The following is a 72,089-nucleotide window of genomic DNA, read 5'->3' on the forward strand; positions in this document are numbered from 1 at the left end:
GGGGAGGGGAAGGGATTGCCCCCCAAAATAGGTATTTTATTGTTTATTTGTTTAAAGTCTTATGATTATGTGAGTATCTGGTATACATGCTGCCTGGTATACATTAAACATGATTCTACACGATGCCCTGTCTTCAAGCAAGCATAGAAATTGGTTTAAAATACCTTGAGTTAGTGCAGTGTACTTTTTATTCCACCAGGTGAGCACCAGGTGCATTTCCCCTATTTTTATATTCTTGGCCTACCAGTAAAAAGCCCGTCAAAGATGACGGGTTGGAAAAGTTTATTCGAGGGTACAGTCTCGTGAGTGTGCAAAGTCTGAAGCCTGGGCCTAGTGTCAGGTGTGCTTCCATCTTCTTTATTTATGAGACATCATGTAGATGTAAATTAACACTTTCTACTCTGCGCCCAATTTTTTTATTTAATACTGACACTGTTATCCAGGTGTGGTTTGCACTTTGGGGAATGTTGTCATTCTGTGCCTCCAAGTGAGGGTGCAGCTTGAACAATGGTCGGTCTTAACCTTTCGCCACGTAACAATAGTACGAAATACACCAAATGTATGTACGTATGTATGTATGTATGTATGTATGTACACGTATCGTGTATGTGTATATTTACAGTACCTTCAGAAAGTATTCACACCCCTTGACTTTTTTCACATTTTGTGTACAGCCTGAATTTAAAATGGATTAAATTGACATTTTTTGGTATCTGATCTTCCCATAATGCCCCATAATGTCAAAGTGCAATGCATTTCATGGAATATATTCATAAATTAATTAAAAATGAAATACTGAATGCTAATCTCGCAACAGGACTGTTTATGTTTCACCGTCACAGGTGAAATTTGGCAACTTGTTGTTATCCTTTAGTGGAATGCAATCCAAAGAGAGATCTGGTTTCACCAAGAAATTTAAACCTCATTTCAATATTTACACTGGTTCATATCGAGTTCGTTCCATTGTTATCCACCCACGTTCAAACAAACCAACCGGTCTGACAAACCCTAATCCGAGCAACAAGTTTCAAAATAAAACAAGTAAATATCATAGCAAAAGGTTATCATTGGCTTTGACAAGTTGAACTGTTCACAGATGACGTGTTTACATTCCTGTGCTGACGTCACGAAACGGAATAAATAACGTGCCTCGTCTTCTGGAACGTTGCGATCTTTTCATCTTCGAGTGAAAATCTTCATCACAAGAGTTAATTGTGGGTTCTGTTGCTCGATTTTGGAATCAACTTGTTTTCGACCAACAAGGGTTCATCAATATCTGTGGGTTTGTATAGAAGGATAAATGCTGGATAAGTGATGGTTCAGTTTAAACGATACATTTGTTGGAAATGATTGTGGATATAGAAAAGTAGTTTCCTTCGTATCCATAGATCATCGAGCAGGTTTAACATAAATCTGGTTTAAACATGAGGGAAACATTTACCGGTAAAACAATGGCATGTTGTGTCGTGATTGTGATGTCTGTGAATTCATCTCTTCAATAAGTAAAAATTCTGTACATTTTAGTTCCTCACCCTCAAATACTCATCCTGAAAGAGAAATAAATAAACAACATAGTGATGTCCCTGGGCCTGCCCCCAGTGTACAGCTCTCCCACCCCCATCCTCTTCCCCCATTTATATGAAATTGAGTAAAAGGTAACATGGGGTTAATATCAAGGAGAATGAATAAACTGATAATTTGAATTGATCGGGTGTGGATGAACCCCAGGCATGGTGGATTAACTGGTCTCCTGTGTCGAAGTTCCTTGTACTTCCTTTGTACAAAGAGACAATGTACAATTAACATGGAATTTAACTTGTGATTTATATATTTAAAAACAATGTACTCAGACACAAAATAAATAAAGACACAAGATAAATGAACAAAAATCTGCCCCATGAGATGTGTTGGAAAAATAATGACAATTTCATCATATTTCATGAGAAGTTTTGAAATGGTATTGCAAGGTATGATATTCGTTTTGTTTTCCATATTTTTTTTAGCTTGTTTTGTTTTTTTCCAAGTAAAGATAGTAATTGCTTCTCTCCTGTCTTCCTGACCAGCAGGTTCCACATCCCTGTTCCTGAAGAAATGTCCGCCTCAGATGTAGATGGTAAAAACGATCTCACTTTTGTCATCTGTTTGCAATTTTTTAAAACCCTGCTATATCTTTGGCCGGAGTCATCGTTGTTATCGGCAGCCGTTTCCATGCTTGCATGTGTAAGCCAACATTTATTTTATTTACTCATTTACAAGATCTCCAGATGAAGATCATTAATTCCTTCAGCATATATCCAGATCAATAAGTCTAAATAGCTGGAGCTCCAGATTTCTCCAGACATTCTGCGGAGTTCAAACGAGTAACTCCCATTCCATGGTTCTTGGTCTTTCATTTGCTGAAATCAAATGAGTTGTAAAACACAATATTCTTTACATTTTAAACACCCCTTCTATGGGATAGGGGAAGGTTTATTGCTGTTGTCGGGTTTGTTTCTACAATTAGTGCCCCAATTTTTAATGGTACCACAGAGTTTCTTAGACCCCAAACCCCAGGAGATTCCAAGACGCCCCCCTCGCACACCAAGTACTAATCCAGCGTTTAGATAAAATATCTCACCAATTCAAATTTGACATATATGTAAAGAAAATATCGGAATCCACAAAAATCTTTTGATTTTCTTTAAACTCATCACAAACTAAAAAAAATCGTCGAATTATGACGTCATAATTACGACACCAATGACATCATCGTTAACAACACCTATTCCCCATATGGAGTTCTTTACTATGAGCCAGCTTTCAATTTTTTCCATGAAGCGGTTTTGGAGATATAGAGGTGCAACGTTTTTAGGGTTTTCCAAGATGGCGCCTGTACCACGTGACGTATAACGTCATAATTATCATTAAAAACAATGATACAGGAGGAGCCGCTCATATTCTGAAAATTTTCTGTCCATCGGACTAAGAGTTGCAGAGGATTTTTTTTTCATACCGTTTGGATCAAGGGCTTGTACTTGTCGAATTATGACGTCATAATGAAGGTACCATTGACATCATCATCAACATATCTTATCTAACATGGAAAGTACTTGACAATGAGCCATGTTTCAATTCTTTCCATTGAGCGGTTTGGGAGATATAGAGGTGTGAAGTTTTTCCAAGATGGCGTCCATACCACGTGACCTATGACGTCATAATTATGTATAAAAAATTATGCAGGCGGAGGCACTCCTATGGTAAAATTTCGCATCAATCAGGCCAACAGTTTCCGAGAAATGAATTTAAAAAATGCAGACACATACGCCGCACGTACGGACGCACCCGAATGCCAAACCCTGCTTTTTGCTTTGCGAGCGCAGGGTAACTAGAGGGTATTCATAGAATACTTACCCTGCGCAATCCAATGTGGTGTGAGCCAACTCTTCTGTTTTTGAACTTTTTTTTTTCTTTGATCCAATATAGCTGCCAGACCACGTGAGCAATGACATCATAAATTTATATTCTCTAATAGAATTGTTGCATAGATCATGCTCAATACATTTCAAACTGATCAGACTAAGCGTTGTCCCTGTCGAATTATGGCGTCATAATTATGGCAACAATGACGTCATCGTTAACAACACCTATTCCACAGATGGTGTTCTTCACACAATGAGCCATGTTTCAATTTTTCCATGCAGCGGTTTTGGAGATATAGAGGTGCAACATTTTTCGGTTTTTCCAAGATGACGTCTGCTGTACCACATGACCGATGACGTAATGATTATGATTATCATTAAAATATTCTAAAGGAGGAGGGGCTCCTCTGGTGAAAATTTCACGTCCATCCGACCAACAGTTGCTGAAAAAAAATGAATAATGATTGGATGGATAAGTGTTGTATTTGTCGAATTATGACGTCATAACGAAGGCACCGATGACATCATGATGACCGATGACATCATTGACATATCTGATTCCCCATGGGGAGTACTTGACAATGAGCCAGGTCTCAATTTTTCCATGGAGTGGTTTCAGAGATAGAGGTGTAACGTTTTTCCAAGATGGCGCCTGCACCACGTGACCGATGACGTCATAATAATCATTGAAATATTCTACAGGAGGAGGCGCTCATATGGTGAAAATTTCATGCCAATCGGACCAACGATTGCCGAGAAAATGATTTTTTAAAATGCAGACACGTACGGCACATGGCACACGACACACGTATGGCACACGGCACACGTACGCACCTGAATGCTTAACTCCGCTTTTCGCTTCGCGAGCGCAGGGTAATAATATATTTATTTAGTAGCAGTTTACCCACTCCCCAGGTTGGGTGGAGTTTGCGCATTATTTACTAAATGAAGGGTCTAAATGAAATGCTCTGGTGTAATATTTCCAAATTGAATGCGTCAATGTGAGTCATGTACAGTGAAAAAGAAAGGAGGAAGATTGACAGTTTTGAAATGTGGTGTTCGAGATAAAAAATTTAAGTCGCATGGAGGCAAGAAAAACACGTGTTATTCTTTCAGTCCGTGGAATTCTTCAACACAAAAACACCCCAACAACGAGACCTGATCAGCCAACCCCCTCTCTCTGTCTTCTTCCACCTCGTTTCTGCTCTTGCGCCCTCTGCCTTCTCCATGGTTTATTGAAGCATCTCATGAGCTGAAGATCGCTGAAGGCTACGGAGTGGCATCATTGGCTGAGGGTGCTGCTGTGCCCCTGATACAACGGCATCTCCTGGTTAGGGCAGGAATTAGGACCTGGCCATGGGGCCGGCGATAGCTTACCGATTCTTTAACGTCCAACAACTAATGTCAGCACACAGGATGCAATACCTATCCTCAGACAAGGTCACCAAGCAGGTCATTTCATCACAAATCTTCACAATGCACAACTAGATAATGTAGCTCACTTCTTATATAATAAATTATATTGATGGTGAATTATAAATTGTTTATCAACACAAAGTTTATTCGTTTAACAAGGATAAAATCATTGAAATGAATTATTTGATGATTTGTTTGTTCCCGAATTTGCACAGAAGTGGCTGCTGGAATGAAGGACGTGGCCCTCGACGATGCGAAAAGTAAGTGATGAGGGTGGGATCGTTGAGTGTTGTAATGATTGTGGAAATGAGGATCGATTAAATAATACTCGTCTTCATGTCTGTCTTTGATTATCGTGATATTTCCAAATACTCTGCTTTTCCATGCGCACCTCATGTTTTTCATTTTTATTCCATTCATTAATCTCTTGTCCCATATCATGTTAACTCATCGCTCTGTTCCACGTGGGTTCCCTCACTCGTTAGCTAACACCTCAGGTGATGATGAAATCGATATTAGATCTCACATCTCAATATTACAGTCACAAAATCCTTGTGATACAGCCCATGCTTGAGAAGCACCAGAATGGTGGTTTGCTTTTCGCATGAACCTTATTTAATTATGAATCAAAAGAACACAAAACAACTCAAGCACGAGTTCCTCATCTCGATGTTTATTTGGAAAATTCTCTTTCACTATCAGAGTACCCACCCTATGGGCGACCTTGTTCTAAGCATGCAACATGCTCTTATGACACATACCTTTATTTGGGTGGTGTATAGGCAACTAACAGCTGCCTCAATCGCTTCTGAAAATAAAAACAAAATAACCTGGGTTATGTGCATGAAGCAAAAACATGGCTACTGTTTACAATTCAAAACACCTCACTTACACTGGAGAACTTACACTGAAAACTTACACTTACACTGAAACACTGAAAACTTACAACTGAACCAAACTTACACTGAAAAAAAACAAAGAATAAAAAAAAACTTGGGGGCAGGAGTACTGTACATACTGTAAAGGGCGTGGACTTGTAATACCCTCTCCCACCTGGAGGGGGCGCTACATAATACACATTTGCAGTAGGAATTTGCCCACCCCTCGCCCGCCCCCAAGACCACTGGCAAAGATAAAAACACTCTATGCACTAATTGGGATCATCGGCTCCTACTATGTAGATAGTCTGGATGTAATCGAGATAGAACTGCAGGAGTAGCATGACAAACAAACAAACACACAAATGAAAAATCGGTCAGAGACCGAGGACTTGCCGGAATGTACTTTTTTATCCGCCATTTAGGACAAATATGGCGGCCGAACCACGTGACCGATGACGTCATCATTAACATATTTTATTCCCCATGGAGAGTTCTTTACAATGAGCCATGCCTCAATTTTTTCTATTCAGGACTTTTAGAGATGTGGAGGTGCAGAGTTTTTCGGTTTTTCCAAGATGGCGGCCGAACCACGTGACTGATGACGTCATCATTAACATATTTTATTCCCCATGGAGAGTTCTTTACAATGAGCCATGTCTCAATTTTTTCTGTTCAGCACTTTTGGAGATATAGTGGGGCAACGTTTTGCCGTTTTTCCAAGATGGCGGCCGACCACGTGACATATGACATCATCATTAACATATTTTATTCCCCATGGAGAGTTCTTTACAATGAGCCATGTCTCAATTTTTTCTGTTCAGGACTTTTGGAGATTTCGTGGTGCAAAGTTTTGCCGTTTTTCCAAGATGGCGGCCGACCACGTGACTGATGACGTCATCATTAACATATTTTATTCCCCATGGAGAGTTCTTTACAATGAGCCATGTCTCAATTTTTTCTGTTCAGCACTTTTGGAGATATAGTGGTGCAAAGTTTTTCGGTTTTTCCAAGATGGCGGCCGACCACGTGACATATGACGTCATCATTAACATATTTTATTCCCCATGGAGAGTTCTTTACAATGAGCCAGGTCTCAATTTTTTCTGTTCAGCACTTTTGGAGATATAGTGGCGCAACGTTTTGCCGTTTTTCCAAGATGGCGACCGAACCACCTGACTGATGACGTCATCATTTACATATTTTATTCCCCATGGAGAGTTCTTTACAATGAGCCATGTCTCAATTTTTTCTGTTCAGTACTTTCGGAGATATAGAGGTGCAAAATTTTTCGGTTTCTCCAAGATGGCGGCCAAACCACGTCACCGATGACGTCATCAATTGGGCACAGTCTATTCCAGGGCAAGACCAATATTTGTGCAAAGTTTGGCGATTCTACGTGCAACGGTGTAGACGCAGTGCTGCAAACAGACAGACAGACAAACAGACAAACAGACAAACAGACAGACAGACAGACAGATGAAAAATCGGTCAGAGACCGAGGACTTGCCGGAATGTACTTTTTTATCCGCCATTTAGGACAAATATGGCGGCCGAACCACGTGACCGATGACGTCATAATTAACATATTTTATTCCCCATGGAGAGTTCTTTACAATGAGCCATGTCTCAATTTTTTCTGTTCAGCACTTTTGGAGATATAGTGGTGCAAAGTTTTGCCGTTTTTCCAAGATGGCGGCCGACCACGTGACATATGACGTCATCATTAACATATTTTATTCCCCATGGAGAGTTCTTTACAATGAGCCAGGTCTCAATTTTTTCTGTTCAGCACTTTTGGAGATATAGTGGCGCAACGTTTTGCCGTTTTTCCAAGATGGCCACCGAACCACGGGACTGATGACGTCATCATTTACATATTTTATTCCCCATGGAGAGTTCTTTACAATGAGCCATGTCTCAATTTTTTCTGTTCAGTACTTTCGGAGATATAGAGGTGCAAAGTTTTTCGGTTTCTCCAAGATGGCGGCCAAACCACGTCACCGATGACGTCATCAATTGGGCACAGTCTATTCCAGGGCAAGACCAATATTTGTGCAAAGTTTGGCGATTCTACGTGCAACGGTGTCGACGCAGTGCTGCAAACAGACAGACAGACAAACAGACAAACAGACAGACACACAGACAGACAGACAAACAAACGAACAGATCAACATACTTGCCGGAAAATTTTTCCGGCAAGTAACAAAAACACTGGTCTGTGAGTTATATCAAGGATGTTCAAGCAACAGGGTAAACTCCACATAATGATAAACAATAACATGCGGGGAAAGATCACAACATCAGAATATTTTATCAGAACATCGAAGAAAGCTGTTATATCTATGTATTTTTAAAAATGCATGTATGTTTTTTATTTTTTGTGTGTGCAAGATCGAGGCTCGTGTAAGAGCCAACAATAATCACATAAAAACAAACTGATACAAATGACATATGATCAATGGAGCGGTATACAAGCTGGGGAAAGAGCGGGAAGCACACAAGTACAACAGGAGAGAACAGGGACATCGGGAGATCTGTGGGAGGGAGACAGCTTGGGGGGAGCAGGAGTGGGAAGGGGGGTGGTGGTGGGAGAGGTAAAAAAAAACACATGGACACAGCTCGGACTTCCAGGAAAGAAGTCGGTATTTCAGAAAAGTGTATCTGGGGTGAATTAACGGGGGTAGAAAAGATCAAGGTTTTGGATGGGGGAAGATAAGAGATGGTGGTGAACAGCTGTTTTAAAGACCTGGAGGAAGGAGTGGGATTGAAGGGAGTGAGGGAGTTTGTTCCAGAGGCGGGAGAAACGAGGATTGAAAGAGTGAAGGTGAGCAGAGAGCCTAGATTTTGGCAGATTAACCATAAGAGGGTCGCTGGTAGATCTTGTGCGACCTGCAGGAATATTTGGGGGACAGAGCACAGACAGAGCTGGGGGAACAAGGCCGGAGACGAGTCGGTGGAAGACAAAAAGACCACCAACCTGCCTGCGGTGAGTGAGTGAAAGGCCCTCGGAGTTAGCTTCATCGCAGGAGATTCCAATGATTCTGAAAGCTACCTACAGGAATTTCCAAACTTAGTTCACTCTGGATAAAGCATCAGCAACGACATTGTCCCTGGCCTTTACATGCTCAATTTCCAAGTTCAATTCCTGCAAAGCCAAACTCCATCTCATCAGCCTCTGATTTCCAAACCTTCATTTTTTGAATGAAGGTGAAGGGGTTGTGATCAAAAATCCAAAGCAAAGCAAATCTTCAGCACTTTTTGAAGGAGGCCGAGCTGAGAGCCAGGATTCATGGTGGTTGGGTGGTGATGCCTGGAAGTATTCACTGCATGGACGCATTTAGGGACGTGGGGTGTTACGGGTTAACCCGTGTAGGAATCTTGGCTCGGCTGCTCCTGAGCACTCAGTGCTTCCAACTCTTCTCTTGATCATAAAAATCATAATCACGGTTGTAGAGTCGGGTGCTGTAGTCACGTGAGTAGCGGTCCCCATCTCGGCTACCACAGTAATAGTCATCCCGCTGAGAGTTGCCAAAACTGCGCTGCTGCTGCTGGGAGCCTCCGTAGTAATCACGACTGCGGCCGCCACCAAAACTACTACTCCCAACCCGGGAGCCATCGCCACCCCTGAAACTACCATTTCCCGGTTTCCTCCTCTGTAGCCCCCTCGATGCCCATGGCCTGCCTTCTCTACTGATATGGTCCGACCATCCAAATCCTTGCCATTCAAATCCTTTTCTGCATCTTTGGCGTCCGTTGTGTTTTCAAATGTGACAAAGCCAAACCCTCTCGACGTTTGCGTCTCCCTGTGTTTTATCAGCAGCACTTCCAAGAGTGGTCCATATTTGCCAAAGATAGAGTCCAGAACATCTTCACTTGTGTCAAAGTTCAGTCCACCTACAAAGAGCTTGCCAACATTGCCTCCATCCATGACTTGTGTGTGCTGACACTTAGTTTCAGGGTACTCGACAAGAAGTGCCTGTGCAAAGGGTGACGTCAGTACCTTCTCCTTCTCTGCAGAGCGCTTCCTACCGAAAGCACGAGTCGCGGCACAGGATGGAAAGATACCCGGAATCTCCTGCTCTAACTGTGCGGTGTTATTTTCCAGACTAGGCTTTTCAACAAACATCGTATTACCAGAAACTCGACCACCGGCCAAATCATTCCCGATAACAAAAGATATTCCCTCTACAGGTGGAGTGGCTTGTAACCCCACAGTGACCGGTCCTGACACCAAATCAGACTTCAAATGGATGACATGAAGAGGAGCGTTAACACAGCCACCAACCCCCTGTAAAAGAACACTAACACCAGTTGCCGTCTTCTCTGACAATGGCAAAATGCCTTCAAGCATCAAAGATTGATGTGCTCCTGTGTCCCTCAATACCCTATCAGGTCTCTGGTTCGTTAAGTCTCCATCCAGTGACACAAACCCCTCTGAAATAAAAGGTATGTAACCCTCTTGAACAAGGTCGTTCTGTGATGCCGTAACTTTGGCACGGGAACCTTCACAAGGCACTGTCCTAGGACGATTTCTCGCATTGGCCAATGCATTCGGAGTTGCACTAGTATGACTCCACTCCTGATTTTTTCTTTTCAGGGCGTAACATTGGGACATCAAATGCCCAGGTTTCTTGCAAAAAGCGCAAGTAGGCCCAGAGGAAAAACTCGTGGTCTGCCTCGGCCCCCTCCCCCCCCCCCCCCCCCCCGGAAGATAAGTCTGTCTTGGAACTGTAGTCTTCTGATCCCTAAAAGTCGCGGTATCAGATTTGTCCCCATAGTCCTCTCAAGGCCGCCTCCATGAATATTTGTTATCCGAACCTGATTTACCATAACTCCCCTGGCTAACTCTAGGCGGGAAGTTAGGTTTGTGGAACCCCATCCTGTGTGTCAAGGCATAGTCATCTGCCACTGTTGCTGCCTCATACAACTCTGGTCCTTTTTTTTCATCCAGTTGTACTTTAATGTCCACGTGGACACACTGTTTGAATTCCTCCACCAAGATCAATTGTCGTAACAGGTTGAAGTCTTTCCCAATCTCCTTCGAGTCACACCACCTATCAAACATGGTTTCCTTCATTCTGGCAAACTCCACATGGGTCTCACTCTCCTTCTTCCTGGCATTCCTGAATTTTTGCCGGTAAGCTTCAGGGACCAATTCATAGGCTTTGAGAATGGTTTTATTCACTATCTCATAATCTGCACATTGGTCAATCGGTAAAGCCGAAAATATATCTTGAGCTTTACCCACCAGAACACTTTGCACTTACATAGTCCAGGACCCCACAGGCCATTTTAGCATTTGAGCCACTTTCTCAAAGTGTAAAAAAAACTTGGCTACCTCCTTTTCATTGAAGGGTGGAACCAGTCTCACGTGCCTACCAACATCCCAAGAGTTCTGACTAGTTGTCGAACGAGCCGGCATGGATACTACTTCTCTCCGTTCTCCCAGTAATTCCAGCTCCTTGAGTTTAAGTTCCTTCTGATACTCCATGTCCCATTCCTTTGACTCCCTTTCGGCTCTCCTTTCCTCTGCTCATTCCTCTACTCTTCTTTCTTCTTCAGCTCTCCTTTCCTCTGCTCTTCTCTCCTCGAGTTCTCGTTCCTGTTCTGCTCTTCTTTCCTCGAGTTCTCGTTCCTGTTCTGCTCTTTCCTTTTCTGCTTTCCTTTCCTCTGCTCTTTCCTCTGCTCTTTCCTCTGCTCTCTTTCCTCGAGTTCTCGTTCCTGTTCTGCTCTTTCCTTTTCTGCTTTCCTTTCCTCTGCTTTTAACCTTTCCTGGCTCTGCAGTTGCATCGCCATTTTCCGGAGCTCCACATTTTCTTTTTCCTCGGGTAACCAATCCAAGGCTACCTCTTTTCATGTTCCTTGTCCCACCAGAGATTCTACCACCAATGTCTGCATCTCTGCTTTCTTCATATTAACTCGGACCTCCAAGTTAAAATATTTGGCCAATATCAAGAGTTCCGATCTTTTTAACGCTTGGAACTGTGCCTCATTAGGGGACGCCGCAAACTTTTCTGCATCAAACACCATGGTGACTATCAGTTAGCACCTGTTAACTTTCACACAAAAATTTTCAAATTCTTTTGGAAAAATTTGGGATTAGAAAAATTCCAAATTTGGGAATTTTGGGAATGTTAGGGAATTCTATCCCGGACGAATGTTAGGGAATTTAATCCCGGACGAGGATTTGGGAATTTTGTCAGCAAAGACGAGCCCCCAATTTCTGTTACATGCTCCTCCCCAAACCCCGGTCACGGTGTACCTCCGAGCCCCGAGAGGAGTCACGGCAGAAAGAAGTGTTATTCTGTATGTCAAAGATCAATGGTGAAACCACACCAATTGTTACCAACAAACAAATATTGTATTAAGGTCACATAAGAATAACAGTACAATAACAATAGTAATCAATTGTACAATCAATATATATATATATATATCTCCTATGATGGTACCATCAGTATCGTACAATATAACTCACTGTGCTCCAAGTGGGTGAAAAAAGAACGATCCCCAATGTCTCTTTCCCGGCTTCAAGCCAAAGTCGATCCGCTCCAGTGATCTTCAGAACGATGTCTAATCGAGACCAGAATCCCGTTCGGATTGACAGTCACAGTCACGCGGCCAAAGCTGCGCAAAGGTGCCCCCAAGGCGACGGGGAAATCACACCCTCGGGTATGGACATTCCACGGCTCCCAATTGGCGAACCACAGATTTCCCACTCAAAAGCCACGTTACACATACACCAGGTTAATGTCTGGAGGTGGTGAAAATGGTTGAAGCAAGGTGAAAAACCTTGAGCGATGCGAACATTAGACGCGAGTCAAAATGGCCAACGGCCTGTTCTCGAGACGTAATGGCACTCCGATGATTCTCTTCGGAATCAACCTCAAAACCTGTCACGCAGGTTTATCTGTCACAGCGATAACAACTCTGTTGCAGGAATCCCTTTCCCAGGAAACCCCAAAGTTCACTCGTGAACCTCGTTCACCAACGTTCGCTGAAGACCTCGAAGCAACTTGGCTTCTTGTCCGACTCACTCGCTCCGCCTTCTCCTTCCTCTTCGTCGTTGTCCGGTTCCGGTTTCATTTAAAACATTAACTTTTTTACCTTTTGAAAATAATAATCTCTATTTCCCTCAAACGACAACAATAATAGTACATGGAACCAACAATGTCTACAGTGGATGAAAACCACAACAACGGAAGTGACGAGTCCGTAACACTCATCACAAACTTTAAAAAATCGTCGAATTATGACGTCATAATTACGACACCAATGACATCATCGTTAACAACACCTATTCCCCATATGGAGTTCTTTACCATGAGCCAGCTTTAAATTTTTTCCATGAAGCGGTTTTGGAGATATAGAGGTGCAACGTTTTAAGGCTTTTCCAAGACGGCGCCTGTACCACGTTACGTATAACGTCATAATTATCATTAAAAACAATTATACAGGAGGAGCCGCTCATATTCTGAAAATTTTCTGTCCATCGGACTAACAGTTGCAGAGGATTTTTTTTTTCATACCGTTCCGATCAAGGATTGTACTTGTCGAATTATGACGTCATAATGAAGGTACCATTGACATCATCACCAACATATCTTATCTACCATGGAAAGTACTTGACAATGAGCCATGTTTCAATTCTTTCCATTGAGCGGTTTGGGAGATATAGAGGTGTAAAATTTTTCTAAGATGGCGTCCATACCACGTGACCTATGACGTCATAATTATTAATAAAAAATTATACAGGCGGAGGCACTCTATGGTAAAATTTCGCATCGATCGGACCAACTGTTGCCGAGAAATGAATTTTAAAAATGCAGACACATACGCCGCACGTACGGACGCACCCGAATGCCAAACCCTGCTTTTTGCTTCGCGAGCGCAGGGTAACTACAGGGTATTCATAGAATACTTACCCTGCGCAATCCAACTTGGTGTGAGCCAACTCTTCTGTTTTTGAACATTTTTTTTCTTTGATCCAATATGGCTGCCAGACCACGTGAGCAATGACATCATAAATTTATATTCTCTAATATAATTGCTGCATAGATCATGCTCAATACATTTCAAACTGATCAGACTAAGCGTTGTCCTTGTCGAATTATGACGTCATAATTATGGCACCAATGATGTCATCGTTAACAACACCTATTCCACAGATGGAGTTCTTCACAATGAACCATGTTTCAATTTTTCCATGCAACGGTTTTGGAGATATAGAGGTGCAACATTTTTCGGTTTTTCCAAGATGGCGCCTGTAACACATGACCTATGATATAATGATTATGATTATCATTAAAATATTCTAAAGGAGGAGGGGCTCGTCTGGTGAAAATTTCGCATCCATCAGACCAACAGTTGCTGAAAAAAAAGAATAATGATTACATGGATAAGTGTTGTATTTGTCGAATTGTGACGTCATAACGAAGGCACCGATGACATCATGATGACCGATGAAATCATTGACATATCTGATTCCCCATGGGGAGTACTTGACAATGAGCCAGGTCTCAATTTTTCCATGGAGTGCTTTCAGAGATAGAGGTGTAACGTTTTTCCAAGATGGCGCCTGCACCACGTGACCGATGACGTCATAATAGTCATTGAAACATTCTACAGGAGGAGGCGCTCCCATGGTGAAAATTTCATGCCAATCGGACCAACGGTTGCCGAGAAAATGATTTTTTTTAAATGCAAACACCTCCGGCACGCGGCACACGGCACACGGCACACAACACTGAATGCTTAACCCCGCTTTTCGTTTCGCGAGCGCAGGGTAATAATATATTTATTTAGTAACAGTTTACCCACTCCCCAGATTGGGTGGAGTTTGCACATTATTTACTAAATGAAAGGTCTAAATGAAATGGTCGAGTGTAATATTTCCATATTTAATGCATCAATGTGAGTCATGTACAGTGAAAAAGAAAGGAGGAAGATTGACAGTTTTGAAATGTGGTGATCGAGATTTTAAAAATTTTAACTAGCATGGAGGCAAGAAAAACACAAATGTTATTCTTTCAGTCTGTGGAATTCTTCCACACAAAAACACCCCAACAACGAGACCTGATCAGCCAACCCCCCCTCTCTGTCTTCTTCCACCTCGTTTCTGCTCTTGCGCCCTCTGCCTTCTCCATGGTTTATTGAAGCATCTCATGAGCTGAAGATCGCTGAAGGCTACGGAGTGGCATCATTGGCTGAGGGTGCTGCTGTGCCCCTGATACAATGGCATCTGCTGGTTAGGGCAGGAATTAGGACCTGGCCATGGTGCCGGCGACAGCTTACCGATTCTTTAACGTCCAACAACTAATGTCAGCACACAGGATGCAATACCTATCCTCAGACAAGGTCACCAAGCAGGTCATTTCATAACAAATCTTCACAATGCACAACTAGAGAATGGAGCTCACTTCTTATATAATAAATTATATTGATGGCGAATTATAAATTGTTTATCAACACAAAGTTAATTCGTTTAACAAGGATAAAATCATTGAAATGAATTATTTGATGATTTGTTTGTTCCCGAATTTGCACAGATGCGGCTGCTGGAATTGATGACGTGGCCCTCGACGATGCGAACGGTAAGTGACGAGGGTGGGATCGTTGAGTGTTGTAATGATTGTGGAAATGAGGATCGATTAAATAATACTCGTCTTCATGTCTGTCTTTGATTATCGTGATATTTCCAAATACTCTGCTTTTCCATGCGCACCTCATGTTTTTCATTTTTATTCCATTCATTAATCTCTTGTCCCATATCATGTTAACTCATCGCTCTGTTCCACGTGGGTTCCCTCACTCGTTAGCTAACACCTCAGGTGATGATGAAATCGATATTAGATCTCACATCTCAATATTACAGTCACAAAATCCTTGTGATACAGCCCATGCTTGAGAAGCACCAGAATGGTGGTTTGCTTTTCGCATAAACCTTATTTAATTATGAATCAAAAGAACACAAAACAACTCAAGCACGAGTTCCTCATCTCGATGTTTATTTGGAAAATTCTCTTTCACTATCAGAGTACCCACCCTATGGCCGACCTTGTTCGAAGCATGCAACATGCTCTCATGACACATACCTTTATTTGGGTGGTGTATAGGCAACTAACAGCTGCCTCAATCGCTTCTGAAAATAAAAACAAAATAACCCGGGTTATGTGCATGAAGCAAAAACATGGCGACTGTTTACAATTCAAAACACCTCACTTACACTGGAGAACTTACACTGAAAACTTACACTTACACTGAAACACTGAAAACTTACAACTGAACCAAACTTACACTGAAAAAAAACAAAGAATAAAAAAAAACTTGGGGGCAGGAGTACTGTACATACTGTAAAGGGCGTGGACTTATAATACCCTCTCCCACCTTGAGGCGGCGCTACATAATACACATTTGCAGTAGGAATTTGCCCACCCCTCGCCCGCCCCCAAGACCACTGGCAAAGATAAAAACACTCTATGCACTAATTGGGATCATCGGCTCCTACTATGTAGATAGTCTGGATGTAATCGAGATAGAACTGCAGGAGTAGCATGACAAACAAACAAACACACAAACAAAAACACTGGTCTGTGAGTTATATCAAGGATGTTCAAGCAACAGGGTAAACTCCACATAATGATAAACAATAACATGCGGGGAAAGATCACAACATCAGAATATTTTATCAGAACATCGAAGAAAGCTGTTATATCTATGTATTTTTAAAAATGCATGTATGTTTTTTATTTTTTGTGTGTGCAAGATCGAGGCTCGTGTAAGAGCCAACAATAATCACATAAAAACAAACTGATACAAATGACATATGATCAATGGAGCGGTATACAAGCTGGGGAAAGAGCGGGAAGCACACAAGTACAACAGGAGAGAACAGGGACATCGGGAGATCTGTGGGAGGAAGAGAGCTTGGGGGGAGCAGGCGTTGGAAGGGGGGTGGTGGTGGGAGAGGTAAAAAAAAAACACATGGACACAGCTCGGACTTCCAGTAAAGAAGTCGGTATTTCAGAAAAGTGTATCTGGGGTGAATTAATGGGGGTAGAAAAGATCAAGGTTTTGGATGGGGGAAGATAAGAGATGGTGGTGAACAGCTGTTTTAAAGACCTGGAGGAAGGAGTGGGATTGAAGGGAGTGAGGGAGTTTGTTCCAGAGGCGGGAGAAACGAGGATTGAAAGAGTGAAGGTGAGCAGAGAGCCTAGATTTTGGCAGATTAACCATAAGAGGGTCGCTGGTAGATCTTGTGCGACCTGCAGGAATATTTGGGAGACAGAGCACAGACAGAGCTGGGGGAACAAGGCCGGAGACGAGTCGGTGGAAGACAAAAAGACCACCAACCTGCCTGCGGTGAGTGAGTGAAAGGCCCTCGGAGTTAGCTTCATCGCAAGAGATTCCAATGATTCTGAAAGCTACCTACAGGAATTTCCAAACTTAGTTCACTCTGGATAAAGCATCAGCAACGACATTGTCCCTGGCCTTTACATGCTCAATTTCCAAGTTCAATTCCTGCAAAGCCAAACTCCATCTCATCAGCCTCTGATTTCCAACCCTTCATTTTTTGAATGAAGGTGAAGGGGTTGTGATCAAAAATCCAAAGCAAAGCAAATCTTCAGCACTTTTTGAAGGAGGCCGAGCTGAGAGCCAGGATTCATGGTGGTTGGGTGGTGATGCCTGGAAGTATTCACTGCATGGACGCATTTAGGGACGTGGGGTGTTACGGGTTAACCCGTGTAGGAATCTTGGCTCGGCTGCTCCTGAGCACTCAGTGCTTCCAACTCTTCTCTTGATCATAAAAATCATAATCACGGTTGTAGAGTCGGGTGCTGTAGTCACGTGAGTAGCGGTCCCCATCTCGGCTACCACAGTAATAGTCATCCCGCCGAGAGTTGCCAAAACTGCGCTGCTGCTGCTGGGAGCCTCCGTAGTAATCACGACTGCGGCCGCCACCAAAACTACTACTCCCAACCCGGGAGCCATCGCCACCCCTGAAACTACCATTTCCCGGTTTCCTCCTCTGTAGCCCCCTCGATGCCCATGGCCTGCCTTCTCTACTGATATGGTCCGACCATCCAAATCCTTGCCATTCAAATCCTTTTCTGCATCTTTGGCGTCCGTTGTGTTTTCAAATGTGACAAAGCCAAACCCTCTCGACGTTTGCGTCTCCCTGTGTTTTATCAGCAGCACTTCCAAGAGTGGTCCATATTTGCCAAAGATAGAGTCCAGAACATCTTCACTTGTGTCAAAGTTCAGTCCACCTACAAAGAGCTTGCCAACATTGCCTCCATCCATGACTTGTGTGTGCTGACACTTAGTTTCAAGGTACTCGACAAGAAGTGCCTGTGCAAAGGGTGACGTCAGTACCTTCTCCTTCTCTTCAGAGCGCTTCCTACCGAAAGCACGAGTCGCGGCACAGGATGGAAAGATACCCGGAATCTCCTGCTCTAACTGTGCGGTGTTATTTTCCAGACTAGGCTTTTCAACAAACATCGTATTACCAGAAACTCGACCACCGGCCAAATCATTCCCGATAACAAAAGATATTCCCTCTACAGGTGGAGTGGCTTGTAACCCCACAGTGACCGGTCCTGACACCAAATCAGACTTCAAATGGATGACATGAAGAGGAGCGTTAACACAGCCACCAACCCCCTGTAAAAGAACACTAACACCAGTTGCCGTCTTCTCTGACAATGGCAAAATGCCTTCAAGCATCAAAGATTGATGTGCTCCTGTGTCCCTCAATACCCTATCAGGTCTCTGGTTCGTTAAGTCTCCATCCAGTGACACAAACCCCTCTGAAATAAAAGGTATGTAACCCTCTTGAACAAGGTCGTTCTGTGATGCCGTAACTTTGGCATGGGAATCTTCACAAGGCACTGTCCTAGGACGATTTCTCGCATTGGCCAATGCATTCGGAGTTGCACTAGTATGACTCCACTCCTGATTTTTTCTTTTCAGGGCGTAACATTGGGACATCAAATGCCCAGGTTTCTTGCAAAAAGCGCAAGTAGGCCCAGAGGAAAAACTCGTGGTCTGCCTCGGCCCCCTCCCCCCCCCCCCCCCGGAAGATAAGTCTGTCTTGGAACTGTAGTCTTCTGATCCCTAAAAGTCGCGGTATCAGATTTGTCCCCATAGTCCTCTCAAGGCCGCCTCCATGAATATTTGTTCTCCGAACCTGATTTACCATAACTCCCCTGGCTAACTCTAGGCGGGAAGTTAGGTTTGTGGAACCCCATCCTGTGTGTCAAGGCATAGTCATCTGCCACTGTTGCTGCCTCATACAACTCTGGTCCTTTTTTTTCATCCAGTTGTACTTTAATGTCCACGTGGACACACTGTTTGAATTCCTCCACCAAGATCAATTGTCGTAACAGGTTGAAGTCTTTCCCAATCTCCTTCGAGTCACACCACCTATCAAACATGGTTTCCTTCATTCTGGCAAACTCCACATGGGTCTCACTCTCCTTCTTCCTGGCATTCCTGAATTTTTGCCGGTAAGCTTCAGGGACCAATTCATAGGCTTTGAGAATGGTTTTATTCACTGTCTCATAATCTGCACATTGGTCAATCGGTAAAGCCGAAAATATATCTTGAGCTTTACCCACCAGAACACTTTGCACTTACATAGTCCAGGACCCCACAGGCCATTTTAGCATTTGAGCCACTTTCTCAAAGTGTAAAAAACACTTGGCTACCTCCTTTTCATTGAAGGGTGGAACCAGTCTCACGTGCCTACCAACATCCCAAGAGTTCTGACTAGTTGTCGAACGAGCCGGCATGGATACTACTTCTCTCCGTTCTCCCAGTAATTCCAGCTCCTTGAGTTTAAGTTCCTTCTGATACTCCATGTCCCATTCCTTTGACTCCCTTTCGGCTCTCCTTTCCTCTGCTCATTCCTCTACTCTTCTTTCTTCTTCAGCTCTCCTTTCCTCTGCTCTTCTCTCCTCGAGTTCTCGTTCCTGTTCTGCTCTTCTTTCCTCGAGTTCTCGTTCCTGTTCTGCTCTTTCCTTTTCTGCTTTCCTTTCCTCTGCTCTTTCCTCTGCTCTTTCCTCTGCTCTTTCCTCTGCTCTTCTTTCCTCGAGTTCTCGTTCCTGTTCTGCTCTTTCCTTTTCTGCTTTCCTTTCCTCTGCTTTTAACCTTTCCTGGCTCTGCAGTTGCATCGCCATTTTCCGGAGCTCCACATTTTCTTTTTCCTCGGGTAACCAATCCAAGGCTACCTCTTTTCATGTTCCTTGTCCCACCAGAGATTCTACCACCAATGTCTGCATCTCTGCTTTCTTCATATTAACTCGGACCTCCAAGTTAAAATATTTGGCCAATATCAAGAGTTCCGATCTTTTTAACGCTTGGAACTGTGCCTCATTAGGGGACGCCGCAAACTTTTCTGCGTCAAACACCATGGTGACTATCAGTTAGCACCTGTTAACTTTCACACAAAAATTTTCAAATTCTTTTGGAAAAATTTGGGATTAGAAAAATTCCAAATTTGGGAATTTTGGGAATGTTAGGGAATTCTATCCCGGACGAATGTTAGGGAATTTAATCCCGGACGAGGATTTGGGAATTTTGTCAGCAAAGACGAGCCCCCAATTTCTGTTACATGCTCCTCCCCAAACCCCGGTCACGGTGTACCTCCGAGCCCCGAGAGGAGTCACGGCAGAAAGAAGTGTTATTCTGTATGTCAAAGATCAATGGTGAAACCACACCAATTGTTACCAACAAACAAATATTGTATTAAGGTCACATAAGAATAACAGTACAATAACAATAGTAATCAATTGTACAATCAATATATATATATATATCTCCTATGATGGTACCATCAGTATCGTACAATATAACTCACTGTGCTCCAAGTGGGTGAAAAAAGAACGATCCCCAATGTCTCTTTCCCGGCTTCAAGCCAAAGTCGATCCGCTCCAGTGATCTTCAGAACGATGTCTAATCGAGACCAGAATCCCGTTCGGATTGACAGTCACAGTCACGCGGCCAAAGCTGCGCAAAGGTGCCCTCAAGGCGACGGGGAAATCACACCCTCGGGTATGGACATTCCACGGCTCCCAATTGGCGAACCACAGATTTCCCACTCAAAAGCCACGTTACACATACACCAGGTTAATGTCTGGAGGTGGTGAAAATGGTTGAAGCAAGGTGAAAAACCTTGAGCGATGCGAACATCAGATGCGAGTCAAAATGGCCAACGGCCTGTTCTCGAGACGTAATGGCACTCCGATGATTCTCTTCGGAATCAACCTCAAAACCTGTCACGCAGGTTTATCTGTCACAGCGATAACAACTCTGTTGCAGGAATCCCTTTCCCAGGAAACCCCAAAGTTCACTCGTGAACCTCGTTCGCCAACGTTCGCTGAAGACCTCGAAGCAACTTGGCTTCTTGTCCGACTCACTCGCTCCGCCTTCTCCTTCCTCTTCGTCGTTGTCCGGTTCCGGTTTCATTTAAAACATTAACTTTTTTACCTTTTGAAAATAATAATCTCTATTTCCCTCAAACGACAACAATAATAGTACATGGAACCAACAATGTCTACAGTGGATGAAAACCACAACAACGGAAGTGATGAGTCCGTAACACTCATCACAAACTTTAAAAAATCGTCGAATTATGACGTCATAATTACGACACCAATGACATCATCGTTAACAACACCTATTCCCCATATGGAGTTCTTTACCATGAGCCAGCTTTAAATTTTTTCCATGAAGCGGTTTTGGAGATATAGAGGTGCAACGTTTTAAGGCTTTTCCAAGACGGCGCCTGTACCACGTGACGTATAACGTCATAATTATCATTAAAAACAATTATACAGGAGGAGCCGCTCATATTCTGAAAATTTTCTGTCCATCGGACTAACAGTTGCAGAGGATTTTTTTTTTCATACCGTTCCGATCAAGGATTGTACTTGTCGAATTATGACGTCATAATGAAGGTACCATTGACATCATCACCAACATATCTTATCTACCATGGAAAGTACTTGACAATGAGCCATGTTTCAATTCTTTCCATTGAGCGGTTTGGGAGATATAGAGGTGTAAAATTTTTCTAAGATGGCGTCCATACCACGTGACCTATGACGTCATAATTATTAATAAAAAATTATACAGGCGGAGGCACTCTATGGCAAAATTTCGCATCGATCGGACCAACTGTTGCCGAGAAATGAATTTTAAAAATGCAGACACATACGCCGCACGTACGGACGCACCCGAATGCCAAACCCTGCTTTTTGCTTCGCGAGCGCAGGGTAACTACAGGGTATTCATAGAATACTTACCCTGCGCAATCCAACTTGGTGTGAGCCAACTCTTCTGTTGTTGAACATTTTTTTTCTTTGATCCAATATGGCTGCCAGACCACGTGAGCAATGACATCATAAATTTATATTCTCTAATATAATTGCTGCATAGATCATGCTCAATACATTTCAAACTGATCAGACTAAGCGTTGTCCTTGTCGAATTATGACGTCATAATTATGGCACCAATGATGTCATCGTTAACAACACCTATTCCACAGATGGAGTTCTTCACAATGAGCCATGTTTCAATTTTTCCATGCAACGGTTTTGGAGATATAGAGGTGCAACATTTTTCGGTTTTTCCAAGATGGCGCCTGTAACACATGACCTATGATATTGTTGCGAATATGGAATTTGGCCTCCATATCCGCTTGTAAATATTCCCCTATTTTCTCCAATACTCCCCAACTTTCCCCAATCCCCCATTCCCTAGTCCCATTGCATGTAAATAACAATCAGTAGAGCCGACCTTCCCCTTATTCCCCCATTAAATGTCGTGCCCAGGTCCACCGCACCACACGTAGCCAACTTTCGGACATCTTCCTAGTTATTCTTAATCTATGTCAGTTAAGGCCTCGTTTCCATTAATTATGACTCTTCGTTGCACCAGAATGTGATTATATGGCATCAGTAGTGAGTTTAGGACCTTTCCCATACCTCCTCCCATCTTCTTCCCCAAACAACAACAACAACAACAATTACAACTACAACTACGACTACAACAACAGAGGGGCGGGGAGTGTGCGTCCTCACACCGGCTCGGTTACCCGCCATGACCATACGCTCCACGGCGTTACCCCGAAGGGGCTGGCTGTCAGCTCCTCGTCAGGGGCGGAGCCAGTAACCCCCCCACGCACCCAATGAGAAGCAACGTGCCGATTCCACGAGGCGGAGCTAACGAGCCGAGGGCGTGTCACTCCCCGCCGGATATACGCGGCCCCGCGCCGGATGTGACGTGAGATGCGCCCCCAGCCTGGAGAGAGAAGTCGCCACCCCTCAAGCGCTGCAATACCTCCACCGCATCTCTTAAACTGGACCGTACGTGATCCTGCCCTGAGCCCAGGTGCACCTGGAGCGATCGCTACCCGCCTGTCCTTTCCATCAAACCCCGTGTGAGTGAGCCTTGTCCCGTTTATCTGTCGTCCGTTGGGGTTAATATAAGTGTGTTTAAGTGCCCACCTTCCTATGTTTCCCTCTTGTCCCTGTAATCTAAACCTTCCGCATTATTGTAATAACAACCTTTGAGAACCGTATCCCTGGTGTCGTGTCGTATTAATTCCAGCCGTGTGTCTTCTTTTTCCTTCATTGGTCTAGCATAGCGCGATTAGTCAACGTTCGGGCACAATCGGGTAACTTGTGCAGACGTGGTCATACCATAAAACCGCTCGGTAAATAACATCCAAGCCACGTCTGTAACAATATAATGATTATGATTATCATTAAAATATTCTAAAGGAGGAGGGGCTCGTCTGGTGAAAATTTCGCATCCATCAGACCAACAGTTGCTGAAAAAAAAGAATAATGATTACATGGATAAGTGTTGTATTTGTCGAATTGTGACGTCATAACGAAGGCACCGATGACATCATGATGACCGATGAAATCATTGACATATCTGATTCCCCATGGGGAGTACTTGACAATGAGCCAGGTCTCAATTTTTCCATGGAGTGCTTTCAGAGATAGAGGTGTAACGTTTTTCCAAGATGGCGCCTGCACCACGTGACCGATGACGTCATAATAGTCATTGAAACATTCTACAGGAGGAGGCGCTCCCATGGTGAAAATTTCATGCCAATCGGACCAACGGTTGCCGAGAAAATGATTTTTTTAAAATGCAAACACCTCCGGCACACGGCACACGGCACACGGCACACGGCACACAACACTGAATGCTTAACCCCGCTTTTCGTTTCGCGAGCGCAGGGTAATAATATATTTATTTAGTAACAGTTTACCCACTCCCCAGATTGGGTGGAGTTTGCACATTATTTACTAAATGAAAGGTCTAAACTCTAAATGAAATGGTCTAGTGTAATATTTCCAAATTTAATGCATCAATGTGTCATGTACAGTGAAAAAGAAAGGAGGAAGATTGACAGTTTTGAAATGTGGTGTTCGAGATTTAAAATTTTTTAACTAGCATGGAGGCAAGAAAAACACAAATGTTATTCTTTCAGTCTGTGGAATTCTTCCACACAAAAACACCCCAACAACGAGACCTGATCAGCCAACCCCCTCTCTCTGTCTTCTTCCACCTCGTTTCTGCTCTTGCGCCCTCTGCCTTCTCCATGGTTTATTGAAGCATCGCATGAGCTGAAGATCGCTAAAGGCTACGGAGTGGCATCATTGGCTGAGGGTGCTGCTGTGCCCCTGATACAATGGCATCTGCTGGTTAGGGCAGGAATTTGGACCTGGCCATGGTGCCGGCGACAGCTTACCGATTCTTTAACGTCCAACAACTAATGTCAGCACACAGGATGCAATACCTATCCTCAGACAAGGCCACCAAGCAGGTCATTTCATAACAAATCTTCACAATGCACAACTAGAGAATGGAGCTCACTTCTTATATAATAAATTATATTGATGGTGAATTATAAATTGTTTATCAACACAAAGTTAATTCGTTTAACAAGGATAAAATCATTGAAATGAATTATTTGATGATTTGTTTGTTCCCGAATTTGCACAGATGCGGCTGCTGGAATTGATGACGTGGCCCTCGACGATGCGAACGGTAAGTGATGAGGGTGGGATCGTTGAGTGTTGTAATGATTGTGGAAATGAGGATTGATTAAATAATACTCGTCTTCATGTCTGTCTTTGATTATCGTGATATTTCCAAATACTCTGCTTTTCCATGCGCACCTCATGTTTTTCATTTTTATTCCATTCATTAATCTCTTGTCCCATATCATGTTAACATCATCGCTCTGTTCCACGTGGGTTCCCTCACTAGTTAGCTAACACCTCAGGTGATGATGAAATCGATATTAGATCTCACATCTCAATATTACAGTCACAAAATCCTTGTGATACAGCCCATGCTTGAGAAGCACCAGAATGGTGGTTTGCTTTTCGATGAACCTTATTTAATTATGAATCAAAAGAACACAAAACAACTCAAGCACGAGTTCCTCATCTCGATGTTAATTTGGAAAATTCTCTTTCACTATCAGAGTACCCACCCTATGGGCGACCTTGTTCGAAGCATGCAACACGCTCGCATGACACATACCTTTATTTGGGTGGTGTATAGGCAACTAACAGCTGCCTCAATCGCTTCTGAAAATAAAAACAAAATAACCTGGGTTATGTGCATGAAGCAAAAACATGGCTACTGTTTACAATTCAAAACACCTCACTTACACTGGAGAACTTACACTGAAAACTTACACTTACACAGAAACAATGAAAACTTACAACTGAACCAAACTTACACTGAAAAAAAACAAAGAAAAAAAAAAAACTTGGGGGCAGAAGTATTGTACATACTGTAAAGGGCGTGGACTTGTAATACCCTCTCCCACCTGGAGGGGGCGCTACATAATACACATTTGCAGTAGGAATTTGCCCACCCTTCGCCCGCCCCCAAGACCACTGGCAAAGATAAAAACACTCTATGCACTAATTGGGATCATCGGCTCCTACTATGTAGATAGTCTGGATGTAATCGAGATAGAACTGCAGGAATAGCATGACAAACAAACAAACACACAAACAAAAACACTGGTCTGTGAGTTATATCAAGGATGTTCAAGCAACAGGGTAAACTCCACATAATGATAAACAATAACATGCGGGGAAAGATCACAACATCAGAATATTTTATCAGAACATCGAAGAAAGCTGTTATATGTATGTATTTTTAAAAATGCATGTATGTTTTTTATTTTTTGTGTGTGCAAGATCGAGGCTCGTGTAAGAGCCAACATTAATCACATAAAAACAAACTGATACAAATGACATATGATCAATGGAGCGGTATACAAGCTGGGGAAAGAGCGGGAAGCACACAAGTACAACAGGAGAGAACAGGGACATCGGGAGATCTGTGGGAGGGAGACAGCTTGGGGGGAGCAGGCGTTGGAAAGGGGGTGGTGGTGGGAGAGGTAAAAAAAAACACATGGACACAGCTCGGACTTCCAGTATAGAAGTCGGTATTTCAGAAAAGTGTATCTGGGGTGAATTAATGGGGGTAGAAAAGATCAAGGTTTTGGATGGGGGAAGATAAGAGATGGTGGTGAACAGCTGTTTTAAAGACCTGGAGGAAGGAGTGGGATTGAAGGGAGTGAGGGAGTTTGTTCCAGAGGCGGGAGAAAAGAGGATTGAAAGAGTGAAGGTGAGCAGAGAGCCTAGATTTTGGCAGATTAACCATAAGAGGGTCGCTGGTAGATCTTGTGCGACCTGCAGGAATATTTGGGGGACAGAGCACAGACAGAGCTGGGGGAACAAGGCCGGAGACGAGTCGGTGGAAGACAAAAAGACCACCAACCTGCCTGCGGTGAGTGAGTGAAAGGCCCTCGGAGTTAGCTTCATCGCAGGAGATTCCAATGATTCTGAAAGCTACCTACAGGAATTTCCAAACTTAGTTCACTCTGGATAAAGCATCAGCAACGACATTGTCCATGGCCTTTACATGCTCAATTTCCAAGTTCAATTCCTGCAAAGCCAAACTCCATCTCATCAGCCTCTGATTTCCAACCCTTCATTTTTTGAATGAAGGTGAAGGGGTTGTGATCAAAAATCCAAAGCAAAGCAAATCTTCAGCACTTTTTGAAGGAGGCCGAGCTGAGAGCCAGGATTCATGGTGGTTGGGTGGTGATGCCTGGAAGTATTCACTGCATGGACGCATTTAGGGACGTGGGGTGTTACGGGTTAACCCGTGTAGGAATCTTGGCTCGGCTGCTCCTGAGCACTCAGTGCTTCCAACTCTTCTCTTGATCATAAAAATCATAATCACGGTTGTAGAGTCGGGTGCTGTAGTCACGTGAGTAGCGGTCCCCATCTCGGCTACCACAGTAATAGTCATCCCGCCGAGAGTTGCCAAAACTGCGCTGCTGCTGCTGGGAGCCTCCGTAGTAATCACGACTGCGGCCGCCACCAAAACTACTACTCCCAACCCGGGAGCCATCGCCACCCCTGAAACTACCTCCACGTTTTCCTCCTCTGTAGCCCCCTCGACGCCCATGGCCTGCCTTCTCTACTGATATGGTCCGACCATCCAAATCCTTGCCATTCAAATCCTTTTCTGCATCTTTGGCGTCCGTTGTGTTTTCAAATGTGACAAAGCCAAACCCTCTCGACGTTTGCGTCTCCCTGTGTTTAATCAGCAGCACTTCCAAGAGTGGTCCATATTTGCCAAAGATAGAGTCCAGAACATCTTCACTTGTGTCAAAGTTCAGTCCACCTACAAAGAGCTTGCCAACATTGCCTCCATCCATGACTTGTGTGTGCTGACACTTAGTTTCAGGGTACTCGACAAGAAGTGCCTGTGCAAAGCGTGACGTCAGTACCTTCTCCTTCTCTTCAGAGCGCTTCCTACCGAAAGCACGAGTCGCGGCACAGGATGGAAAGATACCCGGAATCTCCTGCTCTAACTGTGCGGTGTTATTTTCCAGACTAGGCTTTTCAACAAACATCGTATTACCAGAAACTCGACCACCGGCCAAATCATTCCCGATAACAAAAGATATTCCCTCTACAGGTGGAGTGGCTTGTAACCCCACAGTGACCGGTCCTGACACCAAATCAGACTTCAAATGGATGACATGAAGAGGAGCGTTAACACAGCCACCAACCCCCTGTAAAAAACACTAACACCAGTTGCCGTCTTCTCTGACAATGGCAAAATGCCTTCAAGCATCAAAGATTGATGTGCTCCTGTGTCCCTCAATACCCTATCAGGTCTCTGGTTCGTTAAGTCTCCATCCAGTGACACAAACCCCTCTGAAATAAAAGGTATGTAACCCTCTTGAACAAGGTCGTTCTGTGATGCCGTAACTTTGGCATGGGAATCTTCACAAGGCACTGTCCTAGGACGATTTCTCGCATTGGCCAATGCATTCGGAGTTGCACTAGTATGACTCCACTCCTGATTTTTTCTTTTCAGGGCGTAACATTGGGACATCAAATGCCCAGGTTTCTTGCAAAAAGCGCAATTAAGCCCAGAGGAAAAACTCGTGGTCTGCCTCGGCCCCCTCCCCCCCCCCCCCCCCCGGAAGATAAGTCTGTGTTGGAACTGTAGTCTTCTGATCCCTAAAAGTCGCGGTATCAGATTTGTCCCCATAGTCCTCTCAAGGCCGCCTCCATGAATATTTGTTCTCCGAACCTGATTTACCATAACTCCCCTGGCTAACTCTAGACGGGAAGTTAGGTTTGTGGAACCCCATCCTGTGTGTCAAGGCATAGCCATCTGCCACTGTTGTTGCCTCATACAACTCTGGTCCTTTTTTTTCATCCAGTTGTACTTTAATGTCCACGTGGACACACTGTTTGAATTCCTCCACCAAGATCAATTGTCGTAACAGGTTGAAGTCTTTCCCAATCTCCTTCGAGTCACACCACCTATCAAACATGGTTTCCTTCATTCTGGCAAACTCCACATGGGTCTCACTCTCCTTCTTCCTGGCATTCCTGAATTTTTGCCGGTAAGCTTCAGGGACCAATTCATAGGCTTTGAGAATGGTTTTATTCACTATCTCATAATCTGCACATTGGTCAATCGGTAAAGCCGAAAATATATCTTGAGCTTTACCCACCAGAACACTTTGCACTTACATAGTCCAGGACCCCACAGGCCATTTTAGCATTTGAGCCACTTTCTCAAAGTGTAAAAAAAACTTGGCTACCTCCTTTTCATTGAAGGGTGGAACCAGTCTCACGTGCCTACCAACATCCCAAGAGTTCTGACTAGTTGTCGAACGAGCCGGCATGGATACTACTTCTCTCCGTTCTCCCAGTAATTCCAGCTCCTTGAGTTTAAGTTCCTTCTGATACTCCATGTCCCATTCCTTTGACTCCCTTTCGGCTCTCCTTTCCTCTGCTCATTCCTCTACTCTTCTTTCTTCTTCAGCTCTCCTTTCCTCTGCTCTTCTCTCCTCGAGTTCTCGTTCCTGTTCTGCTCTTCTTTCCTCGAGTTCTCGTTCCTGTTCTGCTCTTTCCTTTTCTGCTTTCCTTTCCTCTGCTCTTTCCTCTGCTCTTTCCTCTGCTCTTTCCTCTGCTCTTCTTTCCTCGAGTTCTCGTTCCTGTTCTGCTCTTTCCTTTTCTGCTTTCCTTTCCTCTGCTTTTAACCTTTCCTGGCTCTGCAGTTGCATCGCCATTTTCCGGAGCTCCACATTTTCTTTTTCCTCGGGTAACCAATCCAAGGCTACCTCTTTTCATGTTCCTTGTCCCACCAGAGATTCTACCACCAATGTCTGCATCTCTGCTTTCTTCATATTAACTCGGACCTCCAAGTTAAAATATTTGGCCAATATCAAGAGTTCCGATCTTTTTAACGCTTGGAACTGTGCCTCATTAGGGGACGCCGCAAACTTTTCTGCATCAAACACCATGGTGACTATCAGTTAGCACCTGTTAACTTTCACACAAAAATTTTCAAATTCTTTTGGAAAAATTTGGGATTATAAAAATTCCAAATTTGGGAATTTTGGGAATGTTAGGGAATTCTATCCCGGACGAATGTTAGGGAATTTAATCCCGGACGAGGATTTGGGAATTTTGTCAGCAAAGACGAGCCCCCAATTTCTGTTACATGCTCCTCCCCAAACCCCGGTCACGGTGTACCTCCGAGCCCCGAGAGGAGTCACGGCAGAAAGAAGTGTTATTCTGTATGTCAAAGATCAATGGTGAAACCACACCAATTGTTACCAACAAACAAATATTGTATTAAGGTCACACAAGAATAACAGTACAATAACAATAGTAATCAATTGTACAATCAATATATATATATATCTCCTATGATGGTACCATCAGTATCGTACAATATAACTCACTGTGCTCCAAGTGGGTGAAAAAAGAACGATCCCCAATGTCTCTTTCCCGGCTTCAAGCCAAAGTCGATCCGCTCCAGTGATCTTCAGAATGATGTCTAATCGAGACCAGAATCCCGTTCGGATTGACAGTCACAGTCACGCGGCCAAAGCTGCGCAAAGGTGCCCTCAAGGCGACGGGGAAATCACACCCTCGGGTATGGACATTCCACGGCTCCCAATTGGCGAACCACAGATTTCCCACTCAAAAGCCACGTTACACATACACCAGGTTAATGTCTGGAGGTGGTGAAAATGGTTGAAGCAAGGTGAAAAACCTTGAGCGATGCGAACATCAGACGCGAGTCAAAATGGCCAACGGCCTGTTCTCGAGACGTAATGGCACTCCGATGATTCTCTTCGGAATCAACCTCAAAACCTGTCACGCAGGTTTATCTGTCACAGCGATAACAACTCTGTTGCAGGAATCCCTTTCCCAGGAAACCCCAAAGTTCACTCGTGAACCTCGTTCGCCAACGTTCGCTGAAGACCTCGAAGCAACTTGGCTTCTTGTCCGACTCACTCGCCCCGCCTTCTCCTTCCTCTTCGTCGTTGTCCGGTTCCGGTTTCATTTAAAACATTAACTTTTTTACCTTTTGAAAATAATAATCTCTATTTCCCTCAAACGACAACAATAATAGTACATGGAACCAACAATGTCTACAGTGGATGAAAACCACAACAACGGAAGTGACGAGTCCGTAACACTCATCACAAACTTTAAAAAATCGTCGAATTATGACGTCATAATTACGACACCAATGACATCATCGTTAACAACACCTATTCCCCATATGGAGTTCTTTACCATGAGCCAGCTTTAAATTTTTTCCATGAAGCGGTTTTGGAGATATAGAGGTGCAACGTTTTAAGGCTTTTCCAAGACGGCACCTGTACCACGTTACGTATAACGTCATAATTATCATTAAAAACAATTATACAGGAGGGGCCGCTCATATTCTGAAAAATTTCTGTCCATCGGACTAACAGTTGCAGAGGATTTTTTTTTCATACCATTCCGATCAAGGATTGTACTTGTCGAATTATGACGTCATAATGAAGGTACCATTGACATCATCACCAACATATCTTATCTACCATGGAAAGTACTTGACAATGAGCCATGTTTCAATTCTTTCCATTGAGCGGTTTGGGAGATATAGAGGTGTAAAATTTTTCTAAGATGGCGTCCATACCACGTGACCTATGACGTCATAATTATTAATAAAAAATTATACAGGCGGAGGCACTCTATGGTAAAATTTCGCATCGATCGGACCAACTGTTGCCGAGAAATGAATTTTTAAAATGCAGACACATACGCCGCACGTACGGACGCACCCGAATGCCAAACCCTGCTTTTTGCTTCGCGAGCGCAGGGTAACTACAGGGTATTCATAGAATACTTACCCTGCGCAATCCAACTTGGTGTGAGCCAACTCTTCTGTTTTTGAACATTTTTTTTCTTTGATCCAATATGGCTGCCAGACCACGTGAGCAATGACATCATAAATTTATATTCTCTAATATAATTGCTGCATAGATCATGCTCAATACATTTCAAACTGATCAGACTAAGCGTTGTCCTTGTCGAATTATGACGTCATAATTATGGCACCAATGATGTCATCGTTAACAACACCTATTCCACAGATGGAGTTCTTCACAATGAGCCATGTTTCAATTTTTCCATGCAACGGTTTTGGAGATATAGAGGTGCAACATTTTTCGGTTTTTCCAAGATGGCGCCTGTAACACATGACCTATGATATAATGATTATGATTATCATTAAAATATTCTAAAGGAGGAGGGGCTCGTCTGGTGAAAATTTCGCATCCATCAGACCAACAGTTGCTGAAAAAAAAGAATAATGATTACATGGATAAGTGTTGTATTTGTCGAATTATGACGTCATAACGAAGGCACCGATGACATCATGATGACCGATGAAATCATTGACATATCTGATTCCCCATGGGGAGTACTTGACAATGAGCCAGGTCTCAATTTTTCCATGGAGTGCTTTCAGAGATAGAGGTGTAACGTTTTTCCAAGATGGCGCCTGCACCACGTGACCGATGACGTCATAATAGTCATTGAAACATTCTACAGGAGGAGGCGCTCCCATGGTGAAAATTTCATGCCAATCGGACCAACGGTTGCCGAGAAAATGATTTTTTTTAAATGCAAACACCTCCGGCACGCGGCACACGGCACACGGCACACAACACTGAATGCTTAACCCCGCTTTTCGTTTCGCGAGCGCAGGGTAATAATATATTTATTTAGTAACAGTTTACCCACTCCCCAGATTGGGTGGAGTTTGCACATTATTTACTAAATGAAAGGTCTAAATGAAATGGTCTCGTGTAATATTTCCAAATTTAATGCATCAATGTGTCATGTACAGTGAAAAAGAAAGGAGGAAGTTTGACAGTTTTGAAATGTGGTGTTCGAGATAAAATATATTTAACTAGCATGGAGGCAAGAAAAACACAAATGTTATTCTTTCAGTCCGTGGAATTCTTCAACACAAAAACACCCCAACAACGAGACCTGATCAGCCAACCCCCTCTCTCTGTCTTCTTCCACCTCGTTTCTGCTCTTGCGCCCTCTGCCTTCTCCATGGTTTATTGAAGCATCTCATGAGCTGAAGATCGCTGAAGGCTACGGAGTGGCATCATTGGCTGAGGGTGCTGCTGTGCCCCTGATACAATGGCATCTGCTGGTTAGGGCAGGAATTTGGACCTGGCCATGGTGCCGGCGATAGCTTACCGATTCTTTAACGTCCAACAACTAATGTCAGCACACAGGATGCAATACCTATCCTCAGACAAGGCCACCAAGCAGGTCATTTCATAACAAATCTTCACAATGCACAACTAGAGAATGTAGCTCACTTCTTATATAATAAATTATATTGATGGTGAATTATAAATTGTTTATCAACACAAAGTTAATTCGTTTAACAAGGATAAAATCATTGAAATGAATTATTTGATGATTTGTTTGTTCCCGAATTTGCACAGATGCGGCTGCTGGAATTGATGACGGGGCCCGCGACGATGCGAACGGTAAGTGATGAGGGTGGGATCGTTGAGTGTTGTAATGATTGTGGAAATGAGGATCGATTAAATAATACTCGTCTTCATGTCTGTCTTTGATTATCGTGATATTTCCAAATACTCTGCTTTTCCATGCGCACCTCATGTTTTTCATTTTTATTCCATTCATTAATCTCTTGTCCCATATCATGTTAACATCATCGCTCTGTTCCACGTGGGTTCCCTTACGAGTTAGCTAACACCTCAGGTGATGATGAAATCGATATTAGATCTCACATCTCAATATTACTGTCACAAAATCCTTGTGATACAGCCCATGCTTGAGAAGCACCAGAATGGTGGTTTGCTTTTCGCATGAACCTTATTTAATTATGAATCAAAAGAACACAAAACAACTCAAGCACGAGTTCCTCATCTCGATGTTCATTTGGAAAATTCTCTTTCACTATCAGAGTACCCACCCTATGGGCGACCTTGTTCGAAGCATGCAACACGCTCTTATACCTTTATTTGGGTGGTGTATAGGCAACTAACAGCTGCCTCAATCGCTTCTGAAAATAAAAACAAAATAACCCGGGTTATGTGCATGAAGCAAAAACATGGCTACTGTTTACAATTCAAAACACCACACTTACACTGGAGAACTTACTCTGAAAACTTACACTTACACTGAAACACTGAAAACTTACACTGAAAACTTACACTTACACTGAAACACTAAAAACTTACAACTGAACAAAACTTAAACTGAAAAAAAAACAAAATAACTTGGGGGCAGGAGTACTGTACATACTGTAAAGGGCATGGACTTGTAATACCCTCTCCCACCTTGAGGCGGCGCTACATAATACACATTTGCATTGAGAATTTGCACACCCCTCGCCCGACCCCAAGACCACTGGCAAAGATAAAAACACTACTATGCACTAATTGGGACATGCTGATCCTACTATGTAGATAGTCTGGATGTAATCGAGACAGAACTGCAGGAGTAGCATGACAAACAAACAAAAACACAAACAAAAACACCGGTCTGTGAGTTATATCAAGGATGTTCAAGCAGCAGGGAAAACTCCACAAAATGATAAACAATATTATGCGGGGAAAGATCACAACATCAGAATATTTTATCAGAATATCGAAGAAAGCTGTTATATCTATGTATTTTTAAAATTGCATGTATGTTTTTTATTTTTGTGTGTGTGCAAGTTCGAGGCTCGTGTAAGAGCCAACAATAATCACATAAAAACAAACTGATACAAATGACATATGATCAATGGAGCGGGAGACAAGCTGGGGAAAGAGCGGGAAGCACACAAGTACAACAGGAGAGAACAGGGACATCGGGAGATCTGTGGGAGGGAGACAGCTTGGGGGGAGCAGGAGTGGGAAGGGGGGTGGTGGTGGGAGAGGTAAAAAAAACACATGGACACAGCTCGGACTTCCAGGAAAGAAGTCGGTATTTCAGAAAAGTGTATCTGGGGTGAATTAACGGGGGTAGAAAAGATCAAGGTTTTGGATGGGGGAAGATAAGAGATGGTGGTGACAAGCCTGTTTTAAAGACCTGGAGGGAGGAGTGGGATTGAAGGGAGTGAGGGAGTTTCTTCCAGAGGCAGTAGAAAAGAGGAATGAAAGAGTGAAAGTGAGCAGAGAGCCTAGATTTTGGCAGATTAACCATACGAGGGTCACTGGTAGATCTTGTGCGACCTGTAGGAATATTTGGGGGACAGAGCACAGAGAGAGCTGGGGGAGCAAGGCTGGAGAGGAGTCGGTGGAAGACAAAAAGACCACCTACCTGCCTGCGGTGAGTGAGTGAAAGGCCCTCGGAGTTAGTTTCATCGCAGGAAGGAGATTCCAATGATTCTGAAAGCTTTGGTTTCAACAGCGTGAAGACGAGCTAGGTGTGAGGCAGGAGCACCAGCCCAGAGGGGAGAGCAGTATTCGATTGAGCTGCGGATGAAAGCCATGTATGTGGTGAGGAGCTCAAGTGTGCCAAGGAATTGCCCAAATTGAAAGAAAACTTTTGTATTTGACAGAAAGATCCAAAGAAAAATTGTATTGCAAAGCAATTGTCCCTCTTGTTGCACTTTCTTTCTCTACTAAGTTCACCCCTTAATTTTGTAATCGTCCTGTCGAGTTAAACATCAGGGGAAACCGTTTTATACCAAGCGGGGTTCTCGACGTACTCTGGACCACCATAGGTCGTCTCGTGCCGGTCGGTACCCCGTGTTCATATCCCCATGTTGAGAAACCCTGCTCTGGATGATCCAACCAGCCCGTGATTATCAAGGAGAGGATTCGGTAAACATTATTAAAACTTACAAATATTCACATGATTTGCACGTTTCATTTTCTGATAAATATTTCATGTACACACACAATATCGAACCAATAGTTTCAACTTACGTGAGATTGTTGGAGGTTTATACAAAGTGATGACTGTGTTTGCGTTTTCGTCCATTTGTCTAACGAAATCTATGGCGTCTCCGTGGCCGCAGATGGTCGCGAGCCGAGACCTGGAACAAGCAGAAAATGCGATACGAGGAGAATTTACTATGCCAATGCGATTGTGAACAATGCAAAAGGTGCAAATTCAAAGGGTGCCATACCTGCCCCTTCATCAACACCACAAGAATAACAGTTCCGACGAGCGCCACCATCGATGTCACCCAACATTTTACCTGTGAGACCTCCAATGTAGTCTACTGTATTTCATGTTTACTTTGCAATAAACTCTACATTGGTCAAACTGGAAAGACGCTCAAGGAGGGTTTCGGGCAACACCTCAACAAAATCATCAGATCCCGCAACCAAGCATCCGTATCTAAACACTTTAACCACATCCACTACATTGACACTGATAAAATGCAGGAGAGTATATCTGTTTGTGGATTGAAAATCCAAGCTGACAAAAAACTCCGGGAAAGAGAAGAAAGGGAAATCATCGAGAAACTTGGAAAAAAACACCCAGACGGCATGAATTAACGATGATAAAAAATTCCATTTCTTTCCTCCTTCCGCTTCCTTTTCCTGCCATCTGCCCCGTAGATACAGCTCTACCTATCCTCACCTGCCGATATACCACCTACCCCTACCCGACATACTCCCTTCTACACCCCCACTCCCTTCTACAACTCCACGCCCTTCTAAAACTCCACTCCCTGCTACACCCCCACTCCCTTCTACACTCCCCTCCCTTCTATACCCCCACTCCCTTCTACACTCCCCTCCCTTCTACAACCCCCTCCCTTCTACAACCCCCACTCCCTTCAACACCCCCCCCTTCTACACCCCCCTCCCTTCTACACTCCCCTCCCTTCTACAACCCCCTCCCTTCTACAACCCCCTCCCTTCTACAACCCCCTCCCTTCTTCACCCCCCTCCCTTCCACAACCCCCCTCCCTTCTCCACCCCAACTCCCTTCTAAACCCCTCATCCCTTCTACACCCCCCGTCCCTTCTACAACCCCCTTCTCTTCGACAACCCCCCTCCCTTCTACAACCCCCCTCCCTTCTCCACCCCCTCCGTTCTACACCTTCACTCCGTTCTGCACCCCCACTCACTTCTACAACCCCCTCCCTCCCTTCTACAACCCCCCTCCCTTCTACATCCCCACTCCCTGCTACACCTTCACTCCTTGCTTCACCTTCACTCCCTTCTACATCCCCACTCCCTGCTACACCTTCACTCCTTGCTTCACCTTCACTCCCTTCTACACCACCACTCCCTTCCAAACCCCTCCTTCCTTCTACAACCCCACTCCCTGCTACACCCCCACTCCCTTCAACACCGCCCACACCCTTCTACAACTCCCCTCCCTTCTACACCCCCACTCCCTTCCAAACCCCTCTCCCTTCTTCAACCCCACTCCCTGCTACACCCCCACTCCCTTCTGCACCTTCACTCCCTTCTGCACCTTCACTCCCTTCTGCACCTTCACTCCCTTCTACACCTCCACTCCCTTGTACACCCCCACTCCCTTCTTTACCTTCACTCCCTTCTCCACCCATACTCGCTTCTACACCTCCGCTCCATTCTACACCTCCACTCCCTTCTACAACCCCCCTCCCTTCTCCACCCCTCCTCCCTTCAACAATCACCCCTCCCTCTACTACCCCCCCCTCCCTTCTACATCCCCACTCCCTGCTACACCTCCACTCCCTTCTTCACCCCATCTCCCTTATACATCCCCCCTCCCTTCAACAACCCCCCCTCCCTTCTACAACCCCCTCCCTTCTACAACCCCCTCCCTTTTACACCCCCTCCTTTCTACACCCTCCTCCCTCCCTTCTACAACCCCCCTCCCTTCTACACCCACAATCCCTGCTACACTTTCACTCCCTTCTCCGCCCCCACTCCCTTCTACACCCCCACCCCCTTCTACACCCCCACTCCCTTGTAAACCCCTCCTCCCTTCTACACCCCCATCCCTTCTACAACCCCCCTCCCTTCTGCACTCCCACTCCCTTCTACAAACCCCCTCCCTTCTACAACCCCTCTCCCTTCTACACCCCCTCCCTTCTACAACTCCCCTCCCTTCTACACCCCCACTCCCTTGTAAACCCCTCCTCCCTTCTACACCCCCATCCCTTCTACAACCCCCCTCCCTTCTGCACTCCCACTCCCTTCTACAAACCCCCTCCCTTCTACAACCCCTCTCCCTTCTACACCCCCTCCCTTCTACAACCCCCCTCCCTTCTACACCCCAACTCCTTCTAAATCCCTCCTCCCATCTACACCCCCCGTCCATTCTACAACCCCCCTGCCTTCTACAGATCCCCTCCCTTCTACACCCCCCTCCCTTCTACACCCTCCTCCCTCCCTTCTACAACCCTCCTCCCTTCTACATCCCCACTCCCTGCGACACCCCCACTCCCTTCTACACCTTCACTCCCTTCTACACCCCCACTCCCTTCAACACCCCGACTCCCTTCGACAGCTCCCCTCCATTCTTCAACCCCCCTCCCTTCTACACTCCCACTCCCTGCTACACCCCCACTCCCTTCTACACCTCCACTCCCTGCGAAACCCCACTACCTTCGACCCCTTCACTCCCTTCTTCACCCCCACTCCCTTCTACACCTCCACTCACCTCTCCACCCCCACTCCCTTATACACCTCCACTCCCTTCTACACCTCCACTCCCTTCTACACCTACTCTCCCTTCTACAACCCCACTCCCTTCGACACCTCCACTCCCTTCTACACCTCCACTCCCTTCTACACCTCCACTCCATTCTGCAACTCCACTCCCTTCTACACCTTTTTTTTCTTTCTTTTTTGTATACATAACCGAGGCTCGTGAAAGAGCTAACATTTGTCACACAAACAAATCAGACAGACAAACAAACAAAGTATATAAAAAGGGGAGCGGTAGACAAGATGGGGAGAGAAGGGGGAAGCACATAAACGCAACATTTGAGAGCACGGACATCGGGAATGTGTGGGAGGGAGAGGGCTTGGGGGGAGGCGGCGTGGGAGGGGGGGGGGGGGGAGAAGCATAAACACAAGAACACCAAGGACTTCCAGGAAAGAAGTTGGTATTTCAAAAAAGTGGATTTGGGGTGAAATTAGCGGGGGTAGAAAAGATCAAGGTTTTGGATGGGGGAAGATAAGAGATGGTGGTGAACAGCTGTTTTGAAGACCTGGAGGGAGGAGTGGGATTGAAGGGAGTGAGGGAGTTTGTTCTAGAGGCAGGAGTAAAGAGGAATGAAGGAGTGAAGGTGAGCAGAGAGCCTAGATTTTGGCAGATTAACCATAAGAGGGTTGCAGGTAGATCTTGTGCGACCTGTATGAATATTTGGGGGACAGAGCACAGAGCTAAAATGGCTTAATGGTGGAAGCAAGGAATGCAATGAATGGAGCAAGGCCGGATGGAGCCGGATGGAGCCGGATGGAGCAAGGCCCAATGGAGCAAGGCCGAAAGCAATGAATGGAGCAAGGCCGGAGAGGAGTCGGTGGAAGACAAAAAGACCACCAACCTGCCTGCGGTGAGTGAGTGAAAGGCCCTCGGAGTTAGCTTCATCGCAGGAGATTCCAATGATTCTGAAAGCTTTGGTTTCAACAGCGTGAAGCCGAGCTAGGTGTGAGGCAGGAGCACCGGCCCATATGGGAGAACAGTATTCCATTGAGCTGCGGATGAAAGCCTTGTATGTGGTGAGGAGCTCAGGTGTGCCAAGGAATTTTCCAAAATTGAAAGAAAACTTTTGTATTTGACAGAAAGATCCAAAGAACAATTGTATTGCAAAGCAATTGTCCCTCTTGTTGCACTTTCTTTCTCTACTAAGTTCACCCCTGAATTTTGTCATCTTCCTGTCGAGTTAAACATCAGGGGAAACTGTTTTATACCAAGCGGGGGTCTCGCCGTACTCTGGACCACCATAGGTCGTCTCGCGCCGGTCGGTACCACATGTTCATATCCCCCATGTTGAGAACCCCTGCTCTGGATGATCCAACCAGCCCGTGGTTATCAAGGAGAGGATTCGGTAAACATTATTAAAACTTACAAATATTCACATGATTTGCACGTTTCATTTCCTGATAAATATTTAATGTGCACACACAATATCGAACCAATAGTTTCAACTTACGTGAGATTGTTGGAGGTTTATACAAAGTGATGACTGTATTTGCGTTTTGTCCATTTGTCTGACGAAATCCATGGCGTCTCCGTCTCCGCAGATGGTGGCGAGCCGAGACCTGGAACAAGCAGATGCGAGGAGAATATAATATGCCAATGCGATTGTGAACAATGCAAAAGGTGCAAATTCAAAAGGTGCCATACCTGCCCCTTCATCAACCCCGACCGCACCAAAACCACAACAATAACAGGTCCGACGAGCGCCTCCATCGATGTCACCGAACGCTTTACCTGTGAGACCTCCAATGTAGTCTACTGTATTTCATGTTTACTTTGCAATAAACTCTACATTGGTCAAACTGGAAAGACGCTCAAGGAGGGTTTTCAAGAACACCTCAGCAATATCAGGCGCGGAGGAGGTAGTTCGGTTTCTGACCACTTTAACGATGCCGGATCCAGCAACCAAGCATCCGTATGTGAACACCTTAAACACAAAAAATACATTCAACTTGATAAATTGCAGGAGATTATATCTGTTTGTGGATTGACAACGCGATCTGACCCAACACTCCGGGAAAACAAAAAAACGCAAATCATCAGGGAACTTGGAACAAAACACCCAGCCGGCATAAATAAACGATTATAAAACATTCCATTTCCTTCCTCCTTCCGCTTCCTTTTCCCGCCATCTGCCCCGTATATACAGCTCTACCTATCCTCACCTGCCGATATACAACCTACCCCTACCCGACATACTCCCTTCTGCACCCCCACTCCCTTCTACACCTCCACTCCCTTCTACACCTTCACTCCCTTCTACACCTCCACTCACTTCTACACCTCCACTCACTTCTACACCTCCACTCCCTTCTACAACTGCACTCCCTGCTACACCCCCACTCCCTTCTACACCTTCACTCCCTTCTACACCTCAACTCACTTCTACACCTCCACTCCCTTCTACAACTCCACTCCCTTCGACAACTCCACTCCCTTCTACACCCCACTCCCTTCGACAACTCCACTCCCTTCGACAACTCCACTCCCTTCTACACTCCCACTCCCTGCTACACCCCCACTCCCTTCTACACCTCCACTCCCTCCTACACCTCCACTCCCTGCGAAACCCCACTACCTTCGACCCCTTCACTCCCTTCTTCACCCCCACTCCCTTCTACACCTCCACTCACCTCTCCACCCCCACTCCCTTATACACCTCCACTCCCTTCTACACCTACTCTCCCTTCTACATCCCCACTCCCTGCTACACCTCCACTCCCTTCTTCACCCCATCTCCCTTATACATCCCCCCTCCCTTCAACAACCCCCCCCTCCCTTCTACAACCCCCTCCCTTCTACAACCCTCCTCCCTTTTACACCCCCTCCTTTCTACACCCTCCTCCCTCCCTTCTACAACCCCCCTCCCTTCTACATCCACAATCCCTGCTACACTTTCACTCCCTTCTCCGCCCCCACTCCCTTCTACACCCCCACTCCCTTCTACACCCCCACTCCCTTCCCTTCTACACCCCCACTCCCTTGTAAAGTCCTCCTCCCTTCTACACCCCCATCCCTTCTACAACCCCCCTCCCTTCTGCACTCCCACTCCCTTCTACAAACCCCCTCCATTCTACAACCCCTCTCCCTTCTACACCCCCTCCCTTCTACAACCCCCCTCCCTTCTACACCCCAACTCCTTCTAAATCCCTCCTCCCATCTACACCCCCCGTCCATTCTACAACCCCCCTGCCTTCTACAGATCCCCTCCCTTCTACACCCCCCTCCCTTCTACACCCTCCTCCCTCCCTTCTACAACCCTCCTCCCTTCTACATCCCCACTCCCTGCGACACCCCCACTCCCTTCTACACCTTCACTCCCTTCTACACCCCCACTCCCTTCAACACCCCGACTCCCTTCGACAGCTCCCCTCCATTCTTCAACCCCCCTCCCTTCTACACTCCCACTCCCTGCTACACCCCCACTCCCTTCTACACCTCCACTCCCTCCTACACCTCCACTCCCTGCGAAACCCCACTACCTTCGACCCCTTCACTCCCTTCTTCACCCCCACTCCCTTCTACACCTCCACTCACCTCTCCACCCCCACTCCCTTATACACCTCCACTCCCTTCTACACCTACTCTCCCTTCTACAACCCCACTCCCTTCGACACCTCCACTCCCTTCTACACCTCCACTCCCTTCTACACCTCCACTCCATTCTGCAACTCCACTCCCTTCTACACCTTTTTTTTCTTTCTTTTTTGTATACATAACCGAGGCTCGTGAAAGAGCTAACATTTGTCACACAAACAAATCAGACAGACAAACAAACAAAGTATATAAAAAGGGGAGCGGTAGACAAGATGGGGAGAGAAGGGGGAAGCACATAAACGCAACATTTGAGAGCACGGACATCGGGAATGTGTGGGAGGGAGAGGGCTTGGGGGGAGGCGGCGTGGGAGGGGGGGGGGGGGGGAGAAGCATAAACACAAGAACACCAAGGACTTCCAGGAAAGAAGTTGGTATTTCAAAAAAGTGGATTTGGGGTGAAATTAGCGGGGGTAGAAAAGATCAAGGTTTTGGATGGGGGAAGATAAGAGATGGTGGTGAACAGCTGTTTTGAAGACCTGGAGGGAGGAGTGGGATTGAAGGGAGTGAGGGAGTTTGTTCTAGAGGCAGGAGTAAAGAGGAATGAAGGAGTGAAGGTGAGCAGAGAGCCTAGATTTTGGCAGATTAACCATAAGAGGGTTGCAGGTAGATCTTGTGCGACCTGTATGAATATTTGGGGGACAGAGCACAGAGCTAAAATGGCTTAATGGTGGAAGCAAGGAATGCAATGAATGGAGCAAGGCCGGATGGAGCCGGATGGAGCCGGATGGAGCAAGGCCCAATGGAGCAAGGCCGAAAGCAATGAATGGAGCAAGGCCGGAGAGGAGTCGGTGGAAGACAAAAAGACCACCAACCTGCCTGCGGTGAGTGAGTGAAAGGTCCTCGGAGTTAGCTTCATCGCAGGAGATTCCAATGATTCTGAAAGCTTTGGTTTCAACAGCGTGAAGCCGAGCTAGGTGTGAGGCAGGAGCACCGGCCCATATGGGAGAACAGTATTCCATTGAGCTGCGGATGAAAGCCTTGTATGTGGTGAGGAGCTCAGGTGTGCCAAGGAATTTTCCAAAATTGAAAGAAAACTTTTGTATTTGACAGAAAGATCCAAAGAACAATTGTATTGCAAAGCAATTGTCCCTCTTGTTGCACTTTCTTTCTCTACTAAGTTCACCCCTGAATTTTGTCATCTTCCTGTCGAGTTAAACATCAGGGGAAACTGTTTTATACCAAGCGGGGGTCTCGCCGTACTCTGGACCACCATAGGTCGTCTCGTGCCGGTCGGTACCACATGTTCATATCCCCCATGTTGAGAACCCCTGCTCTGGATGATCCAACCAGCCCGTGGTTATCAAGGAGAGGATTCGGTAAACATTATTAAAACTTACAAATATTCACATGATTTGCACGTTTCATTTCCTGATAAATATTTCATGTACACACACAATATCGAACCAATAGTTTCAACTTACGTGAGATTGTTGGAGGTTTATACAAAGTGATGACTGTATTTGCGTTTTGTCCATTTGTCTGACGAAATCCATGGCGTCTCCGTGGCCGCAGATGGTCGCGAGCCGAGACCTGGAACAAGCAGATGCGAGGAGAATATAATATGCCAATGCGATTGTGAACAATGCAAAAGGTGCAAATTCAAAAGGTGCCATACCTGCCCCTTCATCAACCCCGACCGCACCAACACCACAACAATAACAGGTCCGACGAGCGCCTCCATCGATGTCACCCAACATTTTACCTGTGAGACCTCCAATGTAGTCTACTGTATTTCATGTTTACTTTGCAATAAACTCTACATTGGTCAAACTGGAAAGACGCTCAAGGAGGGTTTTCAAGAACACCTCAGCAATATCAGGCGCGGAGGAGGTAGTTCGGTTTCTGACCACTTTAACGATGCCGGATCCAGCAACCAAGCATCCGTATGTGAACACCTTAAACACAAAAAATACATTCAACTTGATAAATTGCAGGAGATTATATCTGTTTGTGGATTGACAACGCGATCTGACCCAAAACTCCGGGAAAACAAAAAAACGCAAATCATCAGGGAACTTGGAACAAAACACCCAGCCGGCATAAATAAACGATTATAAAACATTCCATTTCCTTCCTCCTTCCGCTTCCTTTTCCCGCCATCTGCCCCGTATATACAGCTCTACCTATCCTCACCTGCCGATATACAACCTACCCCTACCCGACATACTCCCTTCTGCACCCCCACTCCCTTCTACACCTCCACTCCCTTCTACACCTTCACTCCCTTCTACACCTCCACTCACTTCTACACCTCCACTCACTTCTACACCTCCACTCCCTTCTACAACTGCACTCCCTGCTACACCCCCACTCCCTTCTACACCTCCACTCACTTCTACACCTCCACTCCCTTCTACAACTCCACTCCCTTCGACAACTCCACTCCCTTCTACACCCCACTCCCTTCGACAACTCCACTCCCTTCGACAACTCCACTCCCTTCTACAACTCCACTCCCTTCGACAACTCCACTCCCTTCGACAACTCCACTCACTTCTACACCTCCACTCCCTTCTTCAACTCCACTTCCTTCTACACCTCCACTCCCTTCTACAACTCCACTCCCTTCGACAACTCCACTCCCTTCTACACCCCACTCCCTTCTACAACTCCACTCCCTTCGACAACTCCACTCACTTCTACACCTCCACTCCCTTCTACAACTCCACTCCCTTCTACACCTCCACTCCCTTCTACAACTCCACTCCCTTCGACAACTCCACTCCCTTCTACACCCCACTCCCTTCTACAACTCCACTCCCTTCTACACCCCACTCCCTTCTACAACTCCACTCCCTTCTACACCCCACTCCCTTCGACAACTCCACTCCCTTCGACAACTCCACTCCCTTCTACACCCCACTCCCTTCGACAACTCCACTCCCTTCTACACCCCACTCCCTTCTACAACTCCACTCCCTTCGACAACTCCACTCACTTCTACACCCCACTCCCTTCTACACCCCACTCCCTTCTCCACCCCACTCCCTTCAGCAGAGGGAAAGGCTTATTGGTGTTGTCGGGTTTGTTTCTGCAATTAGCATCCCCAATTTTGAAATGTTACCAGAGTTTCTTAAACCCCCGGAGGACTAAACCGCCATTTGTAATTGTTTTTTTCTTCCTGCACTCTCAACACTCCAAATATCCGAGCTGTATTTCAGAGCAGGCTGGAACTTTTGCAATGAAATTTTGCATCGATATTGTGAATAGCGGGATTGACATATTTGTTAACCTTGACCTAATTTTGACGTGACCCAAGTACATCCAATTTAACATTTTTCACCAGAAGTTGACTTAGGTTTGTTAAATCAGAACAAAATTGCCGTCTCCAGTTGGCATAGAGCAAGTCGCATTTACGTTTAATTTACATCGTACTCATCCGGGTTAAAGGTGAAGGTCAAATGGAGCTCTGACAAAAGTTTATATTATTTTTATTTTTTTCCATGTTATAGCTCAATTTTGCCAATGGGGAGTCTCGGACCATTTGACTTTCAAGATGTTCTTGCATCACAATATGTTCTTGCATCACAATATGTTCTTGCATCACAATATGTTCTTGCATCACAATATGTTCTTGCATAACAATATGTTCTTGCATCACAATATGTTCTTGCATCACAATATGTTCTTGCATCACAATATGTTCTTGCATCACAATATGTTCTTGCATAACAATATGTTCTTGCATCACAATATGTTCTTGCATCACAATATGTTCTTGCATAACAATATGTTCTTGCATAACAATATGTTCTTGCATCACAATATGTTCTTGCATCACAATATGTTCTTGCATAACAATATGTTCTTGCATAACAATATGTTCTTGCATCACAATATGTTCTTGCATCACAATATGTTCTTGCATCACAATATGTTCTTGCATCACAATATGTTCTTGCATCACAATATGTTCTTGCATCACAATATGTTCTTGCATCACAATATGTTCTTGCATCACAATATGTTCTTGCATCACAATATGTTCTTGCATCATTGACCTACTTGTTTCGAATTGTGACCTAATTAACAAAAAACACCAAAAACGCCATAACTTGTATAATTTTCCTCCAATTTTCATGATGTTGAATTTTATGGATAGCTTGAAGATGAAGCCACAATTTCTTAATTTACACTCCCGAAATGCTAAAGGTCCAGGTCATATGGTGGTTCGAATAAACAAGGCCATCGTTGCATTGCCAGCCAAGATTAAGTTGTTGTTTAAAGGGCAAGACTCCCCAGGTCGGGGAGGCTTCGGCCTGGCGATTGCTTCACTTGATCACAGATATCTAGTTCCTATTCTTTTTCTTCCTATTCTTTTTCCTCTTATGTGCATCAACACATCACTCATGACCTTTCACCCTGAGCCGTACATTCCTCTATCCAATCGGCGTTCCCAGATTCAGTTCAGATATTCCAACACGTCAGTGATGACGTCATCTCCGGGTCATTTTCACCAACTCCCACCCAATTTCATTTCGCTTTTGCTCCAGGAAAGAGTCAGGTCCAAAATGCCAGCTTTTCTTCTCCCCACAGCAGATCAATGAACATTTGAGGTATCTTATTTCCTAATTGTCATGAATATCAGGACCCTGGACATGAACATCTGGACCCTTATTGATTTGATTGGTTCTATCAAGTTCCCTCCTGTGAGAGTTACTCCTCGGGCAGTCACTACTGTGACGTCAATTTGATTTTGTGGATGGAAGAGGGAATCACTCTGTGTCGGGTTATTGAGTTGGTGATTATGATTATCGATTTTGTGATTATGTTGGTGATTATGATTTATTGATATCATTTATTAATTTGGGGATTAAGTTGGTGATTGTGATTTATTGAGTTGGTGATTGTGATTTATTGAGTTGGTGATTAGGATTATCGATTTTGTGATTATGTTGGTGATTATGATTTGTTGATATCATTTATTAATTTGGTGATTAAGTTGGTGATTGTGATTTATTGAGTTGGTGATTATGATTTGTTGATATCATTTATTAATTTGGTGATTAAGATGGTGATTATGATTTATTGATTTTGTGATTGTGATTTATTGAGTTGGTGATTAGGATTATCGATTTTGTGATTATGTTGGTGATTATGATTTATTGATATCATTTATTAATTTGGTGATTAAGTTGGTGATTGGGATTTATTGCGTTAGTGATTATGATTATCGATTTTGGGATTATTATGGTGATTATGATTTATTGATATCATTTATTAATTTGGTGATTAAGTTGGTGATTATGATTTATTGATTTTGTGATTGTGATTTATTGCGTTAGTGATTATGATTATCGATTTTGGGATTATTATGGTGATTATGATTTATTGATATCATTTATTAATTTGGTGATTAAGTTGGTGATTGTGATTTATTGCGTTAGTGATTATGATTATCGATTTTGGGATTATTATGGTGATTATGATTTATTGATATCATTTATTAATTTGGTGATTAAGATGGTGATTATGATTTCTTGATTTTGTGATTGTGATTTATTGAGTTGGTGATTATGATTATCGATTTTGGGATTATTATGGTGATTATGATTTATTGATATCATTTATTAATTTGGTGATTAAGATGGTGATTATGATTTATTGATTTTGTGATTGTGATTTATTGAGTTGGTGATTATGATTATCGATTTTGGGATTATTATGGTGATTATGATTTATTGATATCATTTATTAATTTGATGATTAAGATGGTGATTATGATTTATTGATTTTGTGACTGTGATTTATTGAGTTGGTGATTATGATTATCGATTTTGTGATTATGTTGGTGATTATGATTTGTTGATACCATTTATTAATTTGGTGATTAAGTTGGTGATTGGGATTTATTGATTTTGTGATTATGGCCGAGGCAGGATTCAGCAACCCAAATAACAAGAGGCATGTCTTCAAATCCTGTGAAAAACTCTCATTCATTCTCATTTACACTTTGAAAGACTGAGAAGCATTCTAGGGAAATATCCGGGTATAAACTGTGCTTTATCCATATATTGTATTCACCATATTTGCAATCGAAAATATCTTTCATTCGGAATAAATATTAAAGCATTGTAAACATTTTATGATCGTCTTGTGGCTTCCCAGATTTCATGATTTTGCACTGAATTAATCATCTCGGAGATGTTTTGTGTCATTGTGGGAGGGAGGCTCTTCTGAAAGGTAGTATGTTGTTGGAGTCATGTCATTTTTGGGGCCTAGCGGGGGGAGGGAGAGGTCCTGCGAAATAAAACATGGGAGGGGCTGTCAAAAAAAGTGCCAAAAAGAGACGTATTTTGTGTGCGACCAACAAAGAGACAGAGAAACATATTGATCTGTAATGCATCTCATGGTTAGCATTTACTAATGTTCACAAACGTTTTTACATTTTCTATCTCCTTAAACTTTACACATTGTTGTTTTAATTAACCACTATATTCCTGACAGTCTTATTCTGGAGAGTGGCCCAGTCAAAGTCCTGAGTTGAACCCAATTTAACATTTATGGTGAGATTTGAAGAATGTCATCCATCAGCAATCCCCATCAAACTTGGCAGAACTAGAGCAATTTTCACGTGAAGATGGACTAAGGTTTCACCAGCTCACTGTGCAAAGCTGGTAGAGGCCTACCCCCCAAAAAATGAACAGTCATTGCTGCAAAAGGTCCTTCCACCGATTGCTGACCTAAGGGGAATACGTTTTCAACCAGTGAAATTTGCGGTGAGGGGGGAGTTTTGAAAGGGAGGTTCAGGGGGAAGTCGTGATACAATGCAGGTAGGAGGGAGTAGTGTGGGGGATGACATGGAGTGGGACGCTCTTATGGGATAGGGTTTGTAGGATAAGGGCAAGTAGAAGTAGGGGAAGTAGTCCATGAGTCAGACCAGATATTGGTACCACCTGGGGTGGCAAAACCTCACTGTGTTTTATTGAAAGGCATATACCCATAGAAGAAAAAAAACTTGGAAGCCAAGCTTGGAACGGTAGCTTAGTGCTCGTAATCACCTCTTAAAGATGGAGGACTGGGCCTGATCCGGGACCGAAAATTATGGGGTAGGGGAAATATAAATTGCGATGTCGTTTGAACTAATGGTCCAATTGCTACAAATAACGACTCAAAATGTTGGAAATTTTATGTTCTACATAACTCTATCTATTATTTGCCAATATGCGAATTAAGTAGGTCACTAGAGGTCAAAAGGTCACAAAATTTGAGCCCTGCTTAAAATCTGGCCATCCGTCCCAAATATCACAACAGTTACCCTACCAATGGGACTTTCTCAGCCAAAATGGGCTCAAATAGAAGTTAATAAGTGTCCAAGTCCATTTTATGCCTAAAAGTGTGGATTTTATTTGTATCTGAGCTATGGTACATAACGGAATTTGACATCTTTGAAAACGGCCATTTTTAGCCTGAAAAACACGCAAAAATGGAAGATGCCAATGTGTTGGTGTTAATAAAAAATCTTTCAAACAACATTTTTAATACAAATGTCAAACATCATGTAAAAATGTGCTCTTATTTAGTTTAGGGCTGTTAGGCATTTAAAGGTCACCTGTAGTCAAGGTCAAGGTCATTCACCATTGAACCTCAGGTATGCATTTTTTACGTCCATCTGACAGAATACCCCATGAAACATGGTAAATCATTCCTTAACAACATATCAAAATATTGATACCTGCTAGAATTCCTCTTTATGGATTTGGTAGGCCTATTTAAGCCTCAATTCCCAGCCTAATCATACTGGTTCAAAGAGGAGGAGGTGTTCTGCTTGGTAGCTAGGAGTTCCTCTTTAAGCCTCTGGTTTTCTTTCACCAACTGGGACAGTGAAAGGTTGTCAGGATAGACCAGCAATTTGCCTATCTCATCTGGTATCATATGTATACTCTCCCCAAACTCCCCCTTGATCTTTCTATGGATGTGCTTTTTAGTGGACGTTTTAACCTCACCTAGGCCTACACCAGATTCTACAAACAAATCAAGCAGGTATTTGCATAACTCAGTCATTCTTATCACTTCAGGCTTCTCAAATATAACATCCCTAATGAGCCTGAACAGTCCACTATAACAATGTTCTTCAGTCTTAGCATACTCCTCGTCCGGGTCTGGGTGGAATGCAACCGGATCACCACTAGTTTCAGAGTTGGTCTTGGAGCTTGTCTGTTTGGTATACCTACGCCAGCAAGACCGGTGATAGTGGCCCTCAGCTGCAACTAGGTCTCGGGATGTAATCGCCATCATTCTTGGATCACTTTGGTCCACTGCTGCCTGCCTAACCGTCTGATTTGAACGTGGATCGACGCATTGGACCAAGGGCTCTCTTGTTTTGCTGCTGGTGAGATACTCGCTGCTTTTCAGGCAGAAGATGCAGACTGGTTCATACACGCGTGATGATGACGAGGTTAGACCTGCTGATGACTTTCTCCGGTTCAGTTCTTTCCGTCCCGGCTCATCCGGCTTCTCTGCGGAAGCCGCTTTTTCAATAGCATCCAGGTCACGTTTCTTAACGAATTGATTCCTGCATCCCCTGTGATACAGGACTTGTGGGATCTCATCATCTCTGGCAGTGGCAGCAATCCGAAAAATGCTGGCATGCTTCCGGATCTCAGCTGCTTTCAGAAGTCGTTCCCACGATGCACGATCTTGGGGCGAATTCAGCTCGAGGTCAGTGTCCTCACACTCAAAGATGCAGGAGGAACGGGTCAACTTGCGTGGCAGTAAGGGTACTTGGTCTAGATCTCCAGTGCCCTCCATTATTGCCTGAAAGTGAAAAAAAAAAAGCTAATTAAATATCAGCATACTGACATCATTCATTTTGGATGTTTTTCGGGCTAAAAATGGCCGTTTTCAAAGATGTGTCAAATTCCGTTATGTACCACAGCTCAGATACAAATAAAATCCACAATTTTAGGCATAAAATGGACTTGGACACTTATTAACTTCTATTTGAGCCCATTTTGGCTGAGAAAGTCCCATTGGTAGGGTAACTGTTGTGATATTTTGACGGATGGCCAGATTTTAAGTAGGGGTCAAATTTTGTGACCTTTTGACCTCTAGTGACCTACTTAATTCGCATATTGGCAAATAATAGATAGAGTTATGTAGAACATAAAATTTCCAACATTTTGAGTCGTTATTTGTAGCAATTGGACCATTAGTTCAAACGATATCGCAATTTATATTTCCCTACCCCATAATTTCAGGTCCCAGATCAGGCCCAGTCCTCCATCTTTAAGAGGTGATTACTCGCACTAAGCTGCCGTTCCAAGCTTGGCTTCTAAGTTTTTTTTTCAGCCACGGGTAATGGTATATGCCTTTCAAGAAAACATGGTGAAATTTTGCCACCCCATGTGGTACCAATCCATGAAATTCTGGGATCTGGCCCATGGAATACAGGGGAGGATTTGACAATGAAGATGATGTACAAAAGGAACGATTAATAAAATACAAACATCCATTGCAAGCTGCGGTTCTTTAAATTTTTAAGTCAGATTTACGTTTGAAAACGTTAGGGGAGGGGTGATATAAAGGCGAATTTAGAAAACTAGCGTGCCTCGGCGCGCTCAGTGCGCCTCGCCACACGTCGTTTCGGAGGGATAGGCATCTTTGACCATTTCGGTGTCTTTTGGGTCTTCATGGTGTTTTGCGTTTTCAGGGTCTTTTGAATCCTCTGGGCCTTTAAGAGTCTTTGGGGTGTTTTGGTTCTTTGGGGTCTTTTGGGTCTTCAAAGGCGTTTGGGTCTTAAGGGTCTTTTGTTTCCTCTGGGTCTTTAAGAGTCTTTGGGGTGTTTTGGTTCTTTGGGGTATTTAAGGATCTTTTGGGTCTAAAGGGTCTTTAAGGGTCTTCAGGGTGCTTTGGGTCTTCAGGGTGTTTTTGTTCTTTGGGGTATTCAAGGGACTTTGGGGTCTAAAGGGTCTTTAGGGGTCTTTGGGGTCTTCAGGGTGTTTTGGGTCTTCAGGGTGTTTTGGTTCTTTGGGGTATTCAAGGGACTTTTGGGTCTAAAGGGTCTTTAGGGGTCTTTGGGGTCTTCAGGGTGTTTTGGGTCTTCAGGGTGTTTTGGGTATTTGGGGTATTTTGGGTATAAAGGGTATTTGAGGGTCTTTGGGGTCTTCAGGGTATTTTGGGTCTTCAGGGTGTTTTGGTTCTTTGGGGTATTCAAGGGACTTTTGGGTCTAAAGGGTCTTTAGGGGTCTTTGGGGTCTTCAGGGTGTTTTGGGTCTTCAGGGTGTTTTGGGTATTTGGGGTATTTTGGGTATAAAGGGTCTTTGAGGGTCTTTGGGGTCTTCAGGGTATTTTGGGTCTTCAGGGTGTTTTGGTTCTTTGGGGTATTCAATGGTCTTTTGGGTCTAAATGGTCTTTTAGGGTTTTTGGGTCTTCAGGGTGTTTTGGGTCTTCAGGGTGTTTTGGATCTTTGGGGGTCTTCATGGTCTTCTGGGTATTTTTGGTATTCAGGGTGTTTTGGGTCTTCAGGGTCTTTTGGGTCTTTTAGGTTTTTTTGGTCTTTGGTTTTGGTATTTGGGTCTTTTAGATCTTCGGTGTCTTTGGAGTCTTCGGTGTCTTTTGTATATTTGGTGTCTTCAGGGTCTTTTGGGTCTTTGGGGTCTTTTTGGTCTTTAGATTCTTTTTGGTCTTTGGGTTTTTTTTTGGTCTTCAGGGTCGTTTTGGTCTTTGGTGTCTTTTGGCACCATTTGGTTATTCAGGGTCTTTTGGATCCTCTGGGCCTTTAAAGGTATTTTGGGTCATTGGGGTGTTTTGGGTCTTCGGGGTCTTTGGGGTATTTTTGGTCTTCGGGGTCTTTTGGCACAATTTGGGTATTCAGGGTCTTTTGGATCCTCTGGGCATCAAAGGGTATTTTGGGTCTTTGGGGTGTTTTTGGTCTTTGGGGTCTTTTGGGTCTTTTGGGTGTTCCGGTTCTTTTGGATCCTCTGGGCCTTTAAGGGTCTATGTGGTATTTAGGGTGTTTTGGGTCTTCAGGGTGTTCCGGGTCTTTTGGATCCTCTGGGCCTTTAAGGGTCTATGTGGTATTTAGGGTGGTTTGGGTCTTCAGGGTGTTTTGGGTCTTCAGGATGTTTTGGGTCTTCAGGGTGTTTTGGGTATTCGGGGTGTTTTGGGTCTTCGGGGCCATTTGGGTATTCAGGGTATTTTTGAGCCTCAGGGCCTTCAAGGGTCTTTGTGGTCTTCAGGGTGTTTTGGGTCTTTGGGGTGTTTTGGGTCTTCAGGATCTTTTTGAGCCTCAGGGCCTTCAAGGGTATTTTGGGTATTTAGGGGTCTTGGTGGTCTTAAGGGTCTTGGGGAAATTAAAGGGTTGTCAAAGGTCTGAGGGGTCTCAGCAGTCTAAACGTAATTAAGAGGTTTAATTAAGAGGGTGTTAATTTAGTTGAAGAAGAAGACGTTTTCATCGCATATAAACAAACATACATACATAACGACATAACCATATATGTTTGCTCTGTCATAATAGGATATTATATATACCAGTAAGATCGAAAGAAAAAGAAGCGTATCCAGAGGTGTGGGAAAATAACGTTAGGCGGCAGTCCAAATCTGAAAATGCTGGAGATCAAAAGTGAAATTGGAAAAACAATACAGCCTATTTTACTCCAGGGGATCCCAGGATTACCCACCCAAAATTTCGTTGCGATCGGTTTAGCCGTTTTTGTGGTACCTGGGAACGAAAGGATGGACGGACATTTGGTGAATTATCGTAAGATGTAGAAAGGAATAATTGTATGTGTTGGTATGGTTGAAGGATTTATTTCAAAAAAGAAAAAAGAAAAAAACTTTGACGAGGAAAAATAAGTAAATTACAACAGAATGGAGAATGCAACACAGAAGAAAGAGGAAAATGAAACATTTTAAATGGGACCGTGAATCCCATCAGGTCAGGTTGCGAAGGTGTATATGAGCAGTTGGTCGGTACAGCAGGAGAAATTACCTTTTTTATTATTATTACGATTGAGGGTGAGGGAGAAGAGTAAAGCAAATGCTTGAAGAAAAGAATTAGTCAGGTTCACTATGTCAATAAATTATATTTCGTTCAAAATCATGGTAGATTAGCAAACCTATACATTTTTGGAAAGGTTATAGCATAAGGAAACTGAAAATCAATGTTTACATTTGGAGAGATTCCTGTATGGCGGCCATTTTGGAAATCCAAAATGGCGGCCATACAGGTATCACCGCAAATGTAAACATTGATTTTCAGATTTTCGATGTAATAACGTTTCCAAAAATGTATAGGTTTGCTAATCTACCATGATTTTGAACGAAAAAACATAGTGAATCTGACTAGTCAGGTTCACTGTGTTAACAAATATAATTTCGTTTAAAATTTTGGAGATTAGCAAACCTGTACATTTTTGGAATCATCAGAGCATGGAGAATCCGAAAATCAATGTTGGCATTTGCACAGACACCTGCATGGCCGACATTTTGGATTTTCAAAATGGCCGCCATAAAATACATATTTTGCGCTATCTCGGCTTCTAGTCAACCTAGAAACTTAATTAAATATGCTAATCCTATGTTTTCTGGGTCAACGAATCCAATAAAGGCCTCAAAATAGTGCGCAGGGTTATAGAAAAGCAACAAACAAAGGTAATTGAAAACCTGTATAACATAATACATTGTAGGAGCTGTGCTCCCACGTAAATCGGAGGAGATGGACGCGACAAAAAGCTGGAATTCGTCCGAGTTTATTTATTGTCACAAAACAACTCGGGTACTCTGAAAAGCCCGTTTATCGGGCAGCAATATATATACACATTATCCCGGAGCGTTTGGCCGGGAAAGGCGAGAGGGGGCGTGACCGGGCGTCCTGGACGCGGCCTGGCAAGTCGAGGGCGGGCATGCCCGGGCATGCCCGGGCATCCCGGACGCGGCCTGGGAAGTTGAGAGCGGGCATGGCCGGCATGCCCGGGCATGCCCGGGCGTCCCGGACGAGGCCTGGCAAGTTGAGAGCGGGCCTGCCCGGGCGTCCTGGACGAGCCCGGCATGGTGATCGCTCCGCGTCCTTGGTAGGTGCAAGGCGATTGTGTAAACCCAGCGGTAGCCACTACACACGTCCCCCCAGAATCGACTTGCACCGGCAGGGTCAATTTAAGGGGGGTCCTGATGACCCGGCCGAAGCGACCCCTGGCGGGTTGTGGGGGGGGGGGTTCCGGTGTGGTGGTGCGCGGTCGAGTGGGGGGCACCATGGATGGGGGGCGGCGTCGCCGCGGCGGAAGGGCCAACCGTGGCGGTTGGTCGATGTCAACGTGCGCCGGCTTGAGGCGGTCCACCGCAATCCGGTCCGACCTGCCGCCGATGTCGATGACGAACGACTTGTCGTCCCGTCGCAGGACCGGAAGGGCCCATCGTACGGCGGCCGGAGTGGCGCCCGATGTGCGTCATGATGCACAAAAACGTACTCCGCTGTGCGAAGCGCTGGGGGGACGTAGGAATGGGGGTCACCGTGGTGGGACATTGGCAAGGGGGCAAACTGTCGGGCAGCCTCCTGGAGGTCCGAGCGCTGGTGAGCTGCGGACCAGGGACTGGTAGCGTCGGGCATGAATTCGCCCGGGACGCGTAGCGCCTGGCCGTAGACAAGCTCGGCGGTGGATGCCCGGAGGTCCTCCTTGGAGGCCGTGCAGAGGCCCAAAAGGACCCACAGCAGCCGGTCGGCCCAACCGCCGTCCTGAAGGCCGGCCATGAGCGCGGCCTTCATGGAGCGGTGGAATCGCTCGCACAACCCGTTGGCTTGGGGGTGGTAGGCCGTAGTACGGTGGAGCTTGACCCCCAGGTTGCGGGCGACCGCGCCCCACAGCTCGGAGGTGAACTGCGGTCCGCGGTCCGACGAGATGTCCGCCGGTGCGCCGAAGCGGGAGACCCAGGTGGCAATGACAGCCTGCGCCACGTCTGTGGTGGTGGTGGAGACGAGGGGAACGGCCTCCGGCCACCTGGTGGTCCTGTCCACCATGATGAGCAGGTGTGTGAAACACCGTGATGGGGGGAGGGGGCCCACCAGGTCCACGTTGACGTGGTCGAAACGTCGTTCAGGCACGGTGAAAGGTGCCAGCGGGGCCTGGGTGTGTTGGTGGACCTTGGCCTGTTGGCAGGCTGTGCAGGTGCTGGTCCAATCGCGGACGTTCCGTCGAAGGCCGTGCCAGACGAATCGCGCCGACACCAGCTTTTGGGAAGCTTTCCGGCCCGGGTGGGAAAGGCCGTGGAGGGAGGCGAAGATGCGGCGTTGCCAGGTAGCGGGCACGATGGGGCGAGGCTGGCTTTGGGAGACGTCGCAGAGCAGGACAGTGTCCGCGAAGGGGATGTCGGCCAGGCGGAGGCCTGAATCCGCCACCCGGAGGGGGTGGTTTGGTCCACCGCCATAAGCGCGAAGTCCACGCCGAGGTGGACCGCGTTCGCGCTGGCCCGAGAAAGGCAGTCGGCCACGGCGTTGTCTTTGCCGGCGACGTGCCGGATGTCCGTGGTAAACTTCGACACGGCGGAGAGGTGGCGCTGTTGGCGGGCCGACCACGGCTCCATGACCTTGGCCATTGCGTAAACCAACGGCTTGTGGTCGACGAACGCCATGAAGGGTCGGCCCTCCAGGAGGTGGCGGAAATGGCGAACGGCCAGGTGTAGACTGAGGAGCTCACGGTCAAACGTGCTATATTTGAGGTCGTTCGGCCGGAGCTGCCGGCTGAAAAAAGCGAGTGGCTGCCAAACCCCGATCACCCATTGCTCATGTACGGCGCCCACCGCGTAGTCGGAGGCATCCGTGGTGGGGGCGATGGGAGCGTTGAGCGCCGGGTGAGCGAGCAGTGTTGCGTCGGCGAGGGCCCGCTTTGAGTTTTTGAAGGCCGCGTCCATTGCTGCGGACCAGACGATGTCGTGCTTGGCCGGCTTGCCCCAGAGGGCTTCGTAGAGGGGCCGCATGAGTTGAGCAGCACGGGGCACAAAGCGGTGATAGAAATTCACCATTCCCAGGAATTCCTGCAGGGCCTTTATGGAGCGGGGACACGGAAACGTGGTGATGGCTTCGACCTTGGTTGGCAGTGGCACGGCCCCGTTCTTGGTGATGTGGTGGCCCAAAGAATCAACGGCCATCGTGCCGAAGTGGCATTTTGCCGGGTTGACGATGAGGCCATGCTCGCTGAGGTGCCCGAACAGTGTTCGGAGGTGGAGAAGGTGCTCGGCCCGGGACGTGCTGGCGACGAGAATGTCGTCCAGGTAAACGAAGAGGAACGGCAGGTCACGCAGCATGCCGTCCATCAAGCGCTGGAACGCCTGAGCCGCGTTCTTGAGGCCAAACGGCATCCGCAGGAATTCGAATAAGCCGAACGGCGTGATGATGGCCGTTTTAGGGACGTCGGCCGCCCTGACAGGTACCTGGTGATATCCCCGTATTAGATCGATTTTTGAAAAAATGACCCATCCTGCCAGACGGGGGGAGAAGTCTTGGATGTGCGGGATCGGATACCTGTCGGGGGTGGTGGCGTCATTAAGGCGGCGGTAGTCGCCACATGGGCGCCAGCCGCCCTCTCGTTTCGGGACGATGTGTAGTGGGGAAGCCCACGTGCTATCGGAGCGCCGCACGATGCCGAGGTGTTCCAAAGCGTCGAACTCGGCTTTGGCCACGGCGAGCTTGGCAGGGGCAAGGCGGCAGGCTCTGGCATAGACCGGCGGGCCCGTGGTTGGTATGTGGTGCTCGATCCCATGTCGTACTGCGACGGCCGAAAACATCGGCCGCGTGAGGGCCGGGAACTCCGTGAGCAGGCGAGCAAACTCGTTCGCCGCCGGGAGGGCGCATGCCAGCTCGGTCTGAGCGGAGCTGCTCAACGTGCATTCCATGGAGCTGAAGGTCTCGGCGTTGATGAGGCGATGCCGTTGGACGTCCACCAGCAGTCCGTGTGCGCAGAGGAAGTCGGCGCCTAGCAGAGCCATGGGCACTCTTGCGGTTACAAAAGTCCAAGTTAAGCGTTGGCCGCCGAAGCAGAGGGTGACGTTGCGCGGGCCGAAGGTGCGGATGGCCGATCCGTTGGCCGCAACCAAGGAGGGGCCGCAAACCACGGACTGCCTGTCCTGATCGGAGGCGGGTATGCCGCTCAGTTTGGCGCCGGTGTCGCACAGGAAGCGCCGTCTGGACGCTTTGTCCATGATGAAAAGTAAGTTGCCCATGTGGCCGGTGCTCATGGCTGGTAATGAATGCCGGCCCGGCCGTTTCCCGGCTTGCCGAAGGTGCACGGGGGTTGGCATGTCCGGGCCTTCTGTCTGAACCTGGCATGATAATAACACCACGCCTGCCGCGGAGATCTTGTCGGCTTCCCTGGCGAGGGCGTGGCGATCCGTGATCGTCGTGCTTGCCAGGGCGAGGCGTACCGGGCTAGGCATCTGACGGAGGAACAGCTCCCGGAACAGGAATGCCGGAGAGTGCTCGCCGAGCAGCGAAAGCATGTAGTCCATTCGCTCGGACGGGCGCGTGTCGCCGAGCTCGGGCAGGTCGAGCAGGCGCCGTGCGCGTTCCGCCGATGAGAGGGCGAAAGCGTCGAGGAGGAGCTTTTTAATCGCGCCGTATTTGTCAGCAGCTGGCGGGCTCTCGAGGAGGCTCAGGGCGCGGACCGCGGTGGCTGAGCCGAGTGCTGCTACCACATGGTGGAAGCGGGTGTCGTCGGCCGTGATGCCTCACAGGGCGAACAGGGAGTCCGCCTGGGCGAACCAAACCGCCGCGTGAGCCTCCCAGAAGGTAGGCAGTTTGAGGGCAACTGCCGTGTCCATGTCGGTAGGTCACCAATGTAGAAGCTGTGCTCCCACGTAAATCGGAAGAATGGAGGCGACAAAAAGCTGGAATTCGTCCGAGTTTCTTTATTGTCACAAAACAACTCGGGTACTCTGAAAAGCCCGTTTATCGGGCAGCAATATATATACACATTATCCCGGAGCGTTTGCCCGGGAAAGGCGAGAGGGGGCCTGGCCGGGCGTCCTGGACGCGGCCTGGCAAGTCGAGGGCGGGCATGCCCGGGCGTCCCGGACGAGGCCTGGCAAGTTGAGAGCGGGCCTGCCCGGGCGTCCTGGACGAGCCCAGCATGGTGATCGCTCCACGTCCTTGGTAGGTGCAAGGCGATTGTGTAAACCCAGCGGTAGCCGCTACAACATGATATTGCAAGTCCTTTGAAGTTATAGCTATGGGTTTATAAAGCAAGAAAGCAGCCTTGTTAGTATCAGATGGAACTATAAGTCCTATACACAGGATCTACTTGGTCTATACCGTTCAGGAATATGCTTTTACACATCTTCATCACTGTCCTGAGTGTCATTTCGCAAAGGTGTCGACGCAAATGCAAACATAAATTTTTGGATTCCTCATGCTCTGAATATTCCAAAAATGTATAGTTTTGCTAATCTACCAAAATTTTGAACGAAAAAACATAGTGAACCTGACTAAATGTTGAGCTGTTTGGTGAATACTTTCATGATCGGAGTGGGAATGCAAAGTGTAAACGGCAAAAATTGAGAGGACTGAAGAGGTACTCTAAGTAGAGGTGGAGGAAGTAGGGAGGTCAGGTGAGGTGAATGTTTGGAGGTAATAAGAAATTGATTTTTAAGACACTAAACAGAGGTTATAATTGGGAGGATTTGAAGGAGAAATAAGGAGAATGGGTAGAAAAAAAAGGGCTGAAGGTTGTAGGGACAAAAGACAAGAAAAAGATGAATGTGGACTCGAACTAGGGAAATAGAGGCCTCAAAAGCCCGGCACAAAAGTTCTGACGAATACTAACAAATTGGCACAGCTTTAAAAACAAACATAGGGGCAATACCCCTGGCACTCACATGGTAGAATAAAGCAGTACATTACACGGACTAAGGGTATTTTAAACCAATTCCAAGGGTTGCTAGAAGACAGGGCAGCATGGAGAATCATACTAACATAAACATAAGACTTCAAATAAACAAACAAAAAAATACATATTTTGGGGGGCAAGCCTTGCCCCTCCCCCAACCCCGTATTTTTCTAATGCCTTGAACAAACATTGGGACATCATGGGTGATGAAGATTGTGGTGAAGTTTCATTGAAATTGTGTGTGTAGTTTCAGAGAAAAGTGCAAATACCTAGTTTGGGGGGTGTGGGGGGGGGGGGGGAACAACATTCCCCTCCCCCCGTAAACCCCCAGCCAGATTGTTTTAATACTGTAAACAAACTTTGGTACAACACACGTGATGAAGGTTGTGGTCAAGTTTCATCGAAATATTGTGTGTAGTTTCAGAGGAAATAGGAAATTCCTATTTTAGGGGTGGGTAATGGGGGGGGGGGGGGAAACCAATCTCCACTTTTACCCCTGGTTGACCCCCCTTAGACCCCGATTTTTTTTAATGCAGCGAGCAAACTTGAGTTGCAACATACCAAGTATCATTTGTGCGAAGTTTGGTCACAATCCCATTAGCAGTTTCGGAGAAGTAGGGACTGACTAACGACGACGTGCCATTGTATAAGCTCCCTAGAACTACATTCCAGATGAGCTAAAAACTGAACGAGAAGCACACAGTAAACAGATAGAAACAAGAAAAAGAGTAATCAGAGATTGCAAACCCTCACCTGGATGTATTTTCAGTGGGTTTTAAGGCTTTTGTGTTGAAACAAATATGGCGGCCAAACAACGTGACTGATGACGTCATTTTTTTTTTCTAAACTAATTTATTCCTAGATTATGCTCAAGAAATTTCATCTTGATCGGATGAAGTTTTGTACTTGTCGAATTATGACATCATATTGGGGGCACCTATGACACCATCATTAACATATTTTATTCCCCATGGAGAGTTCTTTACAATGAGCCATGTCTCATTTTTTCTATTCAGCGCTTTCGGAGATAGAGTGGTGCAAAGTTTTTCGATTTTTCCAAGGTGGCGGCCAAACCACATGACCTATGACGTCATAGTTATCATAAAAAAATTATACAGGTGGAATTGCACCGATGGTGAAAATTTCCTGTCAATCGGACCAACGGTTGCAGAGAAAATCATTTTTATTCTGTGCGGACAAACCAACAGACAGACAGACAAACAAAGGGACTCAAATGCAATACCCTCTCCTCTGGCGAGGGTAACTAGAGCAATGCCACTGTGTCACTAATATACCTCCAAGTAGTCCCTGCCTGTGACAATGTGTCGATCCCCTCGTTCACTGTCCTGAAAAGAAACAAGCTTGGTTTAAATCCCTTCAGCTGTTTTGAATCACATTTTCACCACAAGGCATGTTTCACATAGACAAGTTAAGCATTTTCGGAGAAGGGATTTTTTTTAAATAACGGCTTTCAAGCTAATATGGCTGCCAAACCACGTGACATACGACATCAAAATGTACATTCTGCATGTGTATGGTTCGGGGATCATGTTTGTGAAGTTTTGTGTTGATTGGATAAGTTTCATTTTTAGCTGCGACGAGCAGCTCTAGGAGAGGACCGCGTTATTGTTCTTGTTGTTGGGGTGCCTTTTTGAATAGCGCATGCGCATACACTCGGACGTGCATTGGTATGAGGTAAGAACATCGTGGACTAAAATCGCGATTTGTTTGAAGACACCAGAAAAAATTTAGCAACAAAGACAACATGAATGTTTTCATATCAATCTCGTTTCACAGAACTTGACACAAATTATGAGTAATTATTGAATAGCGCATGCGCATACACTCGGAGGTGTGTTGGTATGAGGTAAGAACATCGTGGACTAAAATCGCGATTTGTTTGAAGACACCAGAATAAATTTAGCTGAAAGACAAAAAGACGCTAGTGCATGCGTATATTAATTTAATGACTTGTCGAATTTGGTAGCGCATATTGCAACGGATATCCTCATGATTCCACACGTCGCAGCTGGTGACCACACTGTGGTCATTTTTCTCTTGTCCTATCCAAGATGGCTGCCAAACCACGTGACCTACGACGTCATCATTTTCAAACTATATGCAACAATGGTGTTAGATAATATTTGTAAAATCTCACATCGATAGGTAAGTGGTTTCAGAGATATAATTATTTAATATTTTCCTTCAATCCAATATGGCTGCCAAACCATGTGACTTACGATGTCATAAATTTAATATTTCAATGCAAATGGGATAGAGATCATATGCATGCAATTTCAGATTTTTAGGATAAGGCATTCAATTAATACTGTTACGGGACCGCGGCGAGGATGTTGTTTGCCGAGCGGATGGCCGCCACGCCCGAACAGTTACCCCGACTAACCCGATTCCTGAACGTTGGCCGAATCGCGCCACAGATATTCAATGGGGAAAAGACTAAAACGAAGGATGTAAAGAAGAAAGAAAGACAAAGGGTAAGAAATACCAATATAATTTATTTCTATTTACACCCAAAAGTAACCAAGGAGAAGGAAGGATAATAAAATAATTTACAGAAGAAATCAGAGACAGTGAAAATCGCTAGCTTATCTAAACAGGCTTAATTAATACCCTGGACAGAACAAACAAAGACGGACTCACACGGGGAATTGCAGAGTGGATTGGCTGGAAGGAGGTGGGTGGCTGGAGGGGGAGGAAGGCACAGAGCTGGCTGGAGCTTGATCCCGCACGGGACGTGGGGCTGGACCTTGACGGCCGCCGATGCCACCGATCCTGTCGTGTGCGTGGGGTAACGGGTCGGAGCTGCTTGGTGGAGCCAACGCTGCTGGTGGGGGGTCTGGCATGACGGGTTCTCTCTCCCTCTCTCACAAACTCCAGGACTCTCTTTTGGCTTGTCTGTCTTCTGATCTCCTCCCTCCTCGACTCTTCTGGGGGCGTCTTCCTCGGGTTATATAAGCCCCACCCTTGACCCTTTTGCGAACCTCCCCCAAACGTTCTCTCTCCGCCCTCTAAAGCCAACCCCTCGTTCTGGGTTGGTCGGCAAGGGCTGGTTCACTCCTCCCCTCTGTGACAAGGTGGAGACACGCCCTTCTTCCCCGACCTTACCTCATGGCCAATGGTTGTTTTGGGGCGATTCGAGCTAGCCCCAGCCAAAGGGCAGTAATGGCGAACGAAGAAAACCGCCCAAATGCAGTTGGCAATTGCAGCAAACCTGGCAAACCTGGCACTTTGAAGATGCCATGTCAGAGGTATCTACTTTATTTTTATGCAATGCAATGGAGTGTCAAATTAATGGAAGACAAATCCTTAGCCTAATACACAGAATAGGGAAATAACTGTCAACAAGGGGGAAATCTACTATTGGCTAACGTGAGTGCTTATGAACTAATTACGGGGCGCACTTTGACCTTTATACACAGACTGGAGGCAGGAGGGCGATATTTTTACAACAATTTACACAACAACAACAAAAAAAAACATTCTCATATCCACAACACTACACCCTCCTCCTCTTAGGCACGTCCCGGGCCTCTTACCTTGACTTTTAGTGTGGCACGTAGGTGTAGTTCCCTCTACATTTAACCTGACCCTGAGTGTGACAGTTTTAAAACATAGATAAATATGTCCCGCTGCTCCATTGCACCCTGCCTAACAGAGTCACGCCCACAGCTAACCGAATTGCGGAATGGTCTTCAAACTATACATTTACGGTGGGGGCGCATTATTTACAATGGCTCTGCTTTTATTTACAATAATAGCCCAGGACCTGTGATCGTTCTTTTGGGGGGGAGGGAGACAGTCTGCCCTGCATCGATGCACCATGAAAGCACCCTCAAGCACCAATCGGTGAACAGTCATCATAGTTCATAAAAATAAAAACAACAAACCCTGGTGCTGGTCTTCCTCTTTGGCTCCCTCTGCTGGCTATTGTTATTTTTCTGTGGTTGTCATCTTCTTTGCTGGCGTCCTATTTGGACATAAAACTTGCACAAAACGTGTCCATTTTTATTTTATTTATTTATGGCCCACAGGGCCGACTATGTGTGGTTCACCTGTGCGGCATAGGTGCCCTGTGACCAAGGTCCGCCAGCAAGATCTCGGGCCCTCATTGCCAGTTCCAGCAGAGGGGCCAGGCCCCAACCCATGGGGTCCATAAGTGGTGCTTAGCCACGGACATGTGGTCCATAATGTGGTGCATCAATGCAAACAGCTGGTTCTGGGAGTTCCGGGCGCACAATGGCGGACTCCCGCACGCTCCCCCTGGCGCCCAGTGGTGCACAGTCCTCGGTGGGAGACAAAAGGGGGGGAAAGACAGATGAGCGAGGGGTAAGGTCACAAGGGTACACATCAATAAAGGCAATGCAAGGCGAAGTGCGTACGGAGAGCAAAGTGAGAAAGCTCGTCCCTACCGTACGTCACCCCCCCTGTCACCTACTCTACCCTTGCCCTTACCCCATATTTACAAAATCTACACCTTTACAAATTCGTCACTACTGTCACGTCTTCCCCATATTTCCCCTATACCAAATTCGTCTTCACAATCCCACTAATCAAAATTTGCCATCACCCAATTCATCATCAATCCTCATAAGGAGGAAGTGATGGAACATCAAGCACAATGTCACACCCACGTCATGATGTGTCTCACAATCCAAACATTTGCATCAAAATAATAAAAACCAACAAACGATGGCATGGTGTGGAGTACCATCGTTACCTCAGGTGAGTGGATGTAGATGGTGCGAGGAGATTCCTAATCCTAACTCTCCTCTAAATGACATTAACACACTTTACACTACCCGGGGTCTTTCCCTGCCAATCCATTGGCCAAATTACACTATGGGTTCTAAAAACCAATTCCCATTGACCAAACTGTGGTGCTTCTCAATTTGGGGTCTCACTCCCCCGATGCAACTCCCTGTGCCCTTGCACAATTTCAGGACTGGGGCGTGTAGCTCTCCCAGCAGGCCTACCCACCTGCACACCTCCACCACTGTAGTTGCCTCCGAGCTTACCGAGCTCCTTACCCTAACCTATCTACCTGGGGAAGGCGCTCTGGCACTCTCCCCACTCGGTGCCCTCTGGCACTGGGCTACCCGGGTCCGTCCTCCGGATCCTCGGGCCCCAACCACAACAACTCTACCGGGTCCCAGAGCCCACCTGCGGCCTCACCTGGCCGACATCCTAACAGTGGCGGAGTGTCAACCAACTACACACACTAACAGGCTACACGCCCAGCCATTTCCACAACACTAATGCACCCATCACAACTCTCCTGTGCAACTACCCGCACCACAGATGCCAATATCCAACCACAATTTACCTGTACCCTCTACCTAATTCTTAAACTACCCTCCCCGGGTATTCATGATGGGGGTCCATCCTTCCCCCATTCACACCTTCGCACCATCCACTCCACTCCACAGTTTCCACCATACTCACTCCACGACCATCCATTCCAATACTCCATATACTCCAGTCCATTTATTCCATACACCTGTTCACCATTCACCTGTTGTTGCACACCTGTGCAATCACACCTGGTGCCACCTGCACCCTCCTTCCTTCCTGGACCATTTGGTCAGCACAACTCACATCAATATCACTCACTCAACCACTGCTCCATACACCTGTCCAGTTGCACACCTGTGCAATCACACCTTTTAACCACACACACGGCATCATCTGAACTACCTGTTGCCCTGCTAACTTAGTGCTCCCCGTCTTCCCTTTAAACTAAGCACATACTATGTCATTATCATCCAATCTAATCTACCTGCGTCCCCACTACAGGTATCATTGTCACTACCTAATCTTACCGTTACCTAAGGTCATCTTCTCTAGATCCCTACACACAATATCCTAACCCTCCCGGGCTAGTTTTCACTGCCATAAACCCCATAAACCTAGTGCTCCTTTGCCCCCGCTGTGAGAGATGGCAAAGTTGCCATCCCACCACATCGGGTATCTCTCACTACCAAATTTGCACACCAAATTCCAGCTAATTAAAAATTTGCCAATCACTACCAGTACCAATCATCTGCCAATCATCACTCTGCCAATCCTTTGCCAATCATCAAATTTTGTTTTTCTAATTTCGGGTCCAAAACACTATCCTCGTCACACGTCTACTCACTAGTGCCTCTCGGTGCGCCAATTCATCTCCAAAGCTCGGCTTCGCAAAGCCGAGCAATGAATGCGGGTTGCTTGTTGCCGGCGGCTGGATGCGTCCGGCATTCGGTGCAAGGACGGGTGCTTACCCGGGCCGAGATCCCACGCACCATCTCGGCACAGAGCCGTCCAATGGCCCGATTTCGACCTGCCGGAATGCCTCAACCACAAAGGGTTGTCGTGACGACCCTTCCTACAGGGCCGCCCGCTCCGCTTAGTGGAGCATGGACGCGGCCGTTCAAAGCGCGGCCCGGCATGGATCTCGCACGGCGGTTCTTTCGAAACCGCCGCGGGTCCCCGCGGCACGCAAAGCTGCCCGGTTCGCACCGAAGGCCCGATTCGGCTATACATCGCTCTAACCGCTAACCCGGTTAGCGTCGATGCTCCATTCACATGCTTACACCCCGCAGCCCGTTCCTTACTCATACATCAAGCCGTCTCCATGCTCTTTGTCATTGCACCTTCCCTGGCACACCCAGGTACACTCAATCCGCTTACAGACTTTGTCACACACCTGACCACCGCACACCTTTGCACACACTCGTCGTTCGCACACCTCACCAACACACCTCTTCACGCCCCCTCCTCGGTCACCTCCTCTGTGACAACCACAGGTGTGCTCTCACTTGCACAGCCAATCACGTGCCTCACTACCAATTCCAGTGTGCATTCCCACACACGCTCTACCATTCCAGGTGTGCATCCTTCCATTCCAGGTGTACATCCTCTCTCACCTGCCACAACCAACTCACGCTCCGTGTCACTCTCATTACTCTCACCTCCACACTCGGTCGCGCACTAACCCTTACTTTTGACAGCGCACTCTTTCCTCATGCACCCGTCCGTTACACATTTCACCAGCGGCCTCTCATGAACACCCGGATCCAAATCAACCCCCAAGCCGACTGAAGCTTCCCTCACACCATATACATTTCCGAATATATCGCCACTCACCTTGGCACCTCGTCTCCGCACCTCTTTCGCCACCTGCAAACTCTTTATTTGGTTAGCGAGCACACCATCACGATTTGAGCACCGACCTTGTACATATTCCATCACCTCCTCCTGTATTTCTTTTTTAGTTTCCCTCCATCTCTTCTTAATTTCACTCACCCCTTCTTACACCTCCTCTAATTTTTGCTTCACCTCTTTTATTTCCCGGTGCGTCTCCTCAATTTCGTCCTCTAACGCCACCTTGACTGTTTCTATGTGCGTCCTCATCTCCCGGTCCTTTGTCGCCATTACTTCTGTCACCTCTTCCAACCTCTTCGTCAACCCCTCATGTACCATCTGACATTCCTTCTTTGTCGCTATTAATTCGTTCTTGATGTCTTTTTGTGTCGCCTTTAACCCTCCTAGTACCGCAGTGTTCTTTTCCACCTGCTCCACAAGTCCCTTTTGTCCCACCGTCAGCTGTTCTATTTCCTGCATCAGATCTTATATGCCCCCCTGTAACCTAGCCGTATTATTCCTCCCCTCCTTCTCCATATGCTTCTCACCTCGCCTTACCTCCTCGCGTACCCCCGAGACCTCCTCGCTTACACCTTGTCTTATTTCCTCCTTCATTTCTCCCATCTCTTTGGTAGATGCCACCCTCATTTGTTCTAATTCATCCCTCTGAGCATCCAATTTCCCTTCTAACCCGACTTTCACCTCCTCTATCTAGTTCCCCATTTGTTTGATTTCCCGGGTGGATTGCTCCCCTATCTCCTGCAATTTGTCTTCCATCTTATCTTCTAGCCCAGTTAACCCATTCTTCACCTCTTTTATCCCGTTGTCTAACCCCTCAAATTTATTGCCTAACCCCTCAAATTTATTGTCTAACCCTGCAAATTTATTGTCCAACCCCGCAAATTTATTGTCTAACCGTTCACCGGTACCCCTCGCTTCGTCCCTCATTGCTCCCATTTGGCCCCTCAATCGCTCACTATCAGCCCTCGCTTCGTCCCTTATTGCTCCCAATTGCTCACTATTAGCCCTCATTCTGTTTTCCATTCATTCCATACTGTCGTTTTCTTTCTGTATTTCCACCATGAATTGGGCCATGAAGGCTTGCATTTGGACCATGCCCATTGGTGCCGCGGCCATGGCCCCCTCAACCACGTGTGAGCCGCCATTTTGTGTCCCTTCAACCACGTGCGCGAGGGCGCCATTTTGTGCACCGGACACCTCCTCAACCACCTCCTCATTGCTCTCCTCCACTTCTTCCCTGTGGTCCTGGGTTACACCTAACCCCTCTTCTAGCTCACCCACCTGCATCCGATCGCCTTGACTAGCCATGGCGCGATTTCAAAGTTCGGGTTTTTCTAAAACAAAACAAATTTCGGCTGCTCGTAATTTTGAGCGCGTTAAGCGCGCTTCGGGTCCAATCTCGCTCCCGACACCAATTGTTACGGGACCGCGGCGAGGATGTTGTTTGCCGAGCGGATGGCCGACACGCCCGAACAGTTACCCCGACTAACCCGATTCCTGAACGTTGGCCGAATCGCGCCACAGATATTCAATGGGGAAAAGACTAAAACGAAGGATGTAAAGAAGAAAGAAAGACAAAGGGTAAGAAATACCAATATAATTTATTTCTATTTACACCCAAAAGTAACCAAGGAGAAGGAAGGATAATAAAATAATTTACAGAAGAAATCAGAGACAGTGAAAATCGCTAGCTTATCTAAACAGGCTTAATTAATACCCTGGACAGAACAAACAAAGACGGACTCACACGGGGAATTGCAGAGTGGATTGGCTGGAAGGAGGTGGGTGGCTGGAGGGGGAGGAAGGCACAGAGCTGGCTGGAGCTTGATCCCGCACTGGTCGTCGGGCTGGACCTCGACGGCCGCCGATGCCACCGATCCTGTCGTGTGCGCAGGGTAACGGGTCGGAGCTGCTTGGTGGAGCCAATGCTGCTGGTGGGGGGTCTGGCGTGACGGGTTCTCTCTCCCTCTCTCACAAACTCCAGGACTCTCTTTTGGCTTGTCTGTCTTCTGATCTCCTTCCTCCTCGACTCTTCTGGGGGCGTCTTCCTCGGGTTATATAAGCCCCACCCTTGACCCTTTTGTGAACCTCCCCCAAACGTTCTCTCTCCGCCCTCTAAAGCCAACCCCTCGTTCTGGGTTGGTCGGCAAGGGCTGGTTCACTCCTCCACTCTATGACGAGGTGGAGACACGCCCTTCTTCCCCAACCTTACCTCGTGGCCAATGGTGGTTTTGGGGCGATTCGAGCTAGCCCCAGCCAAAGGGCAGCAATGGCGAATGAAGAAAACCGCCCAAATGCAGTTGGCAATTGCAGCAAACCTGGCAAACCTGGCACTTTGAAGATGCCATGTCGGAGGGATCTACTTTATTTAATGCAGTGCAATGGAGTGTCAAATTAATGGAAGACAAATCCTTAGCCTAATACACAGAATAGGGAAATAACTGTCAACAAGGGGGAAATCTGTTATTGGCTAACGTGAGTGCTTATGAACTAATTACGGGACACACTTTGACCTTTATACACAGACTGGAGGCAGGAGGGCGATATTTTTACAACAATTTACACAACAACAACAAAAAAAAAACATTCTCATATCCACAACAATACATTTATGACTAGCATACCACTTCAATGATGGCATCGTTATCATGCTTTTGATCCAAATTGGGAGTACTTGATAATGTGCCAAGTTTCACATTTTTCCATTCAGCGGGTTCCGAGAAATAATATTTATATTATTTGTATTTAATCCAATATGGGTGCCACGCCACGTGACCTATGACGTCACAATTATCACAAAAACATTCTGCATGGGTGCCACTCCTACCCTGAAAGTTTCATCTCAATTAGACATGTGGTTGCTGAGAAAAACGAGGGTGAGCCCGTACGAAGGACAACCCGAAAACAATACCTCCGGCCACCTCCGGGAGCGGGGGCATAAAAACTTGACAAGACCACAGGGAGTACTTAGCTGTGACGAATTCAGCAGAGTCCAGAAACGGCACGACCGAGCTGAAGAAACCAGCTAACACTTACGGTACCAAAAATATTTAATATCGAGAAAGATACCGATTAATATTCCGTGTTACTTAATATCAAAGCGTTTGTGAGATCCCGACTAATATCTGATCAATCTGAGTAATTACGTTAAAATACCATTAGATTCGTGCCGTTTACCAGATGGATTCACCTGGCGATCATTTTCAGAAAAAAAGAATTCAGATACAAAAGGAAATCTTCAATAAATACAACAAACAGTTCAGTATCACTAGCTACACTTGTAGTCGGATGTACTAACATCGGTATGTAATGTTATGTGTCTGTGGGAGGGGTTTAAGTATTGAAGTTAATTTAAAAAATAACCACCATGTGTGAATCATGTAGATGTTATAAGTAGGATATATTAAACAACTACTACAACTACTACAACTACTGAACTCTGAACAATTTTTTTTTCAAGTTACTGAACAAAAATGTTATCTTTCAGTGTTGAAGTTAAAGAAGAAGAAGAATCTGTATTTATTCTTGGAAGAGTGAAGAGTTCGGGTTAAAGTTCATTTCACATCAAATAAGAAACAATGGACTTCTTCAATTGTATAAACTTTGACATAATACAAACATTAATCAGTCATCACATAGTCATGCACAAGTAAATCATGTCATTGATTTGAAACCAAACGAATCTTCACTTTGTATGTTTCGTGAAATAAACTTTAATCACAAACTGAATGGATTGAACGAAACAATCAAAACAAGAAACCCCGGACGGAATAAGTGAAATCAAATGAGTGGAACTGGACAGAATAAACAAAATCATCAAAATAAGAAAAACCGGACAGAACGAATAAAATCATCAAAATGAGCAAAAGCGGACAGAATAAACAAAATCATCAAAACAAGACAAACCGGACAGAATGGACGAAATCAAAATGAGAAAAGCTGGACAGAATGAACGAAATCAAAATGAGAAAAACTGGACAGAATGAACGAAATTAAAATGAGCAAAACAGGACAGAATGAACGATATCAAAATGAGAAAAACTGGACAGAATGAACGAAATCAAAATAAGAAAAACTGGACAGAATGAACGAAATCAAAACAAGAAAAACCAGACAGAATGAACGAAATCAAACGAGTGGAACCAGGCAGAATAAGCAAATGCATGAAAACAAAAAAAAAACGGATAGAGTGAATAAAATCAAACGAGTGGAACAGGACATAATGAATGAAATAAAAGTGAGAAAACTGGACAGAATGGTTGAAATCAAAATGAGAAAAACTAGACAGAAGGAACAAAATTAAAACGAGAGAAACCGGACAGAATGAACAAAATCAAAACAAGAAAAACCGGACACAATGAACAAAATCAAGAGGATAAAAACCAGACAAAATGAACAAAATCATCAAACGAGCAAAACCAGACAGAATGTATGAAATAAAAATGAGAAAAACTGGACAGAATGAACAAAATCAAAACGAGAAAAACCAGACAGAATGAATAAAACCAAAACAAGTAAGCCTTGGTATTTATTGCTTTATATGATACTGATGGGCTGCTGATCGGTTTCACTTCGTTGTAATCACAGTATATGGAAGAAATTATGTTAAACCCACCTGATGAGGTTAGCGTACACCGCGATCGACACCGGCACAAATGCATGCTCTGGATTGTCCACTCAGTGGATGGCTTGCTGTCGCCTTCGACTGTCCAATCAGCGGACGGCTTGCTGTCGCCTTCGACTGTCCAATCAGCGGACGGCTTGCTTCGCCTTCACCCAGCAGATGCTAATAAGATGGAGTCGTAAGATGGAGTCGTAAGATGGCGTCGTATCGGCAGTTAATCGGATGCTTTTGGGCCCCAACGTCGGCTAATTCAGATTTTTCGAGTATGGCTGTAGGTGATAAACAAAGAGCGCGGTTCGTAGATCGTAAATCCATTAGTGCCGTGGGCATCGGGTCACTGGGTGCGGCGTAAAAGGGATAACAAAGTTGAGTCCTTATGCTATTATTATATAGATTTTAAAAACCTTCAATTTCTGATATTTTGCCTTTTCATTTGAGCTTCCCAATTGAAGCCCAGCCCATAGCGTGGGTACCGTTGCTAGTCATTAAAATGAGCAAAACCAGACAGAATGAATAAAATCATTAAAATGAGCAAAACCGGACAGAATTAATAAAATCATTAAAATGAGCAAAACCGGACAGAATTAATAAAATTAAACGAGTGGAACAGGACAGAATGAAC

The 72,089-nt window shown here is 45.6% G+C and overlaps 1 protein-coding gene and 1 long non-coding RNA gene across 2 annotated transcripts; both read left to right on the plus strand.

Annotated features, from left to right (window-relative positions):
* Positions 1-1,180: 1,180 nt before the first annotated feature.
* Positions 1,181-5,075, plus strand: LOC144889564 (uncharacterized). The gene is made up of 3 exons (XR_013621875.1): positions 1,181-1,278; positions 2,067-2,113; positions 5,030-5,075. It is a non-coding gene; the product is annotated as an uncharacterized LOC144889564 (long non-coding RNA).
* A 9,854-nt stretch (positions 5,076-14,929) lies between these two features.
* On the plus strand, positions 14,930-40,760 carry LOC144893631 (uncharacterized). The gene is made up of 5 exons (XM_078784490.1): positions 14,930-14,942; positions 15,244-15,288; positions 24,723-24,767; positions 33,097-33,141; positions 39,814-40,760. The coding sequence occupies exons 1-5, from the start codon at positions 14,930-14,932 to the stop codon at positions 40,356-40,358; spliced, it is 693 nt and encodes a 230-aa protein (XP_078640616.1). The 3' UTR covers positions 40,359-40,760.
* The last annotated feature ends 31,329 nt before the right edge of the window (positions 40,761-72,089 follow it).

This window comes from Myxine glutinosa, chromosome 1 (assembly GCF_964187855.1).
Source record: "Myxine glutinosa chromosome 1, kmMyxGlut1.1, whole genome shotgun sequence".
Lineage (NCBI taxonomy): Eukaryota > Metazoa > Chordata > Myxini > Myxiniformes > Myxinidae > Myxine > Myxine glutinosa.

Excerpts from the sequence above, each read along its gene's own strand:
- LOC144893631 (XM_078784490.1), top strand. Across the intron at positions 24,768-33,096 it reads GGCCCTCGACGATGCGAACG|ATGCGGCTGCTGGAATTGAT; the intron begins GTAAGTGATGAG and ends GAATTTGCACAG. Across the intron at positions 33,142-39,813 it reads GGCCCGCGACGATGCGAACG|ATGGTGGCGAGCCGAGACCT; the intron begins GTAAGTGATGAG and ends CCGTCTCCGCAG.